Consider the following 71,485-nt stretch of genomic DNA (forward strand, 5'->3'; position numbering starts at 1 on the left):
CCGTGCCCCATGCACACGTGCAGACACATAACCAGCACTCCCAGGAGAGTCTGAGACAGCCCACGTGCCTTGAGGCTGCACTGTGGCTGCAGCAGCAGTTCCTCCTAGAAGAAGCTGGTGGATGTTTTCTCATTGTGTGTCTGAGCAGAAGAATGGAGAGGAAATGGCGAGGAACATGCAGATTACTGAGGAGAACAAACATTACAGGCTGAGGGCAGGTAGTCTTTTTTAAGCTTCTCTTTCTTCTTCTTCTTGTTTGATCAGTATGGTACGCAATAAAAAGAGGCATGCAGCCAGATCCCCATAATTTCCAGTGCATATCCAGGCAAATGCAGTGTTGCATCCTTCACATATTCACTCCTCCATTTCCTTTGTACTCCTTGAAACCCAGGGAAAAACCCATATACAAGGGGAAACACATAAGAAACAAGACCTCAAATCCCAGTTTTAAGGCATAGGGATACATTAACATACACCCCCTCTAGCTCTAAACATATGTCTCTACAGCTAAAGTAAACAAACAAAAATCCTTAAACTAGTTTATTAAAGAGAGCCATGGAGGAGAGAGGTTGGTCTTCTGATTAAAGCACTGGACTGGGGCTCAGAAGAGCTGCACTCAATTTTTGGCTCTTTTGCAACTTTTCTGTGTGACCCTGGGCAAGTCTCTTCACCTTGGATTTCCAAAGGTGCCTAAAGTACTTAGATGCCCAATTCCCATTACATTTCAACTCCCTTAGGCTAGGGTGACCAGATATCCGGATATTAGGGGCTTTGTCTTATATATGCAACTATTCTGCTCCCCCCACCCCAAAAAGTGTCCTGATTTTTCACACTTGCTATCTGGTCACCTCACAGGCGCTGACTTTCCAAAGTGCCGGGGGATGCTCAACCCCCTGCTCTGCCCCAGGCCCTGCCCCCCCTCCACCCTTTTCCCCCAAGGCCCTACCCACGCCTCGCCTCTTCCTGCCCCTGCTCCACCCCCACCCCACTCTTCCCGCCCACTTCCGCCCCTCCCCTGAGCGTGCCATGTCCTTGCTCCTCCCCTCTCCCCCTGAAAGCCTCCTGTGTGCCACAAAACAGCTGATCACGGCAAGCGGGAGAGTGGGGAGGTGCTGATCTGCGGGGACCGCTGGCGGGCAAGAGGCACTGTGGGGGAGGGAGGGAACTGACAGGGGAGCTGCTGGTGGGTGCTCAGCACCCACCATTTTTTCCCCATGGGTGCTCCAGCTCCAGAGCACCCAGGCGCCTATGGGTCACCCTACCTTAGGCTCTTTCGAAAATCCTAGCATTAAACTCTCCGTGGCTCAGTTCCCCATCTGTAACATGAGGTAGCACTACTTCCCTACCTCACCAAGATGTTGTGAGGATAAATTCACTAGTGTCTGTGAGGCACTCGGATACTACAGCGATGGCCATATAAGTACCTAGAAAGAGTTAACCCTATCAAGTGTGCTACATACCTATCCTATTTCAGAATATCTCCAGTGCTTTTAGGAATTAAAGGAAGAGAAAGATCTGAACTTTCCTGTGTGCTCCTGTGCTCCAGGGGCCTTTTAGTGCCAGCTGGCAGAAGGCACAAGGGATGGCATGTGAGGACTCTACTGAGAGCCAGAAGCCCACTGGTTGTAATAATCATTGTGAAATGTATGCACAGGTAATATTTAAGGAGTTATGTATCAATATTGAAATTTAGGTTCTTAAGATCTTGGAGTTAAGGCAGGTCACCATGACTTACCTCAGAGATGTTCTTTGAAGGCAGGAGATAACTGATACCTATCTCCCTGTCTGGCCATTTTTGTACTGTATGCCCAGTTGCATACTAAGCCAGGTACAAACTGAGAGACTGCAAAATCTACAGAAGAAATCTACAGGAAGAAACAGACAGCAGGGGGCATCCCATTTATGAATGAAGACAAAGGATTGGTCTGGTATATTATAGAATGCAAAAGGAAACACACTGATTCCTTCACCAAGGAGGGAAACTGACTGCGTGCTTGTCCCATGAAAGGAGGGTCATAGCCAGCCAGGCTGTAAAGTGCTGCAAGGATTTGGGGTGAGTATTACTTTACAAGACATAAGAGTTACTTGTTGATTAAGTTCTAGGCTCTAGAATGTGTGTTATGATTTTATTTTATATGTAAGCATTTGTTCCTGACACTTCTACTTGCTACTACTTGAATCTCTGTGCGTTGTTAAATAAACATATGCTTGATTTCACCATAAACATGCCTGAGTTCTGGGTGTTAAGCCGGAGCGGAGTTCTAAGGAGTGACTACTAAGCTAGGGTGTTGTTTCTTTGGAAGCAGTGGCTCTGAACAATGAGAGTGTCCAGTGGACCAGGGGCTGGACACTCCAGGGAGACGCTCAGAGGGCTCGAGGAGTGGAGTGTGCCTATCACTAACCTGCAGAGTGACAGCAGGGCCTGTGAGACCAAGAGGGGGCACTGCTTGTGTAGCCCCTGGCTGGTGGAGGTAGAGAGCTGACCCATGGCAGGCACAGACAAAGTTACCTCATGTTAAGGGCAGGTGGTAGCAAGGTCCTCATAGCCCTGGATATTCCCAGGAAACATCACAGCCACCGCCCTACCCTGGAATAGACTGAATGCAGTGTTTAGTAAGTGACCGAGCTTTACCAGATTCCTGTGCCCTTGTGGAATGGAGTCTAAGACAGTACAGACAAATATCAAGGGCAAGAGTCACTGGTATGCTCTGGATATTTCCGGCTGTTCCAGTGATCCAAAGCAGCTATAAACCCAGAATAATAGACCAGTTAAGCAACCCATTGCTACCAATGAATCTGGCCCCTTATTGTTTCATTGTATTTATTATTTCTGTATACTACTTCAGTTCTACTATTCCATTGCTGGACAGACAGACATAGTAGGAAGATGAAAACGTGCTTCACGGGTTCTGCTAAAGCAGCTTAAATGAGCTGTTGTCCTGAGTTCGCTGCAGCAGACAGACTGAAATCTCCATCACGCTGTGTTGCTGCCGCCACAGACGCTGCAGCTCAGGCAGTCTAACGTGAGCGGCTGTCGTGGCAGATGCAGCCCATGACAGATGCAGAGGAGGGTAGTTAGCGTTTGTGAAAAATGTCCAACCTGGTGGATGGGCTCACAGTGGCCATGGGGCTGGTTGAGAGGCAGGAAGGAAGGAGCAGACGGGTTTAGAATCACCGCTTACAGATTTGTATGAGAAAGATGAGGAATGTAAGAGCCGTGATATTATGAACTCTGATGCCCAAAGAATGCAACGAAAACAGTGAACCACAAAGTGTTAATGTCCAAAAGCCGTCATGGTGACTGTAGTACTAGAGGGAGCAGGTGTTACTCAGAGAGAGAACTGCATTTCCCCAGCAGAGAGCTTTAGACTCTGCTTGTCTGTCTGTCATGTTTGTCCACCACAAGGGTTTTACACCTTCCTCTAGCATCTGATACTGGTCACTGCTTGAGACAGAATGTTGGTACGGCAATTGCATCCTATCCATCCATCTATCCTCTGCTATATCCCTGTTTCCCATTGATCTCTGTCTGCAGGTCTCTCTTGCTTCCCTTTCTCGCTCCGGCACTGCAGTACAATACGGCAGATGAGATGGTGCAGCAGCAGGATACTGATTCTTGAGCCGCACCTCTGTCAGAAGCTGTTTTATTACGCATTTGGCTGTTTCAATGGAGCCCTTGGCATGGCCTTAGAGGGAGTGACGTTCTGCTTGTTATAACATTGTGGGAATGTGGTGGCACTATCAGGTTGCAGTACAGTCCCCTACCGTGATAAATTTTCAGAAAATTGACCTTCTTTCTCTACCTCTTTGCCCCATTCTCTTCAGCTCTTCTGTCTTGATCTCCTGCTCCATTCTCTCTTTCCCCTGTTTTATTTTCTCTTTTCTTCTGTTCTCTCCTATTCAGGTTCTTACATTGTGCCTATTACCATGGTATCTTTTCCCTTACTCTATATTTCTCTCCTCTTCTTTTCTCCTTCTCTCCCTTCACCACATGCGGAGCAGAATGAAACGGAGTCTGCAACTATGATCCAGTGTACACTACACATTGAACCATATCAGGGGATCTGGTTACGATAACTAAAGTTGTCCTTCCACACGGTTTCAAAATATAGGTGAGGCCAAACCCTGTTTTAACAAGTGTCTCTGAGTTGTGCCACAGTTTGGACGTATAGCGTGATTTAGAGGCATGGTTAAAACACCATTTTGCCCTATTGACTATGCAAGGCAGACACTGGGCCTGTTTCACTCGCAGGCTGCGGCTGCTTTGCACTGCTCTGGAGATTGTAAACCATTTAAACTGGGCTTATAGTTACTTATGCCAGAATGGTGCAAAATTGCCTGAATGTACTGGTGAATCTGGCCCATTGTTTAAACCCCCGTGAGGACAAGCACATTGTACCTGGTGTTCTCCCAACATGCTCATATCTGTACTGCAGACAGGACTAAGTGGTCTCCAGCCAGTGGTACTTAGCTGATAACTGCTATGCTTTTCATATATTGTATATTAAACAGATTGTTTTATTTTAAGAAAAAGAAAAGCTTCCCATTCTCCACACACCTGTAACAGCATATCCTCCTTATTTCATGGCAGAGAGTCTAGGGGCAGTCACAATGCTAGCGGCTTCTGATGTTTACATAGCAGGTATAGTTTATAGGTGGAAATTAGTCTGTTTTTCCTGTTATCTGGGAACAGGTTAGGACTGTGATGTTCAAGGACAGCTCTGATTCTCCCCCACTTCCCTCTCAACGCACACAAAAGAAACCCACCTAAACCATTATCTTTTCTTACTACTGTCAGAGCTTTTGGTTGGCTAGAGGCTGGAGTTGTGTGTGGCTAACCCCTCCCACTTCCCATGTGATATAAAGCACAGCTCCCAGGCCCCGCTTCCAGGCTACAGCACAGGACTACAGCAGCTGCTTGTTGCTTTCCAATCCAGTGACAAGGACTAAACCTGTTGTCAGCTATCTGCCCTCCTGCTTGCCCAGTTCTCAGCATGTGCCGGGGTTTAGCTGCACTTTCCACCTGCTTGGAAAGGTAAGAGGTTTTGAAATACTGGGACTCTGGGAAATAAAGGACTTGTTGATACAGAAATATTAGATTCAGTACCAGACCTTATGGCCCCTTTTGCATGGGCAATGATGCTGTGTTTGTAAAACTGGGACACACGCTGTGTTTAAATCATAGCCAACAGTGGTTCAAGCAATATAGTTTAGCACTATAGTACCAGGGAGGAGGGGAATGTAGGGGTAAGCAATATGAAGGGGTAGTGCTGCTTTTATATTTTTTAAATGCTTGAGGTTTGTCTTGCTCTCCCCTTCAATTGCAGAACTTGCTTCACCCTGACAGCAGCAAATATATTTAAAATAAATATTTCTGCAGACACATTTCAAATAAACAATGATGTGGATGCAGAGTCTGGTGCTACTTGTTTGGCATTGAATCGATAATTTTTATAACAGTCCTCAGACACCTTGTATGAGCAGTAGTATAAATAACGTTTGACCTGTACCCTTTCTTAGGGATGGTACTCTAGGGAGAAGGTGATCTAGCAGGTAGCTGTCTCTGTATTGTCGCAAAGATGCACTGGCAGGGAGGTATCTCAATACTGTCGCAGAGATGCTGTGGCACGGAGCTGTCTCTGTGCTGGCGCAGAGACGCCACTGCAGGCAGCGGCACCAGTACTGCCGCAGAGACCATGTGGCACAGAGATAGCTCAGTAGTGTTGCAGAGACACTGTGGCATGGGGCTGTCTGCGTAGTGTGGCAGAGACAGCAGGACAGGGAGCTCTCTCAATACTGCTGTTGAGAAGAGAGCGGTTTCACTATTTTCCCTGACACTCCAGAGCAGAAGGAAAAAGTACTGAGGACAAGAGGATCAGGAGAGCAGAGCAGAGATTGACCAACAGACACCAGAGTGAAGAGGAAGCCAGAGGGATAATGAAAGGGCCAGACAGGGCAGGCAGCTGCCTCTATACTATACACTAACCAGGCAAACCCCTCCACACATGCTCTATATGTGTATACAGGAGAAGCGTATACAAGAAAACGATCTCCCAAGGAACTACTGAGAGTTTTCTAGTGGCTTCTGGTGGCAAAGGGTGGGATTGGCGAAGAAAGGTTTTAATTCATAAATAGGAACACAATGACTAATACTAAAGATAACAGTGGGCTAAACCAATTACAGCAATAAGGGGCTGAAACTTCACTAGAGTCATGGAGCTGTGCCTGTTTCTATCAGTGTTTAATTTGACCCTGTGTATTCATGCTGGATTCAGAGAGAGTGCTAGCTAATTGCATCCTGAGGCATTTTTCTGTAAGGATATAATGCTAACAAGCCTGTCCTAACAACAGGCCTTCCCTCAGTTTGATGAGCATGCACCTCCGCCCCCTAGTGGCCATTCCTTGCCTCTTAGAATCTATTCCGTACCCATCTGCTCCTCTTCTGTCTTTCAGAGCCAAACAACTCAAGACTCGTTTAGGGATCCTGCTTCATAAACCAGAGTTGGGACATGAGGCTGAGAGTTTCAGCACGTCTGAGCAGGGCACCAAACTGAGGTAAGCCACGCCTGCCTTTTCCCCCAACTCAGCACAGGTCCCCTGCTGCTCTACATGGGTAGACATAGGCAGGAGAGCACAGCAGCAGAGCACTGTATCATGAGAGAGTTATATTGGTCCCCAAGGACTGCCCTGGGATTGGATCACGTTCATGCCCCTCTCCATATGAGGAAGAAAGCACAATACATCAGCAGAACTCGCAGCTCTTCACCCACTAAGCCACACCCCCAAATTTTCAGAGGGGAATGTTTATTACCCAGCTCTACCAGTCATAAAACCAGACTGGACAACAGGAGCCCTAGCGAGTGGCATCTGGGACACAGTGTGGTGTCCCCGGTTCAGGCTAGACACCAGAGTGGATTTAACTGATTACTGGAGTCCCCCAACCAGCTGCTGGACTCTCTGTGGACTGTAGTCAACCTTAGAACCAGGACCCTGAAGGCAAACTCTTTGCCAGAGCTTGTATCAGCTGGAATTGGCTCCTTTGAATATCTATATAGAAAAACAACTGGCCATAGCTACACTATGGAGCTAAGATCTGGCGAGTCATCTGGGAGAGTAAGAGAGAGGGAGAAAGGAAGGAGAAGACCCCAGAGGTAATGAGATTGCTGGGTCTCTTACTTTAGTTTTCTATGGAGTGTTGCAATCCTCTCCTCTTCCCCTAAACACAGTAGCCTCTGTCATGGAGCTTTTCTATCCCTGAGAATTTGGCCAGATTGAACACTTGTTAGTTTGTTTCCATAAAACAAGGTTAATACTTTACTTAACTTTTCCTCTCCAGAAACTCCTCAGAGGAAGCACTAGAATGGAAGAAGTCCTTTGATCACCTGCTGAAGAGTAAAAGTGAGTGAGTCTCTTGTATGACAGAATGAAGGGGGAAGTACACCAAGACTGAGTGGGAGGGGAGACTAAGGGTTAACAGTGTGCGTAAGTTCAGCATAATAGGTAATGTTTGCCCATTCTCAGACTAGAATAAAAGAAAGGTCAGTCTTTAAGAACTGCTTCCTTCTCCCTCCTAAGAGTGCTGCTTTGATGCAAAGAGGACAGTGGAGCAGATAACTGTCTGAACAAGCTGGGTAAAAACCAAACAGAATTGCTGCATGGCCAAGTAGGGTTGCCATTTTTCAGGCGTGGTCCTCTTTCTGGCAGAGACGTTGCATCACAATGCAATGCCATGTTGTTGGGGCATAAAAGTTATCATGCTGATGTTATGTCAGTGGGATGTATCACTTTGTCAAAACCTGGACTGTAAATTGTCCTGCAGCTAAGGTGATTACCCATCACGGTTTCAATGGACATTCAGTAGAGACCCATGAAAATGGATATTGTTCAACAACTTTGGGGTTGAGAGGCAATGCTACCACTTGTACTATTCAGAATTTTCTTAGAGAGGGAGAATTCAACAGCTTCCCTCCAGAATGGTAGGAAATGCCCAGCAGTGGAGAAGTACTGATTTGGTGTGATTTTTAGTACATCCATCCTGCCATCCAGACTGTCTGTACTTGCAGAAGTACTGGCTGTGCTATGCACTAGAGTCCCAGTAAGAAAATCTCTCTCACACACAAACACACACGTAAGTACTTTTCAGGGATACACTTTGCAATCAGGTGAGGGTTATCTCCTTCCTACATGGCTGCAGTGCCCAGGAGTTGGACTATTAAATAAGTGACATTAGAAATGAGAAATCTTCAAACTAAAGTGGACTGAAAATGTTACTGACATGATAGAAATGACTCCACAGAGGCCCTTCTCTACTGATGTGCTCCTTGTTTCAGCCTAACCCAAACTTTGTCATCCATTTTGGTTAACAAATACATTCAGAGGTGTGACTTCATAGACTCTCTTGAACATGGGGCATGTGTGCTTCTGCACTGCTTGTGACTTGTTCCCTGTACAACTGAGTCAAGAAGAAGGAGAAAGTCACCACTCAGATCTGCTCAGATACTCGTGGAGGGCATATAAATACCTAGATAGATCTCTGTAGATCTATCTATCTGTTCCAAAGCCACAGGGAATACACTCTGGAGAACCATTATAGAAGGTCAGACATGCAGAACATGCTGGAGACACAGGGTATGCCCCGTTCCATGCTTGTCTGTGGGAAAGTGGTTTATTGGAACCCAGAGGCCAACAAACAATCTGAGAAGGGTGGAATCTGTCTAGGGTGAAGTAGAATATTATGTCATGGTCTGAACTCCAAGAGAGACTTTTCAATAATGCTAAATTACTCAATAAGCAAGATGTATTTTAAAACCTGGCAGCATTCCTTATCTCCCAAAGCTGTATGAAGCTGCTTCCTTTTCCCCTTCTTCCATCCCTAAATCTAATTTTCCTTTTTCTTCACAGATGGGGTGGCTACATTCCATGCCTTCCTGAAGACAGAGTTCAGTGAGGAGAACCTTGAGTTTTGGTTGGCTTGTGAGGAGTTCAAAAAGTCCCGGTCAAAAACTAAACTGTCATCCAAGGCCCACAGGATCTTTAAGGAGTTTGTTCAAAATGAAGCACCTAAAGAGGTCAGAATTATTTCTAGCTTTGCATTTTATGGTGTGGAATTGAGAACTGTTTCACTTATTTAACATAAGTTTGTGACAGTAATGTGCTTTCCCCGCTCATACAATGGGAAAATTAGTTCCCACACACCAAGCGCCATCTTATATGGAAGACACATCATGTGATTTCCCAGAAGACCATACATAATATTTACAGTCATGCCCCCATTTTATTTATGGAGGGAAATCATTTCCCTCTCCATATGGTAATGTTCCCACACCAAAAGAATATTGTGTGTCCTGTCCTTCCTCACAGGTGAATATTGACCATGAAACCAGAGAAATAACCCGGAAGAACCTGACAGCTGCTACTTCTTCTTGTTTCGATGCTGCACAGACAAAAACCCGCACTTTGATGGAGAAGGATTCCTATCCCAGGTTCCTGAAATCTACCTCCTACCAGGACTTGACAGAGCAAATCACCAGCCATAGCACCAGCAAGCGGTTGCATACCTGATCCAAGTCACCTGCACTGCCAGAAACTGGGGGGTGAGGGGAAGAGCCACATAGTGAAGCAAAGGTAGAGGAGGCAGGAGCCTGAGAAACAGCGACTGAGGCAGAAAGAGCTCTGAGCAGTGGGGTTTTGGCTAAAGTCCTGGGATTTTATCCTTATCAGGATCCCTAGGATCTCAAATGCTTCCATGTACCTCCGAGCTGTAGGGAGAAGCACTGTCCCCCATCACTGGCATGGGAGATGGTGAAATGGGAACTGTTGGGAGAGAGATGGGTGGACAGTTGCTTATAAGCAAGCGCTCCAGTGACGGGTAGTGGGGGAAAAAGTGTGCAAGAAGAGACTTGCACTAAAAGCAGAGAGAGAGAGAGAGAGGGGAGCAGGATGAGAGGCTCCACCTGAGTGGCAGGTTCCATTGAAAACAGGATAGATTCAATTCCCCCCCAAACTGTCCACCATCTGATGTTGAACTTTGTGCAGACAGACAGACGTGCATAAAGAGAAAACCTCAGTCTGCTCTCAAGACCCTGCCTCTGGACCGACACAAATTACAAACTATACATAGCGCTCAGAAGTTTGCAATTTCCACAGTGCTGGGGCCAATGAACCCAAACTTGTCTGCATGTTCTTGCACCAGCTGGAATTTCCAGCATCTCCAATCATAAAGATGCAAGCACAACTTTGGGTTTTCAGCCACAGGAGTCCTGCATCTGCTTTGTTTTGATTGAGAGAGATTTCAGGTTCTATTCTGCCCTCTCCAATGCATGCTCTGGGTGATCCTTTACACCTCCTTCCAATAAGACATCAGCATAGCATGAACATTTCCCCCCCCCTCATATAAACTACATGAGCTCATGTTTTGGTCCTCTAGATTGTTGCGTACAATCTTGGATTGCATGCCCCACTTTTTTTATTGTTGTCGATAAAATTTCATAGATGAGCACAGCACTTTACAAAGTATATACTTTGGATAAGCCCTTGCCCTGAGGAGCTTACAACTGAAATTGGATTTATTGTAGATACCACAGTCCTTAGATACCATGGTGACAGGCACTACATAAAAATCCAAGAGAAGTAGGTAGAGAACTCCAGTACAGTCAAAGGATGAGGCACAAGAGTGGCAACAGCTGGAGTGCTAATTGGTCAGGGCTGGCATTGTTTTTTCAGAAGACATGGGAAAGGGGAGGGTTAATAGATTTATTGTAGGAGTGTGAAATTGGAGAGTGATGTTTAAAAAGGCCCAAAGGGCCAGATTTTTAAAGGTATTTAGGCTACTAACTCCCATAATTTTTTTTAGCATTTGTGTTTTCACCTGCAAAATGTGCCCTTTGGTGATTGTGCCGGGGCTCCTCTTTTTATGTGCCTTCTTCAAATACAGAAGCTCACTAAGATGATGCCTCCTCCCCTGTGCCTCTGCCTCAGCTGCCGTGAAAGGAGCCCTGCAAAATATAGAATAGGAGAGAGACCTCTTCTCCGCACAATCTTCCCCTAATAGGCTTGTGGAATTTATGTTTCTCATGCATGTGCCTACAGAGAAAGTAAAATAGGTCCTTGAATGAAATGTGGAAGAGGAAATATGGAGATTTCCCTTGGTTTTAAATCTGGGCTTAAGTCCTCTACCTGGTGAAATCAATAGGCAGAATACTGAGCAGGTTACTTGCATTTAGTGATCCACACAAAATAGAGTTCTGTGAGATGAAGCTAAGCATAAAGCTCTGAGACAGTGAAAGTGGTTGGAAGAACCCATTTAACCAGAAGTTGCTGCCCAACGCTTCTCTGAGGGGCTTGTAGAACATTTCATTTGCTGAGACTTCTGGCACAAGACTTGATTTTCAGAATCCCACCCTGATTAGGTATTTACAGATCCATTAGCTGGATTAGATAATTATTCAGACACTGAGGGTGCAGCTACACTGGTGCTAGAAACAGTATAAATACTAGTGTAGATCAGGCTCAGGTGTTTTCACTGAAAACCTGCCTTGAGCAAACTTTCCTGGTAAGACAGAAGCATAGTGCAATCTTACCTGAAGCAATTCATTCACAGAAGCCAAATCCTGAGATCCTTACTCAGTTGTTACTCATTCTTTGCCCAAACAACCTCCTCTTGACTTCCATGAGCATTTGCCTGAGTAAGGACAGAGAATTTGCCCTGGATCATTAGTGGTGTCCTCCTATTGCAATTTGTCTGGCCAGTGGCTTGAATCTCAAGAACTAGTGGCTGGACTCTCTTCTGCATCCTCCTCTCTTCTTCCTTCCCATTCTACTTCTGAGTCTTCATGGGTTCCAGCTGGGTTCTCAGGAGATTCTAGCTGCTTTAATATTTATTATTTATTTTTCACAACTGGAACTACCTTCATAATGCTATTGAGATACACATTGTTCTGATTGCATGGCTAACACGATATCATGATGATGATGATGATGATGATTAGAAAATAAAACAAAAAAAATTGAGATGGCTTCCCTATTGTCTTTGTTTTTAAATTACACTCTTTTTGCATTGGTAATGGTGGGACATAAATTGTAGTTTATGGCAACATCGCACATGGGTTGCATGTCACTCACAATGTTGTTTTAAAAAACAATTAAACTACCAGAAGCAGACAGACTAAAGAAATGGACTGTGGAGGGGGACAACATTTTTCACGAGATAGCTGTCTTATTTAAGAGAAATTAACCAGTCCCAAAGATGATGAAAGTAATTATTAAGCTTAAGAACATGTTCATTAATAATATTTAGCCCTGTTATAGCGCTTTTCATCTTCAAAGCATTTTGCAAACATTTACAATTCACAACTCCTGTATGAGATTGATGAAAAGTACTACTATTCCCATTTAACACGGGGGGAACCAAAGCAGGAGAAAGTAAGTAAACTAGGTTTGCCAGGTGTCCCGTTTTCAACTGGAACACCTGGTCGAAAAGGGACCATCTTCAGCCTGGTGAAAATGAGCAAGTGAGAGTGAGCGACAGGGAGGGAGGATGGATGGAGTGAGCAGGGCGGAGCCTCAAACTCTCCAAGTTCAGAGGGAGTTGGTGTCAGATAGAATTGTAACTCTGGAGTCCTAGCTGCTAAGCCTGTGCTAACACCACTAGGCCAGACTGCTCCTTCTCAATAAAAATGTCCGTTACCAGCAACTATTTCTTTAAATCTTCTATTTTACAAAAAAAAACCCCCACAACCCAACCCTTGAAATATTAGTGTACAGAATCCAAAATTCAACTCAGTGATACATTATGAAGTATGACCATTCCTTTCCTATTCTGACTCTCTGCTGCCGCTGCCAAGTGCCCATTTGAGGTATAGATATTTTTTTTTAATTTCCCATTTTCTATTTACTTTTTTATTAAATGTAGTTTTCCTTAATGAGTCAGATAAATTAGATTCATTGTACTTGGATACTGGCTTATTTTTGCCTAAGAGAGGAAAGAAGTTTGAGAGAGGTCAGGATTTTCAATAAAATAGTGTTAAAGCAGGAAAAAAAATACTTTTCAGTTAGGAGCTTTAGTTTAAAAAGAAATCAAAGTAACTGTGTTTCTTAATACTCGTTAAAGGTTAATCTGAAACTGAGTTATTGTAGAAAATCTTTAAATAGAGCAAAATATTTAAATTACCATAGAAGAAAAGAAAATATTTAAGAGGCAACTGAAATCTTTAAGAGCCTGAAGAATATTCTCTAAAAATTAAGGGAGTGATATAGGGCCAAATTCTGTTCTCAATTATTGTCAGTGGAGTTCTTCCAAATTTACACTAGTATAACAGAGGGCAAAATTTAATCCTATATGAGCGATACTCAAGTAAAAACTAAAGGTTGTCAGGTAGCTCTTTTTACATATTAGGTAGTCAGGGATAAATTTGCTACTGGTAAATAGAGTCAATGGAGTTACACACCCATTCATGCCAGCAGTGAATTTGACTCTCCATTTTTCTTTTAAAAATATGGGGTCTAATCCATCCCTGGTGTAACTTCAGTGAAATCACTGGACTGGGAGTAATTTGGTCCTTGGTGAACAATGTTCTTTCTGCTGTGGCTGAAATCACATTATCGAGTTTGCAGTCTGATTTCATATCACAGTTCTAGCAAGATTCTCTGGAATAAAAGCAGACCAGTATATTCATGGAAACCATGCTGGAACTCTGCAAGTGATAATCATGGGAACAGCCTTTGCTAGCAAAATCCAATCTTAATTTGCTTAGGGTCTTAAAGCTTTGAAAGCACTAAAAAGACTTGAGAAATATAATCAAAACCCTTATGTTAGTATTTCATTTGGACATGGTGATTATGTTTGGTTCCAGTAAAGTCCGACAGTTTCCCAGGGAAAGGGCTGTGAATTTGGAATCAGAAAACAAAATTTGGTTCCGGGTTTTGAAAACTCAGAAACAAACTCAAATCTCAGAATCAGGACCCAGCGAAAAAACTTCAGCCTTCTGTGTTTGAGATTCCCATGGGAACCTTTACTTGGTGCTTTTCAAAATCACAAGTGGGCGTGACTGGTCCTGGGAACTGTTTTATCATGTTGACCTTCTCTAAGACCTGAGAAGAACATTGTGTAATTTTTGCCTTCAGAAAAAAGTCCCTGTAATTCACCCTTTGCTCAAAGTTCTGAAGACTTCACATTCTGCTGAGCTGACCTGTGTGCTCTCTCAGTACCCTTTGAGAGATGGCTTCTGTGATTCACACCCATTCCTGTTTCCATTCACCCCTCCCCATTCTCACTCCCATTCCCAGAGCTAGCCAATTCACCTCCTCCCATCCCCGGCCCAGAACTTTCTTGACTGGAGAGTACTATTAAATAGCTGGGGGGGGAAATCTTGGAAACACATAAGAGCATGGAAAACCTCACAGTCAACATTGCAAAAAACACATATCGAATCAGTGAGGGGAGATCCCCAAAAGTTTAGTAACTGAGAGTGGTTAGGATACGTAGCCTCAAGTTCAGAAGGTTTTGCAAAACTGCAGAGCCCCCACCCCACCAGGCTCTGTGACCTTTCCAAAACAATCATTCCTCCCAACAGACCTTGGCTTCTCATACCTTTTGTAATTTTCTTTGGGGAAGCCAAGTGGCCTGCCACTCCCAGCTGGTGTGATTGAGGGAGTACCATCAGTCCACACTCCCTTACAGCATTTGGTGAGACATTGCTTGTCATTCCTCCATCTTCTTTGTGAAGCATGTGTCTCTCTTTCTCTTTCACTCCCCTTCTGAGGGTCCAACCCCTCTTTCTTTCCATCTGCCCTGTCTGCGACACAGCTGGAACCCTCTCTCCTCCCTGCCGTGCCCTCTTGTTACTGCCCTGGGATGCATGTCTGCCTTTCATTATTTCTATTCCAGTAGCTAGGCTCTGCACTGACTTATAGGAAGACAAAGTCCATGCCCTATAGTCTGAAAAGACACAAAGCGGGATGAGGTGTAGGGGAAGGGGCACAGCGTACAAGCAGGTTGATGGGGCAGTGATAGGCACACTTCTCATTAGTGCCTCAATGAGCAAGGGGGGTTGTGTTGTTTGGGGGGGGGGGTTAGCATGGGCTAGTGATAATAGGGTGGGGATGGCTTTGGGGGAGCGGAGAAGTGGGGAGAGAGGCAGATGGAAGGGAAGAAAGCAGAGATGTAGGAAGGAGTATGGAGGAGAGTCAGGTGGGCAGGAACAATGAGGCCCTGAAGCAGGCAGGGTCAGAGAGAGGCAGGGGATCTCAGCATTAACAGTCAATTAGCAAAACATGTTTCAATGACCACGGGGCTGGTAGGAGCTAGAGGCCTTGGCTGGTGCTGGCTGTCCCTGCCAACAACCAAGGAGCTTCAAGGGGCTCATGTCCCCTCCAGCCTCCCTTGTCCCTTCTTGCCCCATCCCCTCTCTGCTCCTCAGGCTGATGCATCCCCTCTGACTGTTTTTTCTCCTCCCCCCACTGCCCTGGAGCCAGCAGGGGGCACTGAGAGTACAGGAGAGACTGTCTTCATGCTCCCCACGCTGGCACCAGGCCCCTCAGCAGCCCATGGTGGCCTGGAGGAGCAATCACAAAGAATGCCCTGCCTGGTCCCGCCACCTGCTCAATGAGTAAGGGGATGGGCAATTGCGTCATGCTTGGCTGGTCTGGGGCCAGGCCTCCATGGGCTGGGACCTGGGAGGCCACTGGGAACAAGTGTCCATGGTTGTTTGCCTGTGTGGTCCAGGGACAGGTCTGGAGTCTGCTCTTCCACATGCCCTGAGATTAGCTCTCTTCCCCCAGCCCTGAGGGGTCTCCCATGCCCTGCCCTATGCTCAGAGATTCCCCCCAAGCCCTGGGGTATTCTTTTCCCTTGCATCCATCTTCCCTTCCCCTGTTGGCAGTGGCAGATTAGCCACTGGGCAAATGGGGCCTGGGCCCAGGGGCCCTGGCCAATTGGGGCACCCCCGCACCCTAATCTGCTCTCCCCGCTCACCTGGCACTCCTGCCGGGGAGCAGAATCAGGGCACAGGGACTTGCCCCACTCTCCTGGCGCTCCTGCTGGGGAGTGGGGGAAGCCCCTGCATCCCATCCCCGCTCCCCAGCAGGAATGTTGGGCAGGGGGACTGTAGGCAGAAGGGGTGAGGTGGGGTGGGGGCCCCACTTGCTCTGGCCCAGGAGCCCAGAAACCTCTAATCCGCCTCTGCCTGTAGGCTCCTCTCCTTGCCTCCCCTCAGTGCTTTCTCTCCCTCCCCTTCCCTCTCTGAACTCTCTTCTTCTCTCCACTCTGGCTTAGTGCCAGCATCAGCATGTGAATGAGGGTATGTCTACACTACAAAATTAGGTCGAATTTATAGAAGCCGGTTTTATAGAAATCGGTTGTATACAGCCGATTGTGTGTGTCCCCACATAAAATGCTCTAAGTGCATGAAGTCGGCGGACCGTGTCCACAGTACCGAGGCTAGCGTCGACTTCCGGCGCATTGCACTATGGGTAGCTATCCCACAGTTCCCGCAGTCTCCGGCGCCCATTGGAATTATGGGTTGAGATCGCAATGCCCGAATGATGCAAAACAGTGCCGCGGGGGGTTCTGGGTACATTGCGTCAGGCCCCTCCCCCTCCGTCACAGCAACGGCAGACAATAGATTCGCGCCTTTTTACCTGGGTTACCTGTGCAGACAACATACCACGGCAAGCATGGAGCCCGCTCAGCTCAGCTCACCATCACCATATGTCATCCGGGTGCCGGCAGACGTGGGACTGCATTGCTACACAGCAGCAGCAGCTAACTGCCTTTTGGCGGTAGATGGTGCAGCATGACTGGTAGCCTTCATCGGCGATCGGGATGCTGGTAGCTGTGGGGCTGGCAGCCGTAGGGCTGCATTGCACCAGCCCCTTACCTTTTGCCTTTTGGCAGTAGATGGTTTATTACGAGTGGTAACCGTCCTCGTCGGACAATGATGGCTATCAGTCGTAGTATACTATTTTCTGCCAAGTATTGTCTGCTAAGCACCCAGAAGAGGCCGAGGGCGATCTGGGTGCTGGCAGACATGTGGCTGGCACACGTGGGGCTACATTGCTACACAGCAGCAACCCCTTGCCTTTTGGCAGTAAATAGTATATTATGACTGGTATCTGTCATCATCATACTGCCAAGTGCCCAGTATTTGCTGCCAAGCACCCAGAAAATGTCGAGGGCTATCAGTCATGCTGCACCGTCGTCTTAAGATGTAAAAAATAGATTTGTTCTGTATTCATTTCCTTTCCCCCTCCCTCCGTCAAATCAACGGCCCGCTAAACCCAGGCTTAGGAGTTCAATCTCTGGGGGGGGGGCATTCTGTGTGACAGTTGTTTGTATTTCTCCCTGATGCACAGCCACCTTTCTTGATTTTAATTCCCTGTACCTGTCCGCCATGTCGTCACTCACCCCTCCCTCCCTCCCTCCCTCCCTCTCTCCTTCCCCTGGTCCTTCAGATACTAGTTTCGCGCCTTTTTTCAGACCAGATGCCATAGCTAGCACTGGGATCATGGAGCCTGCTCAGATCACCGCGGCAATTATGAGCACTATGAACACCACGCGCATTGTCCTGGAGTATATGCACAGCCAGGACATGCCAAAGCAAAACCAGGACCAGCCGAGGAGGAGGCGATTGCAGCGCGGCGACGAGAGTGATGAGGAAATGGACATGGACCTAGACCTCTCACAAGGCACAGGCCCCAGCAATGTGGAAATCATGGTGTTCCTGGGGCAGGTTCATGCCGTGGAACGCCGATTCTGGGCCCGGGAAACAAGCACAGACTGGTGGGACCGCATCGTGCTGCAGGTGTGGGACGATTCCCAGTGGCTGCGAAACTTTCGCATGCGTAAGGGCACTTTCATGGAACTTTGTGACTTGCTTTCCCCTGCCCTGAAGTGCCAGAATACCAGGATGAGAGCAGCCCTCACAGTTGAGAAGCGAGTGGCGATAGCCCTGTGGAAGCTTGCAATGCCAGACAGCTACCGGTCAGTCGGGAATCAATTTGGAGTGGGCAAATCTACTGTGGGGGCTGCTGTGATCCAAGTTGCCAGGGCAATGAGAGACCTGGTGATATCAAGGGTAGTGACTCTGGGAAACGTGCAGGACATAGTGGATGGCTTTGCTGCAATGGGATTCCCAAACTGTGGTGGGGCGATAGATGGAACCCATATCCCTATCTTGGCACCGGAGCACCAAGCCACCGAGTACATAAACCGCAAGGGGTACTTTTCAATGCTGCTGCAAGCCCTGGTGGATCACAAGGGACGTTTCACCGACATCAACGTGGGCTGGCCGGGAAGGGTACATGATGCTCGCGTCTTCAGGCACTCTGTTCTGTTTCGAAAGCTGGAGGAAGGGACTTTCTTCCCGGACCAGAAAATAACCGTTGGGGATGTTGAAATGCCTATCGTGATCCTTGGGGACCCAGCCTACCCCTTAATGCCATGGCTCATGAAGCCGTACATAGGCAGCCTGGACAGGAGTCAGGACCTGTTCAACTACAGGCTGAGCAAGTGCCGAATGGTGGTGGAATGTGCATTTGGGCGTTTAAAAGCGCGCTGGCGCAGCTTACTGACTTGCTCAGACCTTAGCGAAAAGAATATCCCCATTGTTATTGCTGCTTGCTGTGCGCTCCACAATATCTGTGAGAGTAAGGGGGAGACATTTATGGCGGGGTGGGAGGTAGAGGCAAATCGCCTGGCCGCTGATTACGCGCAGCCAGACACCAGGTCGGTTAGAGCAGCACAGCAGGGCGCGGTGCACATCAGAGAAGCTTTGAAAACTAGTTTTGTGACTGGCCAGGCTACGGTGTGAAACTTCTGTTTGTTTCTCCTTGATGAAATCTCTGCCCCCCCACCCACCCCGTTAACTCTACTTCCCTGTAAACCAACCACCCCACCCTCCCCTACCCTCCCCCCTTCAAGCACCACTTGCAGAGGCAATAAAGTCATTGTTACTTCACATTCATGCATTCTTTATTAATTCAGCACACAACTAGGGGGATAATTGCAAAGGTAGCCCGGGATGGGTGGGGGAAGAGGGAAGGAAAAGGACACACTGCAGTTTAAAACTTTAAAACTTTAACACTTATTGCTCGGGAAATCATCTAGGGTGGAGTGACTGGGTGGCCGGAGGCCCCCCCACCGTGTTCTTGGGCGTCTGGGTGAGGAGGCAATGGGACTTGGGGAGGAGGGCTGTTGGTTACACAGGGGCTGTAGCGGCGGTCTCTGCTCCTGCTGCCTTTCCTGCAGCTCAACCATACGCAGGAGCATATCAGTTTGATGCTCCAGCAGCCGGAGCATCGACTCTTGCCTTCTGTGTGCAAGCTGACGCCACCTCTCCTCTTCAGCCCGCGATTCAGCACGCAACTTCTCCTCTTCAGCCCGCGATTCAGCACGCCACCTCTCCTCTCGCTCATATTGGGCTTTTCTAAAATCAGTAATTGACTGCCTCCACGCATTCTGCTGTGCTCTGTCAGCGTGGGAGGCAGTCTGTAGTTCAGTAAACATTTCATCACGCGTCCTTCGCTTCCGCTTTCGAATATTCACTAGCCTCTGTGAAGGAGAAACATTTGCAGCTGGTGGAGGAGAAGGGAGAGGTGGTTAAAAAAGATACATTTTAGAGAATAATGGGTACACTCTTTCACGTTAGATTTTGCTGTTCACATCACACAGCACATGTGCTTTCGTTACAAGGTCGCATTTTTCCTCTTATATTGAGAGCCTGCAGGTTTGGTGTGAGAGATCACTCACGCAGTGCCAGGCCACAGATTTCAGGTTGCAGGCAGCCATGGTAAGACACAGTCTTTTGGCTTTTTTAACCTTGTTAACATGTGGGGATGGTTTAAAACAGTACTGCTCTCATTAACCATACCAAGCACCCGTTGGGTTGGCCATTTAAAATGGGTTTGCAATGTAAAAGGAGGGGCTGCGGTTTCAGGGTTAACATGCAGCACAAACCCAACTAACTCCCCTCCCCCACACACCCAATTCTCTGGGATGGTCACTTCACCCCTCCCCCCCACCGCGTGGTTAACAGCGGGGAATATTTCTGTTCAGCAGAGCAGGAAGGGGCACCTCTGAATGTCCCCTTAATAAAATCGCCCCATTTCAACCAGATGACCATGAATGATATCACTCTCCTGAGGATAACAAAGAGCGATAAGGAATGGATGTTGTCTGCATGCCAGCAAACACCGGGACCATACGCTGCCATGCTTTGTTATGCAATGATTCCAGACTACGTGCTACTGGCCTGGCGTGGTAAAGTGTCCTACCATGGCGGACGGGATAAGGCAGCCCTCCCCAGAAACCTTTTGCAAAGGCTTTGGGAGTACATGAAGGAGAGCTTTCTGGAGATGTCCCTGGAGGATTTCCGCTCCATCCCCATACACGTTAACAGACTTTTCCAGTAGCTGTACTGGCCGCGATTGCCAGGGCAAATTAATCATTAATCATTAAACATGCTTGCTTTTAAACCATGTGTAATATTTACAAAAGTACACTCACCAGAGGTCCCCTGTGTGCCCACAGGGTCTTGGGTGAGTTCGTGGGTTACTGGTTCCAGGTCCAGGGTGATAAACATATCCTGGCTGTTGGGGAAACCGGTTTCTCCGCTTCCTTGCTGCTGTGAGCTATCTATATTATCTCCATCCTCATCTTCCTCATCCCCCGAACCCGCTTCCCTGTGTGATTCTCCAGTGAGGGACTCATAGCACACGGTTGGGGTAGTGGTGGCTGCACCCCCTAGAATGGCATGCAGCTCCGCGTAGAAGCGGCATGTTTGCGGCTCAGCCCCAGACCTTCCGTTTGCTTCTCTGGCTTTGTGGTAGGCTTGCCGTAGCTCCTTAATTTTCACGCGGCACTGCTGTGCGTCCCTGTTATGGCCTCTGTCCTTCATGGCCTTGGAGACCTTTTCTAATATTTTGCCATTTCATTTACTGCTTCAGAGTTCAGCCAGCACAGATTCATCTCCCCATATGGCGAGCAGATCCTGTACCTCCCGTTCGGTCCAGGCTGGAGCTCTTTTGCGATCCTGGGACTCCATCACAGTTACCTGTGCTGATGAGCTCTGCGTGGTCACCTGTGCTCTCCACGCTGAGCAAACAGGAAATGAAATTCAAACGTTCGCGGGGCTTTTCCTGTCTACCTGGCCAGTGCATCTGAGTTGAGAGTGCTGTCCAGAGCGGTCACAATGAAGCACTGTGGGATAGCTCCCGGAGGCCAATAATGTCGAATTCCGTCCACACTAACCCAATTCCGACCCCCTAAGGCCGATTTTATCGCTAATCCCCTCGTCGGAGGTGGTGTAAAGAAACCGGTTTAAAGGGCCCTTTAAGTCGAAAGAAAGGGCTTCGTCGTGTGAACGTGTCCAGGCTAAATTCGAATTAACGCGGCTAAAGTCGACCTAAACTCGTAGTGTAGACCAGGCCTGAGGCTGATGATAGTTGCCTCTTCCTGCTGGCTTCTCTTGATGCAGCAGAAGCAGAGGCATTGCTGGGAGCAGAGAGCACAGTGAATAGCCAGATAAAGCAGGAGAGAGAGAAAAATGCAGCTACAGAGGAACTTCAGTCCCCACTGCTTGGGACTGGGAAGCAGCTACCTGAATTAGAAGATAGGCCAGAACACTGGGACTTTTCCCACCTGCAGACAGCACTGCTGGTAGCTGCAGGAAGGTGGCTTCAATGTAGCAAGAGCACAGCTCTTACCATCACTGTATAATATCCATTACTAAGCACCCAAATGCAGAGGTTTTCAAACTTTTTCTTTCTGAGGCCCTCCTGAACATGCTATAAAAACTCCATGGCCCACCTGTGCCATAACAACTGTTTTTCTGCATATGAAAGCCGGTGCTGGCATTAGGGGTAGCAAGCAGGGCAACTGTCCAGGGCCCCACAAAGCTAAGCTGCTTAAGCTTCAGCCCCACGTGGCAGGGCTCCGGCTTTCTGCCCTTGGCCCCAGTGAGTCTAATGCTGGCCCTGCTTGGTGGACCCCCTGACACCTGCTTGCAGCCCCCCAGGGCGCCTCGGACCTCTGGTTGAGAACTGCTGCCCCTAATGTATGTGGTGATTGGCACTGCAAAGAAAGGAATAACATGTGTTTGGAAGGGTGTCTGAGGGATATAAGTGTAGAGTGGTCAGGATCCAGAGAGGGGGCATAGCTAAGGTTGTTTGCTAAATCCAAATTTCCTAGTGTTCAAAGATTTATTTACTGAAAACTTTACCTTAAGCTTTCCTGGCTTTCATCACTTGTTTTATAACCCACAATCACCTGCAAATATATAATTGTGTCTACAGTTTCATGTTTATTTGTGTATTTGCTTACATCCGGGTGTGGCTTTGTGTGGGTGCTCATGATTATGTGCATCTGCAAATTATACGTGCTTCTGTATCCCCATGTATACACACATATGAGTGTATGCATGTGTTTTTGTACATGGTATTTGTCATAACTATAAAGGGAAGGGTAACAGCTCTCCTGTGTACAGTACTATAAAACCCCTTGTCAAGGCTGTATCCCCACTTTGAACTTTAGGGTACAAATGTAGGGGCCTGCATGAGGACTTCTAAGCTTAACTACCAGCTTAGTTCTAGTCCGCTGCCACCATTCCCTACCCTTGGAAGCTTTTAGAAACTTTTCACCAATTCCCTGGTGAATACAGATCCCAAACTCCTTGGATCTTAAACAAGGAGAAATTGACCCTTCCCCCCTCCTTCCTTTCACCAACTCCTGGTGAATACAGATCCAAACCCCCTTGGATCTTAAAACAAGGAGAAATTGACCCTTCCCCCCTCCTTCCTTTCACCAACTCCTGGTGAAAACAGATCCAAACCCCCTTGGATCTTAAAACAAGGAGAAATCAATCAGGTTCTTAAAAAGAAGACTTTTAATTAAAGAAAAAGGTAAAAATCATCTCTGTAAAATCAGTATGGAAAATAACTTTACAGGGTAATCAAACTTAAAGAGCTCAAAGGACCCCCCCCCCTCTGTCTTAGGTTCAAAGTATAGCAAACAAAGATAAACACTCTAGTAAAAGGTACATTTACAAGTTGAGAAAACAAAGTAAATCTAGGACGCCTTGCCTGGCTTTTACTTACAATTTTGAAATAAGAGAGACTTGTTTAGAAAGATGGGGAGAACCTGGATTGATGTCTGGTCCCTCTCAGTCCCAAGAGCGAACCACCCCTTCAAACAAAGAGCACACACAAAAGCCTTTCCCCCCCCAAGATTTGAAAGTATCTTGTCCCCTTATTGGTCCTTTGGGTCAGGTGTCAGCCAGGTTACCCGAGCTTCTTAACCCTTTACAGGTAAAAGGATTTTGGAGTCTCTGACCAGGAGGGATTTTAGTACGGTACACAGGAGAGCTGTTACCCTTCCCTTTATAGTTCTGACACGCCCCCCAAATCACAGATAGTGTTGGACGTTCGGTTCCACACTGGCTGTGATTTCTTCCTGGAGTTCTAGGAGAAAACAAAGTTAACAAGACACATGTACCTTTAGACATACTACTGATTCTATAAAAACTAACAATATGTTTCATTCCAAGAACAATTGTTAACCAGTTAACTCTGGGAAACTTTCCCGGGAGAGTGCATCAGCCACTTTGTTAGAAGCTCCCGAAATGTGTTGTATTTCAAAATCAAAATCTTGGAGAGCTAAACTCCACCGAAGAATTATAGTTATGACACCCCTCCTGGCCAGAGACTCCAAAATCCTTTTACCTGTAAAGGGTTAAGAAGCTCGGGTAACCTGGCTGACACCTGACCCAAAGGAACAATAAGGGGACAAGATACTTTCAAATCTTGGGGGGGGGGGGGGTGAGGAAGGCTTTTGTTTGTGCTCTTTGTTTGGGTTGTTGTTCGCTCTTGGGACTGAGAGGGACCAGACATCAATCCAGGTTCTCTACATCTTTCTAAACAAGTCTCTCCTATTTCAAACTTGTAAGTAAACAGCCAAGCAAGGCGTGTTAGTTTTCCTTTGTTTTCTCAACTTGTAAATGTACCTTTTACTAGAGTGTTTATCTCTGTTTGCTGTATTTTGAACCTGAGGCTAGAGGGGATCCTCTGAGCTCTTTAAGTTTGATTACCCTGTAAAGTTATTTTCCATACTGATTTTACAGAGATGATTTTTACCTTTTCCTTTAATTAAAAGCCTTCTTTTTAAGAACCTGATTGATTTTTCCTTGTTTTTAGATCCAAGGGGGTTGGATCTGTATTTACCAGGAGTGGGTGAAAGGAAGGAGGGGGGATGGTTAATTTCTCCTTGTTTTAAGATCCCAGGGGGGTTGGAACTGTATTCACCAGGAGTTGGTGGAAGGAAGGAGGGGGGATGGTTAATTTCTCCTTGTTTTAAGATCCAGGGGATTGGTGAATGTCTCTCAAGGCTACCCAGGGAAGGGAATCAGCTTTGGGATGGTGGCAGCGTACCAGATCTAAGCTGGTAGTTAAGCTTAGAAGTTTTCATGCAGGCCCCCACATTTGTACCCTAAAGTTCAAAGTGGGGAAGCAGCCTTGACATGGTGGCATAGCGGTGGGAATCATTTTAAACCCAAAAGCCAGTAAGATTTTTTTTTCCTTCTAGCTGCTTGGAAAGCAGAGCTGAAGGTAGATGCATATCTTATCTCTCCTTGCCTGAAGGCAGAGGTGTTAAGTTTTTTTAACAAGAGTCTTTGTTAAGAGAAGGGTTCAATTAATGAGCAAACAACTGGTAAAAGGAATTTACAAGCTGAAGTTTTTTTTTTTCTTTTTACATCCTTGGGAGTAGCTAGTTAGAAAGTCTCTGTTAACTCAGCAGCAGCCTGAGCTGAGTGCATCCCAGTTTCAGTCAACTGCAGAGGGGTGTGACCCAGCACAAGAAAACAGGAAAATGACTACAAAAGAAGAAAAAGCCAAAGAGGAGGCCCACAAGAGAGAGATGGAGCTGAGAGAAAGAGAAGAGAAAGCCAAAGAGGAGGCCCACAAAAGAGCTATGGAGCTGAAAGAAAAAGAGATGGAGCTGAAAGAAAGAGAAGAAAAAGCCAAAGAGGAGGCCCACAAGAGAGCTATGGAGCTGGAAAGAGCCAAAGAGGAGGCCCACAGAGAGCTATGGAGCTGAAAGAAAAAGAGATGGAGGAGAGAGAAAGAGAAAGGAAGCATGAACTGGAAATAGCAAGGGCTAGGCCGGATACAACAGCCAATCCTAACAACCCCTCTCCAGGTACCACTTCCCATCCCAGAAAATTCCCCACCTACAAGGCAGGCGATGATACTGAGGCCTTCTTAGAAAATTTTGAAAGGGCCTGCCTTGGATACAGCCTCACTGCAGACCAGTACATGGTAGAGCTGAGGCCACAGCTCAGTGGACCCTTAGCAGAGGTGGCGGCTGAAATGCCTAAGGAACACATGAACAGTTATGAACTTTTTAAAAACAAGGCCAGAATCAGAATGGGGCTAACACCTGAGCATGCCCGTCGGCGGTTCAGAGCCCTAAGGTGGAAACCCGATGTGTCATTTACCCGACATGCCTACCACATTGGGAAAAATTGGGATGCCTGGATATCAGGAGCAAATGTTAAATCTACGGAAGAGTTGCCCTTCCTAATGCAAATGGAGCAGTTTTTAGAGGGTGTTCCTGAGGAAATAGAAAGGTACATCCTAGATGGGAAGCCCAAAACTCTAACCGAGGCGGGGGAGATTGGAGCCAAATGGGTGGAGGTGGCAGAAAAGAAAAAAACTAGTAGCAGTTGGAGCGAATATCAGAAGGGGCAACCCGAAACCAAACCTTACCACCGGGGACAACCCAAGGCCCCACCCACATCCCAAGGGAAACCCCAGACGCCTTCTCACCCCACCACACCAGTCTCCACCAAGCAACATCGCCCCGGTGATACCTTAGCAGGGCGATGTTTTAAATGTAATGAACTGGGACATATAAAGGCTCACTGCCCCAAGAACCCCAACCGATTACAGTTCATTACACCACAATCACACCAAAGATCCCCAGACCCAGATGCCTCTCTCATACCCTCGGAGCGAAGGGAAACCTTGAGAGTGGGCGGAAAGAAGGTTATCGCTTGGAGGGACACTGGGGCACAAGTGTCAACTATCCACCAATCCCTAGTGGACCCCAAACTCATCAACCCAGAGGCTCCAGTGACAATTCAACCCTTCGTGTCACAGTCTGTAACCTTGCCTACAGCCAAGTTGCATGTCCAGTACAAGGGCTGGTCAGGAATGTGGACTTTTGCAGTCTATGACAATTATCCCATCCCCATGCTGCTGGGGGAAGACTTGGCCAACCATGTGAAGCTAGCCAAGAGGGTGGGAATAGTCACCCACAGCCAGGCTAAGCAAGCTTTAACCCCCATCCCTGTTCCTGAGCCGTCCACCAGGGCCCCGTCTGTGTTACCAGAGACCCAAACAAAGGTGGTGGAACTGGATCCCCTGCCAACGACTGCAACAGCCGTAGTGGATCCAATCCCAGAGACCCAGCCAAAGCCAGTCCCAGAACCGGAACTGGCAACGCAGCCAGCACCAGAACCATTGCCAGCACTGAGTCCAGCGCTTGCAAACCCGTCTACAACTCAAATGCCAGAGGGCACCAGCGAGCCTGAACTGGCGGAAGCAGCAGATAACCCTTCCCAAGAGGCTCAGCCAGAGCCTGAAATACCACATAGTGCACCAGCGGACAGCGGTTCACAGTCAATGGAAACAGCCCCAGCACCTGCATCGCTTCCAGAGGGACCAAGCCCCAGTCCACAGTCCAAGGAGGAACTGATGTCTCCAGCATCAAGGGAACAGTTCCAGGCCGAGCAGGAAGCAGATGACAGCCTTCAGAAAGCTTGGGTGGCGGCACGGAGCACCCCATCGCCTCTCAGCTCTTCTAACCAATCCCGGTTTGTTGTAGAACAAGGACTTTTATACAAGGAGACTCTTTCTGGTGGGCACCAGGAAGACTGGCATCCTCAAAGACAGTTGGTAGTTCCCACTAAGTATCGGGTAAAGCTCTTGAGCTTAGCCCATGATCATCCCAGTGGCCATTCTGGGGTGAATAGAACCAAAGACCGGTTGGGGAAGTCCTTCCACTGGGAGGGAATGGGCAAGGACGTTGCTAATTATGTCCGGTCTTGTGAGGTGTGCCAACGAGTGGGAAAGCCCCAAGACCAGGTTAAAGCCCCTCTCCAGCCACTACCCATAATTGAGGTCCCATTTCAGCGAGTAGCTGTGGATATTCTGGGTCCTTTCTCAAAGAAGACACCCAGAGGAAAGCAGTACGTACTGACTTTCATGGATTTTGCTACCCGATGGCCGGAAGCAGTACCCTTAAACAACACCAGGGCTAAAAGTGTGTGCCAGGCATTAGCAGACATTTTTGCCAGGGTAGGGTGGCCCTCCGACATCCTTACAGATTCGGGAACTAATTTCCTGGCAGGGACCATGAAAAACCTGTGGGAAGCTCATGGGGTGAATCATTTGGTTGCCACCCCTTACCACCATCAAACCAATGGCCTGGTGGAGAGGTTTAATGGAACTTTGGGGGCCATGATACGTAAATTCGTAAATGAACACTCCAATGATTGGGACCTAGTGTTGCAGCAGTTGCTTTTTGCCTACAGGGCTGTACCACATCCCAGTTTAGGGTTTTCACCATTTGAACTTGTGTATGGCCGCGAGGTTAAGGGGCCATTACAGTTGGTGAAGCAGCAATGGGAGGGGTTTACGCCTTCTCCAGGAACTAACATTCTAGACTTTGTAAGCAACCTACAAAGCACCCTCCGACACTCTTTAGCCCTTGCTAAAGAAAACCTAAAGGATGCTCAGGAAGAGCAAAAGGCCTGGTATGATAAACATTCCAGAGAACGGTCCTTCAAAGTAGGAGACCAAGTCATGGTCTTAAAGGCACTCCAGGCCCATAAAATGGAAGCGTCGTGGGAAGGACCATTCACGGTCCAGAAGCGCCTAGGAGCTGTTAACTATCTCCTAGGAGCGCCTAGGAGCCTCCCCCACCTCCCACATAAAGCCTAAGGTATACCATGTTAATTCTCTTAAGCCCTTTTATTCCAGAGAATTAAACATTTGCCAGTTTACAGCCCAGGAAACAGATGACGCGGAGTGGCCTGAAGATGTCTACTACGAAGGAAAAAAGGATGGTGGCGTGGAAGAGGTGAACCTCTCCACAACCCTTGGACGTCTGCAGCGACAGCAGATCAAGGAGCTGTGTACAAGCTTTGCACCAATTTTCTCAGCCACTCCAGGACGGACCGAACGGGCATACCACTCCATTGACACAGGTAATGCTCACCCAATTAGAACCCCACCCTACCGGGAGTCACCTCATGCCCAAGCGGCTATACAAAGGGAGATCCAGGACATGCTACAGATGGGTATAATCCACCCCTCTAACAGTGCATGGGCATCTCCAGTGGTTCTAGTTCCCAAACCAGATGGGGAAATACGCTTTTGCGTGGACTACCGTAAGCTAAATGCTGTAACTCGTCCTGACAACTATCCAATGCCACGCACAGATGAGCTATTGGAAAAATTGGGACATGCCCAATTCATCTCTACTTTAGACTTAACCAAAGGGTACTGGCAAGTACCACTAGATGAACCCGCTAAGGAAAGGTCAGCCTTCGTCACCCAGGCAGGGGTGTATGAATTCAATGTACTCCCTTTCGGGTTGCGAAATGCACCCGCCACCTTCCAAAGACTTGTAGATAGTCTCCTAGCGGGATTGGGAGAATCTGCAGTTGCCTACCTCGATGATGTGGCCATTTTTTCTGATTCATGGACAGAACACCTGGAGCACCTGGAAAAAGTCTTCGAGCGCATCCGGCAGGCAGGACTAACTGTTAAGGCTAAAAAGTGTCAAATAGGCCAAAACAGAGTGACGTACCTGGGGCACCAGGTGGGTCAAGGAACTATAAATCCCCTACAGGCCAAAGTGGATGCTATCCAAAAGTGGCCGGTTCCAAAGTCAAACAAACAGGTCCAATCCTTCTTAGGGTTGGCCGGATACTATAGGCGATTTGTACCACACTACAGCCAAATCGCCACCCCGCTGACAGACGTAACCAGAAAGAAACAGTCAAATGCAGTTCAGTGGACTGATGAGTGTCAAAAGGCCTTTCACCAGCTTAAGGCGACGCTCATGTCTGACCCTGTGCTAAGGGCCCCAGACTTTGACAAACCGTTCCTAGTAACCACAGATGCGTCCGAGCGGGGCGTGGGAGCAGTTTTAATGCAGGAAGGACCGGATCAAGAATTCCATCCTGTCGTGTTTCTCAGCAAGAAACTGTCTGAGAGGGAAAGCCACTGGTCAATCAGCGAAAAGGAATGCTACGCCATTGTGTACGCGCTGGAAAAGCTACGCCCATATGTTTGGGGATGGCGTTTCCAACTACAAACAGACCATGCTGCGGTACAGTGGCTTCATACCGCCAAGGGGAATAACAAAAAACTTCTTCGGTGGAGTTTAGCTCTCCAAGATTTTGATTTTGAAATACAACACATTTCAGGAGCTTCTAACAAAGTGGCTGATGCACTCTCCCGGGAAAGTTTCCCAGAGTCAACTGGTTAAAAATTGTTCTTGGAATGGAACATATTGTTAGTTTTTATATAATCAGTAGTATGTCTAAAGGTACATGTGTCTTATTAACTCTGTTTTCTCCTAGAGCTCCAGGAAGAAATCACAGCCAGTGTGGAACCGGACGTCCAACACTATCTGTGATTTGGGGGGGATGTCATAACTATAAAGGGAAGGGTAACAGCTCTCCTGTGTACAGTACTATAAAACCCCTCCTGGCCAGAGACTCCAAAATCCTTTTACCTGTAAAGGGTTAAGAAGCTCGGGTAACCTGGCTGACACCTGACCCAAAGGACCAATAAGGGGACAAGATACTTTCAAATCTTCGGGGGGGAAAGGCTTTTGTTTGTGCTCTTTGTTTGGGTTGTTGTTCGCTCTTGGGACTGAGAGGGACCAGACATCAATCCAGGTTCTCTACATCTTTCTAAACAAGTCTCTCCTATTTCAAACTTGTAAGTAAACAGCCAGGCAAGGCGTGTTAGTTTTCCTTTGTTTTCTCAACTTGTAAATGTACCTTTTACTAGAGTGTTTATCTCTGTTTGATGTATTTTGAACCTGAGGCTAGAGGGGATCCTCTGAGCTCTTTAAGTTTGATTACCCTGTAAAGTTATTTTCCATACTGATTTTACAGAGATGATTTTTACCTTTTTCTTTAATTAAAAGCCTTCTTTTTAAGAACCTGATTGATTTTTCCTTGTTTTTAGATCCAAGGGGGTTGGATCTGTATTCACCAGGAGTGGGTGAAAGGAAGGAGGGGGCATCCCCTTAATTTCTCCTTGTTTTAAAATCCAAGGGGGTTGGATCTGTATTCACCAGGAATTGGTGAAAGGAAGGAGGGGGGATGGTTAATTTCTCCTTGTTTTAAGATCCCAGGGAGGTTGGAACTGTATTCACCAGGAGTTGGTGGAAGGAAGGAGGGGGGATGGTTAATTTCTCCTTGTTTTAAGATCCAAGGGGTTTGGATCTGTATTCACCAGGGGATTGGTGAATGTCTCTCAAGGCTACCCAGGGAAGGGAATCAGCTTTGGGATGGTGGCAGCGTACCAGATCTAAGCTGGTAGTTAAGCTTAGAAGTTTTCATGCAGGCCCCCACATTTGTACCCTAAAGTTCAAAGTGGGGAAGCAGCCTTGACAGTATTTATATATGTGTATGAACTTAGATGAGGGTGCATGCATGAGTGCATGATTTCATCTGTATTTGCATGTCTGTGTCTATGCACATGTGAGTTTGTGCATGGGCATTGTATTAATTTAGATGGAGTGTGGGGCCCAAAGAGTAAAACGTGTTAACATGACCTAGTCATTGTCCGACATAAAACAATTTTCAACGGGGTTCAGTATGCAGAGACCTCAGCCTGCTTAGTACTATGGCAAACAGACCATTAAATATCTTTTTAACCTTTTATTAAAAAGATAGAAAAGAAGAAAAACAGTTAGTGTTTGAATTGTAAAGTATTAAGTAGGCCTTTCATTTTCACAATATCCCTTGTTCCCTTTCCCTGGAGAGAGTTTTGGAGCAATACCTGACGCACACAGTCCCATTTGACAGCCTCTAGATGGTATTAAAGATGTCAATAACTGTCCTTTTTTGGCAAAAAAGAAAAACGTAGTTGAGATGGGCTGAAGTTGCTGTTGCTAGGGAGGCCACTAGTTTGGTTTTGAACCAGACAGTCCTCTTTTTGGTTCGTATGTCCCCCATCCACTACTGAGACAAAACCAGATGTGGGGACGTCATTTTGAAGAGCATGCCGTTCCACACGCACACCCCGTTCCCCAGCATGTCCTCACACACACTGTACATGTGAGGTCATGCCAGCAAGGGCAGGGTGGCGCAACGGCAAAATGGCACCCCCATGTGGCACTTTACACACACCATGTGTGCAAGGTCCCACCAGTGGGGGCGATGTCACTGATGGGAGCAGCCCCACACCATTTCTGGAAGTACTAGAATGTCCAATATTCCAGGAATGTGTAAGTGGTCTCCTTTCACAGGGTTCACTCACCACAGGTGGCACTTCTTCCTGGTCACCCCAGGGATTAGCTCTAGCCAAGCGTTGGGCCCTCCTCTGGTAGCATCTCTCCTATCATCCTCTCACCCCGAGGACCAATCTCACTCCAGGAACCGCAGCCTCCTCTTTGTGACTCCGCCTTCCTGCCGAGACACTATGTGGTTCTCCCTTACAGGGGGTATCAAAATCTTTCCAGAACAAGTTATCCCAGGCAGTCCACTGTTCTTTGCCTGCTCTGTGCCATGTCTCCAGTGGCTAGTAGGAGAACCCAGGCCCATCCTCTACTCCAGGTTCCAGTTCAGGGGCCCTCTAGTCAACAGATAAGGCCTGCATTCCTATTCTTTGCTACTTTCCCCCTGAGCCTTCTCCTACCTTCCCCCCTCTTTGGGTTTGCCAGCCTCCCAACTCCATCCTTCCAGGGAGTAACTGTGGTCTACCCTCTATAGTTCCAACCCACCTCCCTCCACCCAGGGAGTGACTGCAAACTACTCTACCTTCTGCTGCCAATTCCCTGCCTTTATAGCCCCAACCTAGCTGTGTTCCTCCTCAGCTGGGCTCCCTCACTTAGTCAGAGGATTACTTGGCCACCTAATTCCCCTCAGCTGTGGCTTGTTGGGTTAATTAGCCCCCATCTTAGTTTTCATTAACCCTTTCTGGGCAAGTGTGGGCTGAACATCCCATCACATCATCCTAGTCGTCGTCGTTACTGTTCCTAAATCCAATCCCATTTCACAGAAGACAAAACAACACACACACAATAGGGAAGAGAAAAGAACAGCAAAAATAGAAAATGCAGTTTCTGACTAGGTGTTCCCATTTTGATTCTGATAACTCTCTCTGCATTAAATTCACTGCTGCAAAAGGAGAAGGAGGCTGATGCCAGGATAATAGGGAAATATTTCCTAGAGCAGGGGTACCCAAACTTTTCCTGTCATTCCCCCCCCCCCCACACACACACACTTACCAGTAATGGGATCTGTCCAGGCCCCCTCCATTACTGCACTACTACATTACTCAGAGGAGCCTAGGCTGAAGGTGGAGCTGGGGGGCAGAACTGCGGATGGGGGAGGAGCTGCAGCTATAGGTGGAGCAGAGAGGGAATGAGGCCAGAGCAGGGGTTGGAGTGGAGCTGGGGCTAGAGGCAGAGCAGAACTGTGGCTGGAGCTGGGCTGGGGGCAGAGTGGACCTGCAGCTGGGGGCAAAGTGGGGCTGGGTGGTGCTCTCTCCCCACCCCCTGTGGGCTGAGCCAGTCCCCACTGTGCACCCCCCCCGAACGTTCCTCCATGCCCCCCTAGGGGGCCGCACCCCACAGTTCAGGGACCATTGTCCTAGAGCAGTGGTTCTCAACCTTTCCAGACTACTATATATCTTTCTGGAGTCTGATTTGTCTTCCGTATCCTAGGTTTCACCTCACTTAAACTACTTGCTTATAAAATCAGACACAAAAATACAAAAGTGTCCCACGGCACACTCTTACTGAAAAATTGCTTGCTTTCTCATTTTTACCATATCATTATAAAATAAATCAATTGTATTTACAATTCAGTGTGATACTTGAGCCTGTTATTCATTTGTGAGCCTTGTCTGAAGCCAGGGCCCTGGGGGACAGGCCTGAAGCCAGAGACCCGCTGCCTGGGGCTAAAGCATGTATATAACCCTTCTGCCCGTCTGAGGTGGCAGCAACAAGGGCCAGGTTCAGTATCTAGGGGTTCCATTTCAATAACACAATGCAAAACCGGCTCAAGCCCCCACCCAGTGACCTGGGACAATAACATACTACCCCCGGGCACCTCTAAGAAGCAATACTTTCCCTCTCGCAAGCACAGAGTCTGAGTGTAGCAAAATCCTTTTAATAAAGGAGGGAAACAATGCGGCATTATATTGGGGAAACACCACAAACAGGATTCATAACACAAACCATGAGCAAAAGACCTCCCCCCCAGTAAGTTTGGCAGTATCCTTTTCCTCTCAGGGTCTTAAGTCCAGCAACCCCAAAATCACCCAAAAGTCTCTGTCCCTGGTCAGTGCGGCCCCAGAGTTCAAAAGTTTATCTGCAGAGTTTTACCTCCAGCCCTGGGTGGGGGGGGGGGGCACGCAGCAGTGTTAAGGGGCATCTTACGTGGTCCAAGGCCAACTGCCCCGCCTCTCCATGGGGTTCTGCTGCAGCCTTCACCGCGAGCCACTCCACCAGCTGCTCTGCTCCGCAGCCATCCTGTGAGCCGCTCCGCAAACTGCTCCGTACCACCAGCCGTCCCGTGAGCCGCTCCAGCCGTTCCACAAACCGTTCCACTCCACCAGCCGCTCCAGTCATCCCACAAACTGCTCTACTCCACCAGCTGTCCTGCAACATATCTTCAGGCCCCCCCCACAGCACTCAGTGATTTCAGCTTGTAGTAGGGGAGCCTCAGTGCTGGTGCACCATTGGCCCAAAGTGAATTCAGCTCAGCAGCCTATAACTAGACTCCTAATAGAATTAAAATTAGCTCTGATATTCCACAGTAGAGAGGTGGAGGTGGTGCAATTAGTATTTCAGGCCCTCAAACGAGACCCATGCCCTCAGGTACAAACATCTGTCCCCAACCTCTCTCAATTCACTGGGTTTTGGAACCCATGTCCCTTGTCTAGCGAGTGCTACTTAGTTGATTGCGAGTCCCTCGGCCATAAAACAGTTTCATTGTCCTTGATTCACATAATCAGGGTAACAACACTTTATTCTTCCTGCCCCAATAACAGAGAAACTGGGAATCCCACAGCAGCCAAAGTAACCATTTGGGCTGCTGTGGGCTCATGCTAGGCGGGGTGGGTGTGCCTATGCAAACAAGATCAGTCCCTGAAGTTCTTTTCCACAACTCACCACAAATCACCACCAGATGTCAGGGTAGAGCTCATCCTGACTCTGCTTACATCTAATTTAGCTTTGCGGAGCCCCTTGTGGCATTAAGCCCCAGGCAATTGCCCTGCTTAACCCCCCCTAATGTCGGCCCTAAACCCATCCCATGACCCCCCTGGGATTCGCATTCCTCAGGTTGAGAAACGCTGATCTAAATCAGAGGGGTAGCCTGATTCAGTGTTAGTCTGAATCTGTAAAAAGCAACAGAGGGTCCTGTGGCACCTTTAAGACTAACAGAAGTATTGGGAGCATAAGCTTTCGTGGGTAAGAACCTCACTTCTTCAGATGCAAGTGAGGTTCTTACCCACGAAAGCTTATGCTCCCAATACTTCTGTTAGTCTTAAAGGTGCCACAGGACCCTCTGTTGCTGATCTAAATGAGTCCAGTACCTCCCAGAAGACCTCTATGTACGTACCCCTGGTTGAGAACCACTATCCTAGAGTATTTTGTCATTTATACTTATGGATACATGTTTTTTTAGACAGTCTTGACTCTGGCAGGCAATTTTCGCTGTTCAGTTTTAACTGATAGGCCTTACATTTACTGACAGTTGGTAACCTTTGCTGAATGTAGGTTGGAGCTAGTGTGGCTGTCTGTCATGTCATCTCTAGATTCGGGAAGGGCTGCAGACATGGCAAAATTGTGTGCAGTTCCACTTGGGTGGTGGAAGAAGTTTCAGAATTCACCCCCCTGTTGTAACCTTTGATTTATGTAGTCCCAATTAGTACTTTAAAGATAAGGAATAAAACCAAGTTGAATTCTTTACGGTTCAAGCCTACAGGGCAATTACAGATCATTTAATTTAGTGGAGGACTGTGAATATCACAATGAGAGATAAGATTAAAGACTTAATTTAAAATAAAATAATTAATATAAGTATACACTGCATATCATACTTGCATTTTAAGATGAAATGATGCATGCAGGGGTGATTAATCCCTGGATGGGAAGAATGGGTATAATTTTTTTTCTAGCAGTACCTTGATGGTGGATGGGTGCGCCAATCTAAAATCAGCATGCTACTTTTTTCCTAATCAATTATAATAAAACCTCTTAATTAATTAACATTACCTTTTACCATATTTATATTTCCATTACCATAATGAAAGATTTTGTAATTTTTTATTGTCTATTTAACATTAAGTATTGTCTTAATTAACATCTGCATAAACACTAGATAGTGTTTTTCAAAACATTAACATTTTATTTAAAACACTTGTAAAAACCAGTTAGGACCAAAACATGTTTACAACATGATCTAGGGCAGTGGTCCCCAACCTTTTTGTGGCCAATAGCACATTCATGTTTTCAGAAGAGTGTGGCGGGCGCCAACAATTTTTCAAGGCTTATTTTGTATTTGTACATTAAATAATATGAAAAACATCATATTTAATATTACATAATATATGAATCAATAAGATAAAAAAAGGTAATTTTACATGTAAAAAGTATTAATTAAATTATTCAGCAATTACTCTTTCACCTTACCATGTGAATTTGCTCTTTTTTATCTACCTGTAAGAAAAATTAAGGAGTTTTTACACAATAAATATCATAAACAGTTTTCATCTTATTTATTTGAAAAAAGTAAAATTATTTTTTGATTGGACAGTTTTTTGGAAAAATTTAGACTAGCTGTAGTAGAAAGTGAGGCTAGTAATATTTCTGTCCTATATATAAAACATTGTTGAACTGCTGGTCCAAATATATTTATTATTCTTACTTTAACATAGATAGCCAGTTATGGTTAATTAAAAAATATTCTTTGTATTGTTACTTGTATCTGGATTTCAATAAACAAACAAACAAATATGAAAAAAAGTTAAACACAAGTTAATCATACGTGGTCATCAGCTGTTAATGGAAAATAGGTATAATTGATTCACGTGGTTTTTCTAATAAAGTCAGTGTGATTTTTGGCACTGCATTTCTTCAGCCAATTTTTTGTAGTTGGGAGAGTAGGATGATATTCCCATTCGTAAGCAATCGTCAAGATGGGCATTTTGATTTATGATGTTCATTGTTGAAGACAGAACTTCACATAGATAAGTGGAACCAAAATAAAATTTTATTTTGTATGCTACATTTTTTAAGGCAGGAAACTTTTTTCGGTCAATCAGATTCCAAAAGTTTTCATCTGTTGCGCAGGATTTTAGAACAATATCATTTTGAAGGTCCAAAATCTCCAGTTCCACGTCTTCTGTTCTTACTTGAATGAGACTTGCAATTGATGTAGCCATTTCTGTTACCTCTATTTGGCAAGTAAAAGAATTCACAAGAAAGGCAACTACAGGCTCAATGATGGTGAACTGTTGAAATCTCTTTTCAAATTGTTCCAGAAATGTTTGAATGTGGATAACAAATGGTGATGGGTTAAAATCACTGTCACATACCATTTTCTTCATACTTGGGAAATGTACGAGACTTTGTCTTCAGATGTGATATCCACAAGATCAGTTTTGCTTTGAATGATTTTACAGAACCTATCATTTGAGCCACATGTTTGTCTTTTCCCTGGAGCTCAAGATTTAAAATGTTCAATTTGTCAGTGATGTCGGCAAGAAAAGCCAAGTCCATTAACCAGCTGGAGTTTTCTAGTTGCTCGAAGTTCTGATTTGTGGACTTCAGAAATTCTTTGATCTCTTCAATTAGGCTTAAAAAACGTGCAAGAACGTTACCTTTGCTCAGCCATCGTACTTCTGTGTGCAAGATGAGATCAGATTGTTTATCATCAACATCTTCCAACAGGGCCTTAAAAAGTCGGTGTTGCAAAGGTTTCGCTCGAATAGTTAATTATTTTAATAACGACATTCATGATGTGTTGAAAAGAAAAAACTTTGATGCACAAAGCTTCTTGGTGGATAATGCAATGATAAGACATAAAGTTCGGAAAGAATTCATTCTTCTTGCAGAGTGCAATGAATCCATTGGCGCTGCCCATCATTGCTGGTGCCCCATCAGTGGTGATCGCAGACAGCTTGTGTAGTGGCATGCTAATTGATGTTGCGTATGATTTGAATAAATTATAGATGTCCTCACCCTTTTTCGCCTTTCATTGGCAATACTTTTAGTAACTCGTCTTTTATGGTGAAGTCACTAAATACTATCCTCACCATAACTGCCAACTGCGCTGTATCCGGTATATCTGTCGACTCATCGAACTGCAGTGCAAACCAGTCACATATTTTCAAGTCATCCTTTAGCTGAGTTTGCATGTCGCTTGAAATTGCATGTATCCTCCTCGTAACTGTGTTGTCCGATAACTGCAAGTCTTGTATTGCTGACAAAATCTCACGCTTGTTAGGAAATCCTTGAAACTGGGAATCAGCACCAGTCAAAAATGCGTCCTTCAGCAATTCACCATCTTGAAAGGGTTTTTTCTTCTTTGCGAGCAGATGAGCAATTTTAAAGGAAGCAATAGTAGCACTTTTAGACTTTATCACTTGTCTAGTGAAAACAGATTGCTGGGCAGACAGGTTTGATTTGAGTTGATTCATTTTCTTTTTTCTCAACTCTGATTTAAGTGGCTGGCTAATGTCAAAAGAGCCGTGATTAGTTTGGAAATGGCGTTCAACATTATGTTTTTTCGGCACTGCAACAGTACCACTGCAAAATAAGCAAACACATTTCCCTTTATTTTCAATAAAACAATAGGATTCTTCCCACCCTGCGTTGAAATAATACGTACGTTGTCTTTTATTTGAACCACTCTATTTTGGGGCAAAATGTTAAAACAATAATAAATCGCAAAGCAAGGGAAAACAGCAGTATCAGGGCAGGGGAGGAATGCTCACATACACAACCGGAGCAAGCACATGCCTAGGGTGGCATGTGCTACGGGGCAGCATTCCGTCCATTCTTGGGGCGGCAGAGTCCGAGCGGGTATTTTTTTTTTCTGCTTCGGCAGTTTGGGCGTTTTATTTATTTATTTATTTATTTGCGCTTTGGCAGTTTGGGCGGTGGCAGTCCGAGCCGTTTTCTTTCTTTCTTTCTTTCTTTCTTTTTTTTGCAGTTCTGAGCAGCGCGGAGAGAAGCCGTGGCCCTGTGCCTGCCGGGGACAGAGAACACCGGCACCCGCAGCCTGCAGCCCCGGAGTTCTCTGTCCCCGGCAGGCGCAGGGCTGCGGCTTCCCTCCCCTGCTGGGCACTACTTTTCACACCGTGTCACTAGGCGGGCGGACATAAGTGCCCCAGCGGGCGCCATGGCGCCCGCGGCCACCATGTTGGGGACCACTGATCTAGGGTTATGACCTAACTTATTTTTAATATACCTTCTAATTGTTTTACTTTACTTTTACTAGGCCTCTTTTGACTATTGTCAAGCCTATTTTTAGGAAATAATTTTTTGGGGCTACTTACATTTCAATACATTTCTTTAAGCAAGCACCATCTTTATAGATAATACAATGCCTTCTTTGGTGCAGCTGATCCTCACTTCTTGCACTTGTGAGACCCAGCTCCTCAGCCCCAGGTTGCAGAGGGATAGGAGCAGATCCACAGGCCATTCCCCACCAGGGAAAAGGGTGCAAAGTGTAGCAGATACTACTAGAGTCCTGAGGCTGCAGTAACTATTGTGGAGAGGCCCCATTGCAGCTCCTTGTCTTCAGGAAGGAATCCATGCCTTCCTATCCCCACAAAACCACCCCACACAAAGCCTTGAAATTTGGATTTAGTGTCTAACTGGTGCTGGGAGAAAATTGCTCCTACGTGTAGAAACATGTAAATAGTCCATTAGAATTATCTGTGATGTGTCATGGGAAAAATATCACAGAAAAGTCCTTATGTTCACATTTACCTTCTCACATCCACCTTCCCCTGCAGTTGTGGTCCTCCCCCCAAACCCATTCTTGTTCAAGCTGTTTCTCATTCCCCTCATTTACACTTTCATTTTATCCACTTCTTACTGTCTCTCTTCCTCTCTCCCAGGCCCAGCCCTCTATTCCTCACCCCTTCTTTGCCCAGTTGAGCTGAGCTGTTTGCCTGGAACTCTGGTTGCTAATTGCAGATCTCTAATGTAGTAGGGAGGTGAGTGCTCGGCATATGGGTTCAGTGTGCAGGGAGGCAGGCCAGGGCCATGGAGATATGCTGGGCAGCAAGTACCTCTATCCTCAGGAGAAAGGGTGCTGGGCTGAGTTACTAGTCTTGCTTCCTTGCTGCTAATGACAGCAGCTGCTTGTGATGATGTTGTGTCCATTGTGCTTTGCTCACTGAAATACAAGACGGAAAGGACCTAAGGGGGACTGAGCAACTGTGTGACGTGCAGGAGGATATCAGAGCTGGCAGCAGGGCTTGTAGACTTCACAGCTTCAACAGCTTAGTCTTACTTGTGATATCGCTTTGTACACCAATCCCACTCACAGCCTTTGGCATACAGGGTATGTTGGGAGCATGCTGTGCACAAGTGATACACAGGGGTCTACAGGAGGTAGCTGTGAGTCAGAGTAACACTGAGGCTGCTCTGACTTATGTCAGGCACAGTCCCACGAATCAGGGGAGCAGAGAAGTGAGGTAAGACATTTGTACCTTTCCCCTGTGGCCCTGCTCTGATAGGGTGACCAGATGTCCCGATTTTATAGGGACAGTCCCAATTTTTGGGTCTTTTTCTTATATAGGTTCCTATTACCCCTCACCCCCGGCCCAATTTTTCACACTTGCTGTCTGGTCGCCCAATGCTCTGAGTACATCTTGGTTGGACAGAGACTGTTCTTTCCATGTTCTGATCTAAAGGGCTTTGTACACTGCAGATGCTACTGGAATAAACACAGAAAATCATCAGCATCAGCATCAAGAAGGATAAATAGGGACCAAGGTAGAGCCCTGCAGTGAGAATGGGATCCCGCGGGTCCTGCAGAACGTGCTTCCATAAAGTGGGAGTGAGTAAAATGTACTTTGTTGTGGGTGGGATTGTGTGGGGGAAAAGAAACAGACTATGGTAATTTGCAGGGAAACAAAATGCAAATTTTGCTACACCTGCTGTTTAAATTGACCTTATTATTGATCACTTAGTTTGAGCCTCTTTTTACAATTTATGTCAAAAACCTAGTGCTGTAAGCAATTTTTCCATTAAAAGTTTTTAAAAAACCAACAATAATCCTGACACATAACTAACTTGAATGGTATGTTACAAAGTTCTAAAAACAGTGCTTTTTAAAAAGTCCAGGTTTTTAAAACAACTTACTTTTTATAATTATTAAGCAAAGTCTGCACCTTTTAAAGCAAAACAGTGATGCAATTTATTTTGATGTTCCCTGTGATATACACATGACAGCAGTTTGTCATAAACAGAAATTCAGCAATGTAAAGCAAGTTTTTCTTTTTTATTAAATAAAGGTTTTTATACTTAAATTTAAGCAAAGAATATAAAAAGATGTGATGTCTATTATAACAGGAGTTAAAGTAATTTTTACATGGTTTAAGCAAGATTTGTTTTATTCTTTTAGTGGTAAAATTGTGTCTGAATTTCCATTTCTATATGTTAACCAACTATTTGTTTTGTTTTGTTTTTTAGTGGCATGGGAGAATCTGCTTCTCTTGCGGGATTTGCGGGATCTAAGTGTTTTTTTGTGGCTGGGAGCAGGATAAAAATGCAAGAAATAATGCGGGGGAAGGGAGGAATGGGAGTGGATACTGCAGGGCAGGGCAGGGCAGGATGGGAAGTGGATTAAAAGAACAGTCCCCCGCAGGGCTCAGACCAAGACTGTAAACCAAGGGAATTATTAAATCCGGGAGACAGGGATCCCACTTTCCAAAGCAGCTAGTTCGGCTACGTTTCCAGTGATAAGTAGAAGTGCACTGCCAAACTCACCTCCCCCAGAATGCAAATGCAACTTCCTTCGAAATCTTCAGCAGCAGCCTGAGGCTAAAGGTGAAGAGGCAAAGTTAGCACCTAAGGTGTGATAAATGAAGGGAAGGGGTAGCTCCCTTTTATGGACACTCAGCCAGCCAGTAGCTATAAAAGCCCTCTTAGTAGCTGTTCTCTAATTGCTCTACCTGTAAAGGGTTAAAAAGTCTCACTGCTATTCATAGGTAAAAGGGAGTGAGTGGACACCTGGCCAAAAGAGACAATGGGAAGGCTGGAACTTTTTAAAATGAAGAAAAGACTTTCCTTTTGTCTGTCTGTCTGTTGTTCTCCCGGGGAGAGGCAGAAGGGGCAGCAGCTGTGCTGTGGGAAGCTTGGGCCAGGTATGAAAAATCATTAGTATTATACCTGGAAACTACTTATTTAAAACCCCAGATGTATAAATAGATCAGTAAATGTTTAGGAAGATGTGATTAGGTTTATCCCTTTTATTTCTTTATGGCTTGTGGATTCCTCTGTGTTAACCCCAAGTGCTTTTGTTTTGCTTGTAACCTTTAATCTGGACCTCAAGAAAGCTATTCTTGGTGCTTAATCTTTGTAGTTGCTCTTTTAAAATCTAGCAATAAAATTCCCAGATGTATTTTCTTTTTCTTAAAAAATAAAATTTACCTTTTTTTTAGAATAGAATTGGATTTTTGTGTCTTAAGAGGTTTGTGCATATGTTGTTTAATTAGCTGGTGGCAACAGCTGATTTCCTGTTTTTACTTTCTCAGCTCTTCCCTGGAGGGGGAGGTGAAAGGGCTTGAGGATTTCCAAGTGTGCCTTCCTGGGCTCTCAAAGGGGTTCTGCACTTGGGTGGTGGCAGCGTTTACCAATCCAAGGTCAGAGAAAAGCTGTAACCTTGGGAGTTTAATACAAGCCTGGAGTGGCCAGTATTAATTTTTAGAATCCTTGAGGGCCCCACCTTCTGCACTCCAAGTGCCAGAGTGGGGAATTAGCCTTGACATGGTGGCAGAGCGGTGGGATCATTTTGAACCAGAAGCACAGACCTCAGGATTTTAAAAGGACACATTTTTCCTTTTGGCAGCCTGCGAAGCCAGGGAGGGGTTTTTTCTTTTCTTTTCTTTGCTGCCTGAGGGGGAACAGGCACGCAAAGGGTTCAGCCTGCAAAGCCAGGGAGTCCAACAAGCAGTTTATTTTTTTTTCTAGCTTCATGGCAATGAAATAGCTAGGCATGAGGTTGGGGTCGGGCACCAAAACCCTAGAGCAACCAGTCTTCCCAAAGCGGCACGCCACGGAGAAGACAGACCCAGATCAAGCTCAGACATCCAGCTCCATGACAGAAATGCAGGGAGGGGATGGGGGACCGGAGATTTCCCCGGAGGGAATGGTCATCCCTCCCCAACCCGAGATCCAGGTGCCAAGATGGAGGGATGCCCTTAACCCAGACCGAGTTCTAACTGCGGAAGAAGGAATTTATTTCTACAGATGAAGCGCTTGGAAGCGGAGGCGAAGCGCTTGGAGGCGGAGGAGAGGAGAGAGGCGAAGTGCTTGGAAGTGGAGGCAGAGGCAGAGCTAAAGCGCTTAGAGCTGGAAAGGGCTAAGCTGGGTCAACCAGGTAGCCCTAATGGTCCTCCTCCAGGTACCACTCCCCATTCCAATAAATTCCCCACATACAAGGTAGGCAATGATACAAAGGCCTTCTTAGAAAATGTTGAAAGGGCCTGCCTTGGGTACTATATCCCTCCCTCCAGACCAGCTTATGGTGGAGCTGAAGCCACAAGTCAGTGGACCCTTAGCAGAGGTGGCAGCTGAAATGCCTAAAGAACACATGAACGAGTACAAACTTTTTAAACAAAAGGCCAGAATTAGAATGGGGCTAACACCCAAGCATGCCTGTCGGCAGTTCAGAGCCCTAAGTTGGAAACCAGATGTGGCATTTTCCTGATACGCCTACCACATTGTAAAAAATTGGGATGCCTGTATATCAGGAGCAAATGTTACGTCTCTGGAAGATCTGTCTCTCCTAATACAAATGGAGCAGTTCTTAGAGGAAATAGAAAAGTACATCCTAGATGGGAAGCCCAAAACTGTAATCGAGACAGGGGAGATCGGAGCCAAATGAGTGGAGGTGGCGGAGAAGAAGAAAGCTAGTAGCTAGTTGGTGGGGATACCAGAAGGGACAACCCGAGATGACACCCCACCATTGGAGTCAGCCCAAGGCCCCACCTCGCAAGGAGGAGCCCTCCACACAGCCAGGGAGACCCCAGATTCCCTCTCGTCTCACCACCCTACTCTCCAACCACCCACCTCGCCCCAGCCCACAGTCTGCTGGGTGATACTTTAAATGTAATAAGCTACGGCATGTAAAGGCCAACTGCCCCAAGAGCACCAGACAACTGCAACTCATCACCCTGGGATCCCACCGAGAGCCTGCAGAACCAGATTCCTCCCAAATACCCCCAAAGCGAAGGGAAAATGTGAGTGTGGGCGGGAGGAAGATTACTGCATGGAGAGACACTGGAGCACAGGTGTCAGCTATCCACCAATCCCTGGTGGACCCCAAATTCATTAACCTAGAGGCCCAAGTGACAGTGCAACCCTTTAAGGCCAACTCTTTTAACTTGCCTACAGCCAAGTTGCCTGTCCAGTACAAGGGCTGGTCAGAAATATGGACTTTTGCAGTCTATGACGATTATCCCATTCCCATGCTGCTGGGAGAAGACTTAGCCAACAATGTGAGGCTAACAAAACAGGTGGGGATGGTCACCCGCAGCCAGGCTAAACAGGCCTCCACACCTAACTCCATTCCTGAGCCTCCTACAAGGACCCAGTCTGTGTCCCCTGATACCGCAGGCCTGGGGACCCAGACAGAGGTGGTGAAACCAGACCCCAGACCAGAGTCTATGGCAGCAGTTGTAGGTCCAGTTCCTGAGACCCAGCCAGAACCAGCCCAAGGATCAGAACTGGCGGAGCAGTCAGGACCAGAGCCCGTGCTTGCAACCCCACAAGAGTCAGGGGAGCCAGCACCAAAGGGCGCCACAGAGCCTGCACCTGCAGCAGCAGCTAAACCGGCGCAAAAAGCTCATCTGGAGCCTAAAATACAACCTAGTGCACCAGTGGAGAGCAGTTCACAGTCGACGGAGACACCCCCATCACCAGCATTGCTTCCAGTGAGACCAAACCCAAGTCCATAACCCAGCGACCAACTAATGTCTCCACTATCAGAGGAGCAGTTCCAGGCAGAGCAGGAAGCAGATGAAAGCCTCAAGGGAGCTTGGACGGCAACACGGAGCGACCTACCTCCTCTCAGCTCTTCCAATAGGTCCAGGTTTGTTGTAGGATGAGGACTCTTATACAGGGAAACCCTTTCTGGTGGGCACAAGGAGGACTGGCATCCTCAGAGACAGTTGTTAGTTCCAACTAAGTATAGGGAAAAGCTCTTGAGCTTAACCCACAATCACCCTAGTGGCTATGCTGGAGTGAATAGGACCAAAGACCGTTTGGGGAAGTCGTTCCACTGGCAGGGGATGGGCAAGGACGTTTCTACCTATGTCCATTCTTCTGAGGTGTGCCAAAGGGTGGGAAAGCTCTAAGACCAGGTCAAGGACCCTCTCCAGCCACTCCCCATCATTGAGGTTCCATTTCAGTATGTAGATGTGGATATTCTGGGTCCTTTCCTTAAGAAGACACTCAGAGGAAAGCTGTACATACTGACTTTCATGGATTTTGCCACTCGATGGCCGGAAGCAGTAGCTCTAAGCAACACCAGGGCTAAAAGCGTGAGCCAGGCATTTGCAGACATTTTGCCAGGGTAGGTTGGCCCTCCAACATCCTTATGGATTCGGGAACTAACTTCCTGGCAGGGACCATGCAACGTCTTTGGGAAGCTCATGGGGTAAACCACTTGGTTGCCACCCCTTAGAACCATCAAACAAATGGCCTAGTGGAGAAGTTTAATGGGACTTTGGGGACCATGATACGTAAATTTGTGAATGAGCACTCCAATGATTGGGACCTAGTATTGCAGCAGTTGCTGTTTGCCTACAGGGCTGTACCCATCCCATTTTGGGATTTTCACCCTTTGAACTCGTTCATGGCCACAAAGTTAAGGGGCCATTACAGTTGGTGAAGCAGCAATGGGAGGGGGTTACATCTTCTCCAGGAACTAACATTTTGAACTTTGTACCCAACCTGCAAAACACCCTCATAGTCTCTGTAGCCCTTGCTCAAGAGAACCTACAGGATGCTCAACAAGAGCGAAAGGCCTGGTATGATAAACATGCCAGAGAGCATTCCTTCAGAGTAGGTGACCAAGTCATGATCCTGAAAGCGCTCCAGGCCAATAAGATGGAAGTGTTGTGGGAGGGGCCATTTATGGTCTGAGAGCAGCTGGGAGCTGTTAATTACCATAGGATATGATTCCAGAGGTCCTAGCAACACACAGAGGGGAGTGCAACACTAGTAAGAACACAGTAGCTCAAGTGTGCTTTGCCATGTGGCTGCAGTGCTCACACCCTGTCTAGGCTAAGCCAGGTTCCAGTCACCCATGTTATCTCTGCAGTGAAGACATGCCCTATTAAGGAGCTTTGATGATTGCACTGTATGAGGATTTTGAAAATAATGAGATAAATGGCCCCTCATCCATGAAGAGTTCAGCCCACTGGGATGGAGAAATAGAAGGATAGTGGGAGAGATTGGAAAAGGCAGAATGTCTCAGATCAGGGAGATAATGGATATTAATCATTTCTAGGAAATTCTCTCTTGTTTTCAGAAAGCTGTTGAAATGGCTTTCATTCTAAAGGGAAAGAAATGGGGAAACCTGACCATTTATTCTGATTCTTTGACACTTTTTAGCAGGGTAGGCTTCCCAAGAGAAAAATCAATTGTTCTGCTTCTGTTTCAGGGTCAAGGAAATAATCAAGGCGCCCTCGGAGTATTTCCTGAACCTATTTCCAGAATTGATAATTTATGTCTACAAGTGTTTACGCAGCATACAGCATCATAGACATTTTCCAAGCCCTGAGAGTCTTTCTCAGGTGTAGCATGTTCTATCGCTTCAGGTTATATGGCTGAATCCAATTGACTAACTTCCTTTTCAGCAGCATTTCGTTCAGCTGCCAAAAAGTGTCATACAAAGTGGGGAAGGGGCTGGGTGGGCAAAGGATATCAGAATTTCAGCCAGTGCATCTGATCTCTGGATTCAGCACTAAAGCACTCAGGGGTAAAGATGCTATATTTGAGTGGGTTCATGGAGGACAATTACATTGAGGAAGGGAAAACTAAGTGCTAGAAGGGAAAGTGCCAGGTCCAGGGCTGGGGCTGCAGGAGAGGCACCCCTCCCCTGGTAGATCTGGGCAAGGGACACCCCAGTGTCTGGGCTGCTCCAGCTGCCATGGCAGGTCCAAGCTGCAGCAGAGTTGGGGCTGGCAGAGGGGCACCCCTCACCTGGCTGTGGTGGGTTCCCTGAGCACCTGTGCATCACTAAATAGGCTGCTGAATAGAATATCAGTTGGAAGAGACCTCAGGAGATCATCTAGTCCAATCCCCTGCTTAAAGCAGGACAAATCCCCAGACAGGTTTTTTTTTTTAAACCCCAGATCCCTAAGTGGGCCCCTCAAGGATTGAACTTATAACCCTGGGTTTAGCAGGTCAATGCTGAAACAACTGAGCTATCCCTCCCCCACACAGGTCCTTAGAACAGGACCCCTTCCTCTGTTCAATGGCTGCTTCCTTTCTCCCTTCTGGTGCAGTTAATTGATGGACAGAGAAAGAGGGAGGAGGAGGGGGTCCCTTGGAGCATTTAGTCCTCCTTTCTATTGTTGAGTCCCCATCTTGGAAAACATTTCCAGCTGATATTCAGGAGACACAGTGTCTATATGTCAGGATATTCCCTGCTGGTTTTCCCACCTATTTCCCAGTCCTTTGTCTCCCTTCCTGCTTGATGGCTGTTTCCTGTTTAAATGCAAATTAAGCAGAGCACACGTTCCTTTGGGTACGTCTTCACTACCTGCCGTATCGGCGGGTAGCAATCGATTTATCCGGGATCGATATATAGCGTCTCGTTAAGACGTGATATATCGATCCCCAAACGTGCTCACTGTCGACTCCGGAACTCCACCAGAACGAGCGGCGGTAGCGCAGTCGACGGGGGAGCCGCGGCCGTCGATCCCGCGCCGTCTGGACCCCAGGTAATTCGATCCAAGATACTTTGACTTCAGCTACGCTATTTGCGTAGCTGAAGTTGCGTATCTTGGGTCGATCCCCCCCCCCCAGTGTAGACCAGCCCTTTGTTTGAGACAGACCTGTTGCCAACCACAGTTTGGAACATGGGTTAATTACATCATACAGGGAAATTGTGTAACTTCACACACATATTTTATTAGGACAATATTGACCAGCAAATTATGGGTCTTCAAACGATACTTACAAGACATGCCTTGTACAAAGATTATTACAATAGTGTGTAGGGTGTGGACACATATACATTCTGTCACACTGCCATCCTGTACCTGTGCTGTGTATTCACTGTCAGGTTTGGCCTCCCTCTCACCTGAGGAGGCAGTCCTTTTGTTCCCACGGGCTCTGCCCACCAATCCCAGTTATTAAATAGGCTGGCATTATATTTACTTTTTGTTTAAAAGCATAAAAGACAACTTGTTGTGAGGGGAGTCCTAGCTTCAACGCCAGCATTGGCTCTTTAATCTTTCTTCCCCAGAGAGCAGCTTTCCAGCTCTCTCTTGAGATCTGTCTTTGTAGTGGGGATTAAAAACTAACTAAACTGGGCCTTTCTCTTTTAAATGTGGCAAACATAAGTGCAGGAACCCAGGTAACAGCTGGATGAGTGACAGGCCCAGGTATACAGTTGTATATACCTCTACCTCGATGTAACGCTGTCCTTGGGAGCCAAAAAATCTTACCACATTATAGGTGAAACCACGTTATGTCGAACTTGCTTTAATCCACCGGAGTGCGCAGCCCCGCCCCCCCGGAGCACTGCTTTACCGCGTTATATCCAAATTCGTGTTATATCTGGTCGCGTTATATCGGGGTAGAGGTGTAGTTGTTTTATAAGCAGTTGTTTCACTAGAAGCTGTAGAGACATTTATGAGGTGTATTTAATGCATCCAGTTGTTAATCTCATAAATTTTCATTTTAACGCGCTACATCATTATGAGAGTCTGGAACTATTTCTATGTAGGATGGAAACCAGGGAGCTGATCTTGCAATTGTAAGTAATCCTGAATCCTGTGAGTAGGCTCACTGAAGCCAAAGGCAGTACTGGCATGAGTAAGTATTACTTATTGTGACGGGGCAAGGCCAGACGGCTACAGTAAAGTAGTGAGGAATAGGTATGTTAGCCCCAGGCTAAACAAATCCCTGGTACCATGGTAACCAAATGGCAGTTGCTCCAGGTTAATCAAGGGTATGTCTACACTACGGGAATACTCCAAATTTACAGAATTTGATTTTGGGCAACCGATTGTATAAAGTCGAGTGCATGCAGCCACACTAAGCACATTAATTCGGCGGTGTGCGTATATGTAGCGAGGCTAGCGTCGACTTCTGGAGCATTGCATTGTGGGTAGCTATCCCATACCTATCCCATAGTTCACGCAGTCTCCCCCACCCATTGGAATTCTGGGTTGAGATCCCAATGCCTGATGGGGCCAAAAACATTGTCGCGGGTGGTTCTGGGTACATCCTCCCCCTCCCTCCATGAAAGCAACGGCAGACAACCGTTTCGCGCCTTTTTTCCTGGGTGAACTGTGCAGACGCCATACCACAGCAAGCATGGAGCCCGCTCAGCTCAAGACAGCAGTCATGAACATTGTAAACACCTCGCGCATTATCGTGCAGTTTATGCTGAACCAGGACCTGAAAAACCAGGCGAGGAGGAGGCGGCTACGGCAGCGCGGCAACGATAGTGATGAGGACATGGACATGGACACAGAATTCTCTCAAACCGTGGGCCCCAGCGCTTTGGAGATCATGTTGTTAATGGGGCAGGTTTTAGCCGTGGAATAGGGAGGGGGAAAATAGGGTGAGACTGGTCACCGAATAGGGAGCCTGCCAGATTTGCTAATGAGCTCCCATAGCTAGGGGGAGCTCAGCCTGAGGCAGTTGCTAACCTTTTTCTTCTATGCGCCCCCATCCTTGTTTGGGGCAGATTGGCATGACAAACTCGATATGGGCGAAGGCTCTAGAGGGCTTCTTCCAGTCAGAAACCTGCGGTGGGACCTGGGAAGCGCTGGCAGCGACTAGAGACAAGGAGACTTTAAATTGGGCTCTGAAACAACTCCAGGAGTGAGCTGAACTGCTGGGAGCAGTAAGATTGCTTAGGCGTGGGGGCTCCTGGAGGGGAGCCCGGGGCAAGAGACTCAAAATTACTATGGCTGAGCCCGAGCAGAGGGTCAGCCAGCTACAAGGACCAAGATGGGAGCTGAGTAGCTTAGGTCCCGAATCTCTGCTAATAATGTGTATAAGGTTTGGATGTCCATAGGCCATTAAAGATTGCTCTCTGTTTATGTTGCTTGGATGGGTTTGGGGGAAGGCAAGAGAGACCCTAACAGGCATGTCAAACAGTTTCTCCAATACATTTGGTGCAGCAGCATTTAGTTGTGAGGCTGGAGTTGGCAGAACATACTGCCCAGCAAGACCTGAGTAGCAGCCCCTCACAGCCCCCTGATTTGCCCATACCAGTACTTAAATCAGGAAGTCATGAAGGGGAGCTGTCTGAACAACAACACAGAGTGTCTGCCTGTCTCTGTTCCAGGCCCTGCTTGTGCTAGACCAGGGGTGGGCAAACTTTTTGGCCCAAGGGCCACATCTGGGTGGGGAAATTGCATGCAGGGCCATGAATGTAGGGCTAGGGCAGGGGGTTGGGGTGTGGGAGAGGGTGTGGGAGGGGGTGTGGTGTGCAGGAAGGGGCTCAGGAAAAGGGGTTGGGGTGGAGCAGGGGGTGCGGAGTGTGGGAGGGGGCTCAGGGCAGGGGGTTGGGGGCTCAGGGCAGGAGGTGTGCGGCAGGTGGCTCAGGGCAGGGGGTTGGGGTGCAGGAGGGTGCAGGGTGTGGCGGGGGCTCAGGGCAGGGGGTTGAGGTGCAGGAGGTGTACGGCAGGCGGCTCAGGGCAGGGGGTTGGGTTGCAGGAGGGGTGCGGGGTGTGGCAGGGGGCTTGGCAGGGGGTTGGGGTGCAGGAGGGGTGCGGGGTGCAGCAGGGGGCTCAGTGCAGGGGGTTGGAGTGCAGGAGGGATGCAGCAGGGGGTTGGGGTGTAGGAGAGGTGCAGGGTGCAGCAGGGAGCTCAGGGTAGGGGTTGGGGGGCAGGAGGGGTATGGGGTGTGGCAGGAGGCTCAGGGCAGGGGGTTGGGGCACAGGGTGCAGGAGGAGTTTGGGGTGCGGGTGCCGGCCTGGCACCACTTAACTGGAGTGGCTCCAGGGTGGCAGCAGCATGCAGCGGGGCCAGGCAGGCTCCCTGCCTACCCTGGCCCCACGCTGCTCCCAGAAGCGGCCGGCACCAAGTCCCTGCGGCCCCTGGGGGAGATGGAGGGAGGCAGAGGGCTCCGTGCGCTACCCTCGCCTGCGGGTACCTCCCCTGAAGCTCCCATTGGCCACTGTTCCCCATTCCCGGCCAATGGGAGCTACTGGGGGCGGTGCCTGCAGGAGAGAGCAGCACGCGGAGCCCTCTGCCCCCCTGTCTCTGCCCCAGGGGCCGCAGGGCCGTCGTGCCGGCTGCTTCCGGGAGTGCCATGGCGGTGGCAATCCCAGGGGCCAGATCCAAAACCCTGATGAGTCGGATCTGGCCCGTGGGCCGTAGTTTGCCCACCCCAATGCTAGACTCTGGCTTCCAGTCCTGGTTTCTCCTCGACTTTGCACTTCAATTGCTGTCGGTCACCTAGTGCCTGACCCAGGCATCACAAGGCCAGATCCTGTAAACAAGAGTCAGGGTCAGTCAGGCTGGAGTTGGAGACTGGAGAGCAGAGCAGCACCGGGCTAGAATTTAGTGGCAGGAATCAGGGCAGAAGTCAGGCTGGAGTCAAAGACTGGCACTGTAGCAGGCCAAGGTCTGTATGGTTGCCTGAACAATCCCTGGGGATAGGAAGGGGCACTTGGCCAATCAGAGGGCTGCAGGTTCTGTCACTCTGGGTCTTGTGGGTGGTTCGTCCTTTGATGCCTACTCTCCACAGTGCTCCTTACAGTTAGTAGCATACATGGGCCCTTTATGTGTAAATGACTGAATGACAACATTTCATCAGCTTCTAAAAACCAAAGAGTAGAGATTAACTATAAAAACAACCTGACTGTATGGAAACATAAGGGCTAGAGCTCTGCCATGACTAGCTCCCACTGGGTGCAGTAGGGAGGGGATGATCCATGAGCTAGCTATGATGTCCTGATTCTCCAGTCAGCCCAGGGTGTAAAATAGAGCAGCCTGTGGGCTACTCTAACATGTGAGCTGGCAATGGTTCCTAAAGGACGCCTTGCCAGCAGGTGGCAACCTCATTATTCAGTGAGACCAAACACCAATTGGAGATTGCTGGAGCATATTGTGTTTAGTCCATATCCCCTGCATTGGGGGCTCTGAGGAAGGGAGTGAAGCCAGCTCTATGCTCAATGAGGATAGTGAGGGGTTTGCGGCCAGTCTCTTCTCCACGTATGCTCCTGACCAGTGCAAAGGGAGCAGAACCAGGTAGAAAATCTGCTCTGATTTTTATTCCATTTTTAATAATAGCTCCAATACTTCTGTTTAAATCACTTAGTGTTTACAGATTCCACACATTTTTAGGGTTATTTTCCTGAGTCTGTTTTGCATGAGTCAGTGAACAGAGTAGTGACTGAGCATTCTAACTTTGGGAGCTGACAACTTATATCTGAAAACTATATTGTATTAAATTCAGCTTTGAAAATACACAGGACACAACCTGGATAAGAGGGAAGCATTTCCTAGAGAACCTTGCCACTTGCCTAGACACGTACAGTTTTTATGGATTTGTCTTTGGCAGGCAATTGTTGCTGTCTCTTGTACTAAGGATAGGCTATACATCGGGGTGGGAAAACTACGGCCCGCGGGCCAGATCTGGCCTGTCAGGGCTTTGGATCTGGCCCACGGGATTGCCACCCCTGTGGTGCTGCGGGCCCCGCACCGCTCCTAGAAGCAGCCGGCATGACGTCCCTGAGGCCCCTGGGGGAGGGGGGAAGGCACAGGGCTCCACACGCTGCCCTTGCCTGCAGGCACCGCCCCCCGAGCTCCCATTGGCTGGGAACCCCTCCTGCATCCTGCACCCCAACCCCCTGCCCTGAGCTCCCGCTGCACCGCAACCCCCTGCCCTGAGCCCCGTCACACCCTGCACCCCTCCTGCACCTCAACTCCCTACCCTGAGCCCCGAGCCCCCTCCTGCACTCTGCACCCCTCCCTGCACCCCTGCCCTGAGCCTCCTCCCGTGCTCTGCACCCCCTCCTCTGCCCCAACCCCTTCCCCTGAGCCCCTTCCTGCACATCACACCCCCTCCCACACTCCGCACTCCTTCCTGCACCCCAGCCCCCTGCCCCAGCCCTACATTCATGGCCCTGCATGCAATTTCCCCACCCAGATTTGGTCCTCGGGTCAAAAAGTTTGCCTACCCCTGCTATACAACAACTAGGAACCCTGATGAAGGTTTTACACGGCAAACATATCCATTCGTTAAAATTATCTATGATGTGTCATAAAGGAAAAGACCATAAGGAAGTCTTTGACTTCCTTCCTAAGACACTGCAGGAGAAACGAAACTAAAATACCTCGCCGAGCCCTCAGTGCACCTCTCTCCTCCATTACTCTGCTTGCACTGTTTTTTCTCTCCTCTTCCCTCTGTTTTTTTCTTCTCTGTCCCTTGCAGTCCAACCCTCTGTTCTCCCGCCTCTTTGCTGAGCTGTGCGGCTAGAACTCTGAACAAACAAGAAGGCAAACACTCCTATGTGGGACTGCAGGCGTCTGAGGAAGAAGGGAGGTGAGTGACTGGTATATACACAGTGGGCTGAGGAAGACAAGGAGAGCTGTTTGGATCCTCAGTGGGAAGGTTGTCGGCTGAGTTATTCCAGTCTTTTTAATGAGGAAATATTTACTGTTTGCTATGATTTTTTTCTTCTAATGTGTCTGTGGTGCCTTACTAAAGGAAAGAAAAGGCGAGAGGGGCTATGGGCAGACATGCCAACCCTGCAAAAAAAAAAAAAAAAAAAAAGGCAGAAATTGGGCTTGGATTTGGCTTAATTGGCTTCTGAGTTGCTTGTAGCTTCTTTTTTTTTTGATCGGCTCCTGGCAAGGAGGGGCAAGGGTGGGGGGAGAGAGTCAGGTGTGTACAGTGGGCCCACCACAGTCCCAGACTGCACACCGGGGGGATCTAGTCACCGGGGCGGCGAGCTATATGGGCCCGTGGTGCACAGGCTTCAGGGATATTCAGGGCTGGGGGCCCGGCTCCACCAATGTTTGGAGCCGGGTCTCCCCCCCGACCCTTCCTGAATCATCCCCTGGCCCCTGCGCACCTCCTCTGGGCCCAGAGCATCCCTGTCTGATTAAAAGCGGGCAGCTGCCTTGCTGCTCCACCCTGCTCTCCCTTGGCTGTGCTGCCGGCTGCTGCTGCCTAAGGCTAGGCTACAGCACAAGAGCAGGGGCTGGCCAAGGCAGCTGGCTGCTGCTGCTGCACGGGAGGAGGGGGAGGAGGCGCACACATGATTGGCAGCCCTCTCCTCCCCCGGCATTGACAGGGAGGGGGGCTTCCGGATGGGAGAGGTCTGGACCTCACTCACCTGGGCAGCTGCTGGGGCTTTGGTGAGTGTCTGACCCTATGATCCACGCCCCCGCTTCTCCTGCCCCATGCTGGCAAGGGGCAGCCCCATCCCCCATGAGGCTACGGTGAGGGGCAGCAGGCTGCAGCAGGGGAGGAAGCCACATGTGATGTCAGCCCCCTTCCTCTTCTCCCCCCACCCCCCGGCACCCACCACAGGGGAGGCGGGGGGGGAGGCTTCCTGGATCTGAGCAGCTGGGGCTTGGGTGAGTGTTGTGACACCGTGTGCCACCCCCAGTCACCTCTCCTGCCCCACGCTGAGCAAGGGCAGCCCCACCCCCCACCCCCAGTGAGGCTATGGTGAGGGGCAGCAGCAGTGGAGGAGGCCACATGTGATGGCAGCCCCCCCCCCCGGCACCCACCATAGGGGAGCGAGGGGCTTCCTGGACGTGAGAGGGGCCCTAGGAGCACGTGCAGTGACAGTGGTGCAGGGTGAGTGTGCTGTTGGGGTGGTGGGGAAGAGGTGGAGTCCCTCCCCCGGAGCTCATTGTTGCTGGTGGGGAGAGGGTTGGGGGGAGTCCTCCTCTCTGGCCCTAGCCCTGGGGCAACCTGTCTGCATCCCAAGCGCCTTATCCCTGGCCCTGCCTCACCCCACCCCAGAGCCTGTGCCCCGAGCCAGAGCCTTCACCCCCTGCCCCCCAACCCTCAGCCCCAGCTCTGAGCCCCCTCCTGCATCCCAACCCCCTGCCCCAGACCTTGCACCCAAACTCCTTCCCAGAGCCCGTCCCCTGCACCCCATCTGCCTGCTCCAGCCCGCACCCAAACGCCCTCCCAGAGCCCACCCCCTGCACTCCAACCAGGGCTGGCTCTAGGATTCTTGCCACCCCAAGCGCAAAAAAACCCCCAACCTCTGGAGCAAAAAAAACCACCCCCGGAACGGCAGCGCAAAAAAAAAGAAAGTGTCCTGAATGCTGCCCCTGCCGCCCCGCATGTGCTTGGTTTGCTGGTGCCTAGAGCCGGCCCTGACTCCAACCCCTTGCCCCAGCCTAGAGCCCGCACCCAAACGCTCTCTGAGAGCCCGGCCCCTCCCCCCCTCCTGCACCCAAAATTCCTCTCAGACGCTTAGGGAGGTGTGTGTGTGTGTGGAGGGGGAGGGAATGACTTGGACCCATTCTAGGCACCACCAAAAATTATACAAATCTGCCACCTCTGCTAGTCACATAGCGTGTTGAGGTTCTTTAGGATTGGCTTGTTTTGCTCTTGTTTTGAGATGGGATTAGCTTGATTTTTGGCTTATTGTGAAAGTCGGGGTGCTTATTTACTGTGTGAAAGTTGGCAACTGTGGCTAGGGTGGTTGAAGGCATGGTTCAATTTTAGTCTGGCTGTATTACAAAGGCAAGGAGTGCAAGAGAAGGCAAAAGCAGAGGAATGATTAAATCCAGGAAGATTGTGATTCCTCTTTCCAAGGCAGTTAGTTGGGCCACAGTGACAGTATTTCCAGAGAAGATGCACACTGCTTAGGTCAGCCATTGTGCTCCCTCCCTCATCCTCCTGCAGCTGCTTTCCCTGTCCCTTTCCCAGGCCAGTGACATCTGAAAGTGGAGAGGCAAGACTGACACCATCCCACTCAAAGCTTTATCAGCATGATAAATGTTGCCAAAGTGTTAAATGGAGCCAGCAGAGGCGTCAGAGCTGGGAGCCATCTGCCTGGGATAGGGCTTCCTGATGTGTTTGAGGTCTGATCCCCTATATCCATTAGTCATTATTGCCCATCCCTGAGGAGTTGACAGGATTCTCTGTAGCATGGTGTTGTCTGTACTTTCTCTCATCTTTCTCCCAGGGTTCAGGGGCAGTTTTTTTCCTCATCACTCTTTAATGATTATTGCTCTATTGTTGCTGATAGTTGAAGGAGTTTTTCCCTCACACTCCCTCTGATTTTGGACACTGTGGTAGGAGGTGCCTCTCTGTTTTAGGATATCCTCTATCACACTGGTTGCTCTGTCATTCATCTCTGAGTTTACACTCTGCTTTAGACCTTCTACCTCCAGGTTACAGTCACTGTTCATGGATGTAGGAACTGGGAGCTTGTAGGGACTTTAGCCCTTCCAAAATGTTAGGGATTGCGGTAATAAATAAAGGAAACAGGTTTTAGAACAGAAGCTCATCTGTCTCTATTAAAAGTGGACACATTTAGCTATGATACAAAACTACTGATTAAAGCAATATTAAACAGCTATTATTTTTTTTTAACTCTAGCTCCCTCTCCCCTCTCCCCCCAATAAAAAAAAGGTGGCTATGCCATTGCTGCTTCTCTATTTCATAGAATCATAGGACTGGAAGGGACCTCAAGACGTCATCTAGTCCAGTCCCCTGCACTCACGGCAGGACTAAGTATTTTATCTAGACCATCCCTGACAGATGTTTGTCTAACCTGCTCTTAAAAATCTCCAATGACAGAGATTCCACAACCTCCCTAGACAATTTATTCCAGTGCTTAGATTTCCTGACAGAAAGTTTTTCCTAATGTCCAACCTAAACTGTCCTTGCTGCAATTTAAGCCCATTGCTTCTTGTCCTATCTTCAGAGGTTAACAAGAACAATTTACCTCCCTCCTCCTTGTAACAACCTTTTATGTACTTGGAAACTGTTATCATGTCCCTCTCAGTCTTCTCTTTTCCAGACTAAGCAAACCCCATTTTTTTTCAATCTTCCCTCATAGGTCATGTTTTCTAGACCTTTAATCATTTTTCAGAGGGGTAGCCGTGTTAGTCTGAATCTGTAAAAAGCATCAGAGGGTCCTGTGGCACCTTTAAGACTAACAGAAGTATTGGGAGCATAAGCTTTCGTGGGTAAGAACCTCACTTCTTCCTTGCATCTGAAGAAGTGAGGTTCTTACCCACGAAAGCTTATGCTCCCAATACTTCTGTTAGTCTTAAAGGTGCCACAGGACCCTCTGTTGCTTTAATCATTTTTGTTGCTCCTCTTTGCAAATAAGTCCCAGGTAACTTCAGCCTCTGCCAGCATTCCAGGCCTGTGAGCTGCTGCAATTCCCGGAGATGGCCACAGGGTGTAGGGCAGAGGTTCTTAAACTGGGGTTTGGGAGACCTAAGGGGGTCATCGGGTTATTACATGGGGGGGTTGTGAGCTGTCAGCCTCTACCCCAAACCCCGCTTTGCCTCCAGCATTTATAATGGTGTTAAATAGATAAAAATATTTTTTTAATTTATAAGGGGGTCGCACTCAGAGGCTTGTCTGTGAAAGGGGACACCAATAAAAAAATGTGAGAACCACTGGTGTAGGGCAAGTGGCTTGAAGAATCCTTCTAGCAGCTGATGAGGTGTGATGAGCTCTGAGAATCACCACATGGTTCTGAAGACCTGGGTGCCTCTCAGTTGTGCTCAGCAGGAGCTTGGGGAGAGGGGAGGTGATGCCTGTACCTGGTGAGGCCGTTTAGGCCTCTCTAAGTACAGGCATCACCTCCCAAGCTCCTGCTGAGCACATCTACATTCAATGTAGGCAAAATAGAGGGCAGTCCAGGCCCTGCCTGGGGGAGATCCTAAACAAGATGTTTGATCTCGTGCTTACACTGTAGGGGTATGTCTACACCCAGCCGCTAGTTCGGCGGCTGGGAATCGAAGTTCTGGGTTCGACTTATCGCGATAAGTTGAACCAGGAAGTGATCGCCGTCGACTGCGGTACTCCAGCTAGACGAGAGGAGTACCGCGGCGTCGACGGGGGAACCACGGCGTCGACGGGGGAGCCTGCCTGCTGCGTGTGGACCGAGGTAAGTTCGAACTAAGGTACTTCAAACTTCAGCTACGTTATTCACGTAGCTGAAGTTGCGTACCTTAGTTCGAATTGGGGGGTAAGTGTAGACCAAGCCTAGGATACTCCTCCAGCATGAGAAGAAGCAGTGAATGGAGATGAATAGGAACCCAGAGCTGGGGTGGGAGATGAGGAAGAGAGAACTGTCAGGTTGGGGAGAGGGACAATTTGACATAGTCAAGTGACAATTTTTCCAGTCATGCAGGTGCTGGGCCCAGGCGCTAGAGGGTTTGAGGCCCATTTTGCTGAATTTCAGGCACTTTTCTCTGCCTCTTCCTCAAAAGGAAAAAATCACCTCACATTCAGCAGAATATGCACACAACCCTCCAGAGCCTGGGGTCTCGTCAGCTAGACCTCAGCTTAGTTAGCAAATGTCCGTTGAAACCATTTTCAAATGTTGGCAACTCTGGCTAGTGTTTATAAAGCGCTTTGATGGTTAAAGGTGCTAGATAGTGTAAGTGCTACATGCTGCCACTAGTGGGCATATCTAAACCAGATGGTAGGACTTCTCAGGCTAGGGTTAGGGTTCCCAAGGTATGGCTTACGGGGTTATGGTTAGGGTACCATATGATAGGACTATTAGGGATAGGGGCAGGGTTCCAGATGGTGGGGCTCTTGGGCCTAGGGTTTTAGTTCCAAAACATAACACTCCAGGGGCTAAGTATATGGTTTCAAAGGGTAGTGCTCCCCAGCTAGAGTTAAGGTGTGACGAACTGGGACTGTTCTTACCGTGGTCTTTGAATGCTGACAGGGGAGTGTGGCTAGGATAGTCTGCATTGGGGGATGGGAGACTGACCGACGGAGAATACCTGAGCATGTAACATGAGAACCCAGGAAGGGGTTAAAGGCCAGGTGACACCTTTGCCCGGGAAACTGAACAAAGGCTGTGGGAGGGGTCGCTGAAGGCAGAGTTTCAGGAGCTGGCTGGTGATGTGGCTGGGAGGCAGACAGGGCTCTGACCTCCCAAGGGGGCTGGGGCGCCCTGGGACCCCAAGATGGACCTAACTGAGGGGGGTCCTGTTGTCTGTGCCTGCAAGACCTGTCTTGGACTGTATTCCTGTCGTCTAAATAAACCTTCAACTGAGGGGGGTCCTGTTGTCTGTGCCTACAAGACCTGTCTTGGACTGTATTCCTGTCGTCTAAATAAACCTTCTGCTTTACTGGCTGGCTGAGAGTCATGGTGAATCGCAGGAAGCCGGGGGTGCAGGTCCCTGAGTCCCCCATACTCCGTGACATAAGGTTCCAAAGGTTATGGCTCCACATGCTAGGGTTAGGCTTCCAGAGGGTTGGGCTCCCTGGACCAGGATTAGGGTTTGGAAGGGGAAAGCTCCCTGGGTCAGGGTTAGGGTTTCTGAGATTAGGATGCCCTCGGCTAGAGTTAGGGTTCCTATGGGTATGGTACTTGCAGCTAGGGTTACGGATCCTATAGGTGGAGCTCCCAGCCCTAGGGTTAGGATTCACAGGGTATGGTACTTAGAGCTAGGGTTTGGGTGGCTATGGGTAGGGCTCCCCGCCCTAGGGTTAGGGTTCCTATGTGTAAGCGGGGGAATGGTCCTGCTATTGTGGGGAACTTTCCTGGCTTCTGCACTACCACGGTGAAGTGGGCTAGCGAAAGGATCTGAGTCCTCGCTCCCACTTCCTTTACCCAGAGGCCTCCCTGCCCTTGAGGGCTCCCCTTCCACTCTCCTGTCTGGCAGAGTCCTCGCAAACTCCGACAAGGCTGGGCCCAGGATTCCTGGGGGTCTCGACCCCCAATCCTGCTGTGGTCACCCAGGACAGGGGCTAGGGTGTTCCCACTCCGGGGTGCTCTCTTTGCACTGGGCACCTCCCTGACCCACTGATCATTTCATACAATTTAAAGCAAATATAAGTTGTTTAATTAACAATTAATTTAAAAAAAGAATAAGGAAAAATGGGAAAAGTTAAAGGAAAACACATCACCCCGCTCTGTGGCAGGGAACATTACAAACAGTGTCTCTGGAACGTCAGGGCAGTTCACAGTCTGTTCCTTGTAGGTCCCCGCCCTCCTTCTCAGGCCCTGGCTGTGCTGCAGAGACGCTGCGGGTCGGACACTTGCTCTGGCGGTGGCCACACGCTCTCAGGCTCTAGGTGGCAGGACCCTTATTCCCAGCGTCGCCCCCGCCCTGTCAGGGTTACAGTCCCCCCCAAGTCTGGCCTGCAGAGCCTCTTGGCTGAGGCGTCTCCCTGCGCTGGGCCCACTGCCCAGGGTTCCCTTCACTCTCCCCAGCTGCTCACCGCACCCAGCTCCGGACTGCTCCAGCTCCACACTGCCTCAGCACGGCTGCTGCTGCTGCTCTGCCTTCAGCTCCCTGGGCTGCTTCTCTGGCCTCTCTGGCTCTGGTTGCTGCAGCTCTGCCCCCAGGACAGGTCTGCTCTGCAGGCTGCTTCTGTGACTCTGCTCCCAGCTCTGACCTGCCTCCTGGACTGCTTGTCTGGCCCCTCTGGCTCTGGTTGCTACAGCTCTCCTCCCAGGACAGGTCTGCTCTGCAGGCTGCTTCTGTGACTCTGCTCCCAGCTCTGACCTGCTTCCTGGACTGCTTGTCTGGCCCCTCTGGCTCTGGTTGCTACAGCTCTCCTCCCAGGACAGGTCTGCTCTGCAGGCTGCTTCTGTGACTCTGCTCCCAGCTCTGACCTGCTTCCTGGACTGCTTGTCTGGCCCCTCTGGCTCTCTCTGGACTGTGCTCTGGCTTTGGGGCTGCAGCTCTGCTTCCAGCAACTTAGCTCGAGCCCCTGCTCTCTCCTTAGCTCGGCCCCACTCTGTCTGACTCAGGCCATTCCAGTTCACACGGAGGACGGGATCCCCCTGGCCTCCTGACTCCCTGATTAGCCTGCCCGCCCTGTCAATCAGGCTGATCTGGAGCATTGGCCTCTCCCCATTGTTCCTGGGGACTGTCAGTCTCAGGCTCCTGATTTCCCATCGACCCTTCCCCTTTTAGTGCTGGGAGCTAGCCAACCAAAACACCCCCACTGAATGTTAGTAAGGGGGCAACAGTCCCCTTACATATGGGTCAGGCTCTGTGCCCTAGAGTTAGCGTCTCTAGGGAGAGGGCACTTGGAGCTAGGGTTGGGGTTTCTATGGTAGGGTTCACTCCCTAGCATGTGGGTTGCTATGGGTTGTAGCCTGAACTCAGGGCCGGCTTTAGCAAGAGCGGGGCCCAATTCCTGGGGGCGGGGCTTGCGAGCCGCGGGGGCCGGGCCGGGCCGGGCCGGGCCGGACCCGAGCCGAAGGGGCCGGGCTGGAGCCGAGCCGGGCCAGAGCCACTGGGGCCGGCACGCTCGGCCGGAACCGGGGCCGGACTGGGCCGCGCCGCCCCGGAGCCCTTCTCACGCCCCCCGCCACCCCAGCTTACCTGGTGCTGCCTGCCTGCCCCTGCTTCTTTTCAGACTTCCCGCGATCCTCTGATTCACGGGAAGCAGGGGAGGGGGAGGAGCAGGGGGCGGAGCATTCAGGGGAGGGGAGGAGGGGGAAGTGGGCTGGGGGCGGAGTGGAGAGCTGCCGCGCGGGGCCCTCTTAGCGCGGGACCCAGTTCAGCCGAATCGGCTGAATCAGCCTAAAGCCGGCCCTGCCTGAACTGTAGTTTATGTATTAAGTCCATTGATTACTTAAGAATCCCCAGTTATCACTTTGAGGGTTAACAGGATCTTGTCCCAAGATCAGGCCCAGTATTATTCAAATTATGATATAGTTGGGAACCCCCATGTGCACAGTTAGAACACACACACTATAGGAACTCTTCTGTATTTACATTTAGCACAGTCACAAACACCCCAACTCAGTAAGATAGACAGGGATACCACAGAATGTACATCGGCACATCCATATACTCCCACTATCCGTTGTGGAACAATCTGAAATGTTAGCCATCATCTTCCTCATCACCATCACCTTCTCCCTCATCACCCGTGGCCATCATTCTGGCACATCCCAAGGACTACATTCCTTCTCCTACTACCCCTAGGCTGGGATGCAACTTTTATAATATGATATGCTGACAAAGCTATGTTTGATGCATATTCAGTAGGGATATTTCCCTTTTTCCTTATATGTATATCCTCACCTTACTAATTTTGGTGTGTCCTTCTCCTATAGGTTCGTATATCAATGATCTTAACTTATTATCATATATGTCAATCCACTACCATGGGCCTCTTGTGGTTAGGTATCTACAGATGTAGCTCCTGTACCTGGTAAGTATCAGTTTGTTGCCATGACACTCTTGTAGTTGGGTCCTGTTCCTGTGGTCAGAAATTCCCCTTAAACACTCTATTTTCAGCTCCCCAATACTTGGGGTTTCCATTGGGCCGTTTATCTGTGCAAAGTTTATCTGTTCAAAGCTCATAGGCCTAAAGCCTTATGCTAACTTGCTGAAGCTAATCTCTTACAGGATACAGGCCTGTAGGTTTCTTACCTTACTGCTGGATATAGTGCAAAGCAGAATATAATGCAAAGCAGTGAATATAATAAAGGCAATCTAGCCCACTGGGCTACAGGGTAGGGTACTTGGAGCTAGGGTTTGGGTTGCTAAGGGTAGGGCTCCCATCCCTAGGGGGAGGATTCCTGTGGGTCGGGTAAATGGAGCTAGGGTTACATGGCTATGGTAGGGTACTTGGAGCTAGGTTGTGGGTGGCTATGGGTAGGGTCCTTAGAGCTAGGTTTTGTGTGGCTCTGGTAGGGTACTTGGAACTATGGTTTCGGTGGCTAAGATTAGGTTACTTGGAATTAGGGTTAGGGTTCCTGTGGGTATGGCTCCCCACCCTAGACTTAGTGTTTCTATGGGTAAGGTCAAGGGAGCTAGGGTTACAGTTGCTATGGGTAAGGCTCCCTGCCCTAGTGTTAGGGTTCTTATGGGTAGGGCTCCCCTCCAAGGGTTAGGGTTCCTATTGACTAAGGCTCGTTGCCCGAGGGTTAGAGTTCCTAGGGGTATGGTACTTGGAGCTAGGGTTTGGGTTGCTATGGGTAGGACTCCCCCTCCCGCCGAGTTAGGGTTTTATTGGGTAGGGCTCCCCTCCTCCCAGGATTTGGGTTCCTATGGTTAGGGTAAATGAAACTATGGTTACGGTTTTGATGGGTGGGGCTCCCTGCCCTAAGGTTAGGGTTCCTATGGGTAGGTCTCTTCCCCGCCCCCAGGGTTAGGATTCCTATGGGTTAGGATTTCTAAGAACACAAGAATGGCCATACTGGGTCAGACCAAAGGTCCATCTAGCCCAGTATCCTGTCTTTTGACAGTGGCCAATGGCAGGTGCCCCAGAGGGAATGAACAGAACAGAACCGGCAATCATCAAGTGATCCATCCCCTGTCGCCCATTCTCAGCTTCTGGCAAACAGAGGCTAGGGACACCATCGCTGCCCATCCTGGCTGATAGCCATTGATGGACCTATCCTCCATGAATTTATCTAGTTCTTTTTTTGAACCCTGTTATAGTCTTGGCCTTCACAACATCCTTTGGCAAGGAGTTCCACAGGTTGACTGTGCATTGGGTAGGGCTCCCTACTCCCCCAGGGTTAGGGTTCCTATGGGTAGGGCTTTCCCCCTAGGGTTAGGTTTCCTGTGGGTAGGGTCCCCTGCGTTAGGGCAGTGGTTTTCAAACTTTTTTTCTGGTGACCCAGTTGAAGAAAATTGTTGATGCCCATGACCCAACGGAGCTGGGGATGAGGGGTTTGGGGTGTAGGAGGGGCTCAGGGCTGGGGCAGGGGGTTGGGGTGTGGGAGGGGGTCAGGGCTCTGGGCTGGGAGTGCAGGCTCTGGGGTGGGGCTGGGGATGAGGGGTTTGCGGTGCAGGAGGGGGCTCTTGGTTTGCGGGGGCTCAGGGCTGGGGCAGGGGATTGGGGCATGGGGTTGGGGCACGGGCTTACCTTGGGCAGCTGCCAGTCAGTGGTGCAGCAGGGGTGCTAAGACAGGTTTCCTGCCTGTCCCAGCACTGCGGACCCCGCTGCGCCCTGAAAGCGGCTAGGTGCAGCTCCTAGGTTGAGGCGCGCAAGCGGCTCTCGCTCGCAGGCATTGCCCCTCCAGCTCCCATTGGCTGAGCCAGTGCTCGGGGCAGGGGCAGTGCACGGAGCCCCATAGCCCCCACCACCTAGGAGCCAGATCTGCTTCTGGCCACTTCCGGAGCACAGTGTGGTGTCAAACAGGTAGGGACTAGCCTGCCTTAGCCGGCAGCACCGCTGACGGGACTTTTAACGGCCTGGTCGGCAGTGCTGACCAGAGCTGCCGCAACCCAGTGCCTTACATTCTGCCACCCAGTACTGGGTCGCAACCCACAGTTTGAAAACCACTGCCCTAGGGTTAGGGTTCCTATGGATAGAATAAATGGGGCTAGGGTTACGGTTGCAATGGGTAGGGCTCCTATGGGTGGGGTACTTGGAGCTAGGTTCGGGTTCCTATCAGTAGGCTTCCCTGGGCTAGGGTTCTAGTGGATAGGGTTCCCTGGGGTAGGGGTAGGTTGCAAATGGTACGATTTTTCAGGATAGGGTTAGGGTTCCAGTGGTTTGGGCTCCCCTGGGTAGGGTTATGATTTCAAATGGTAGGACGTGTCAGAATAGAATATGTTTCGAGAGATTAGGGATCTGTGCACAAGGGTATTGTTCCAGAGAACAGCACTCCCCAAACTAGGGTTCCAAACGGTAGGACGTGTTGGGCTAGGGATTGGGTTCCCGAGGTGGTGCTCTCAGACCTAGGGTTAGCAGAGGTGCAAGTAGAATCCATTTCTTACCAGTACGGATGGGGGGGCACCAGCTAAGAGGGGACACATGACCTCCCCATGTGACCTTCCATGTAACTCCTCCCTGCCCCGCCCCCAGTCCATTGCCCCCACGCTCTCCGCGTCCCGTCCCCATGATCCATCTGTGACATTGCACACCATATGTTTTATGGAAATCTGCTTATAAGTGTGAATATTACGTAACTGGAATATGCTTTATGCAAAAGGTCTCTTGTAAGGTATCATTACAAAGCTTATAATCTACTGAGTGTGTTCATCCTATTTGAATGCATGTATCTTGTATCTGAAGCTAGAAATATAAAGTATAGCTCTAAGGTCCTATTGTAACTATGCAAAGTGTGGGCCATTGATGGTGGTTTAGAATCTTGATGGCTCTCATTGACTAGGACAATTGGTTGTAGATGGTTTATTTACCTGCAAGCCTTCCTGTGGATGTGTAGGTCAGCCCGTGGGTAATGAAGAATGAGGTCTTAGAGTGACATGTGACCATGTCACATGATATTGGGATCCATCTTAAATCTGGTACTTTTCCATTTAGAAGGAGGATTGAGGACCCAGAGAGACACAAGATTCCTGCCTTGTGCCAAAGCTATAAAAGGGGGTGGAACAGAACAAAGGGGGCTGCCAGTCATGAGAGAACCTCTAGTTACCACCTGAGCTAGAACTAACAAGGACTGTACCGGGGAAAGGATTGGGCCCAGACTAGGAAGGAGTCTAGTTTGTGAAAGAAGCTTATTGGAACATCTCTGAGGGTGAGATTTTACCTGTAATCAGTTTCTTAATATATTAGGCTTAGACTTGCATGGTTTTGCTTTATTTTGCTTGGTAACTTACTTTGTTCTGTCTGTTATTACTTGAAACCACTTAAATCCTATTTTTTATACTTAATAAAATGACTTTTGTTTATTAATTAACCTAGAGTAAGTGATTAATACCTGGGGGAGCAAACAGCTCTGCATATCTCTCTATCAGTGTTATAGAGGGCGGACAATTTATGAGTTTACCCTGTATACGTTTTATACAGGGTAAAATGGGTTTATTTGGGGTTTGGATCCCACTGGGAACTGGGTGTCTAGGTGCTGGAAATAGGTGACCTGCTGAGCAGTTTTTGGTTAAAGTCTGCAGCTTTGGGGGCGTGGACCAGACCTGGGTCTGTGTTGCAGCAGGCTAGCATGTCTGCCTCAATAAGACAGGGTTCTGGAAGTCCCAAGCTGGCAGGAAAAACGGGCTCAGAGGTAATTCCAGGATGTCAGGTGACAGTCCCAAAGGGGTCTCTGTGACCGAACCCATCACACCATCCCACATTACTGGGGGAGGGGAGGGCACTCTGTCTTCCTCCTGCTGCACCAGAGATTCCCCTCAGTGGGGAAAGGAGCAGAACCCCTAGCCCCGCCCCCTGTCCTTTCATGGAGCGGCATTTTCTCCGGCTCCGTCTGTACAGCGGCAGCCCCGCCGGAGGACAGGGCTGGGGGTGGTACAGTCGCTGGAGGAGCTGCCGGTGCTCTGCTCCTTTCCCCACTGCCCCTCCCAGCAGGGAAAGGAGCAGAACTCCCAGCCCCACACCCCCAGCCCTGTCCTCCGGTGGCGCTGCTGCTGTACAGATGGAGCCAGAGGAGATGCAGCTCCATGGAAGGGGGAGGGATGGGGTTGGGGGTTCTGCTCCTTTCCCCGCTGGGAGGGGCAGTGGGGAAAGGAGCAGAACACCAGCAGCTTCACCAGCGTCTGTACCAGCCCCAGCCCCGCTCCCCCAGCCCCGTCCTCCGGCAGGGCTGCTACTGTACAGATGGAGGAGACGCAGCTCTGTGGAAGGGCAGGGGGCACGCCAGAGGAGGTCGTCTCTTCCTGTGTCTTTCTGGATCGTCGTACCGGCTCTAAATATCTTGCTGGTACGGCGTACTGGATCATACCACCCTACTTTCACTGCTGAGGGTTAGGGTTCCAAAGGGTAGGGCTTCCCGAGCTAGGGTATTCGTTGCAGAGGAAGGGGCATTCAGGGCTAGAGTTGGGGTTCTGCATGGTATGATTTCTTGGGATAGGGTTTCAAAGGGGAGGGCTCTGATTGCTAGGCTAAGGATTCAAAATTATAGGACTTCTCGTGCTAGGGTTACGGTTCCAAAGGGGAGGGCTATCCAGGTGTAGGTCACAGGGGTGGCAGGTTTGTATAATTTTTGGTGGTGCCCAGAATGGGTCCAAGTACCGCCCCCGCCTACATCTGTCTTTTTAAGCTGATATATTTTTTTTAAATTTAAAAATGTGAGGGGTGTGGGAGGGGCATGGGCAGAGGGTTGGGGTGCGGGAGTGAGGGCTGCAGAGTGGGGTCAGGGGTGATGGTGCCTTGAAATCTGGATTTAGTGTGTATCTGGTGCTGGGAGAAAATTGCCCCTACATGTAGAAACATGTAAATAGTCCATTAGAATTATCTGTGATGTGTCATGGGAAAAATATCACAGAAAAGTCCTTATGTTCACATTTACCTTCTCACATCCACCTTCCCCTGCAGTTGTGATCCTCCCCCAAACCCATTCTTGTTCAAGCTGTTTCTCATTCCCCTCATTTACACTTTCATTTTATCCACTTCTTACTGTCTCTCTTCCTCTCTCCCATGCCCAGCCCTCTATTCCTCACCCCTTCTTTGCCCAGTTGAGCTGAGCTGTTTGCCTGGAACTCTGATTGCTAATTGCAGATCTCTGATGTAGTAGGGAGGTGAGTGCTTGGCATATGGGTTCAGTGTGCAGGGAGGCAGGCCGGGGCCATGGAGATGCTGGGCAGCAAGTACCTCTATCCTCAGGAGAAAGGGTGCTGGGCTGAGTTACTAGTCTTGCTTCCTTGCTGCTAATGACAGCAGCTGCTTGTGATGATGTTGTGCCCATTGTGCTTTGCTCACTGAAATACAAGACGGAAAGGACCTAAGGGGGACTGAGCAACTGTGTGACGTGCAGGAGGATATCAGAGCTGGCAGCAGGGCTTGTAGCCTTCACAGCTTCAACAGCTTAGTCTTACTTGTGATATCGCTTTGTACACCAACCCCGCTCACAGCCTTTGGCATACAGGGTATGTTGGGAGCATGCTGTGCACAAGTGATACGCAGGGGTCTACAGGGGGCAGCTGTGAGTCAGAGTAACACTGAGGCTGCTCTGACTTATGTCAGGCACAGTCCCATGGATTGGGTAGAAGAGAAGTGAGATAAGACATTTGTACCTCTCCCCTCTGACTCTGCTCTGAGCACATCTTGGTTGGACAGAGTCCATGTCCTCTCCATGTTCTGATCTAAAGGGCCTTGTACACTGAAAGTGCTATTGGAATAAACACAGAAAATCATCAGCGTCAGCATCAAGAAGGATAAATAGGGACCAAGGTAGAGCCCTGCAGTGAGAATGGGATCCCCCGGGTCCTGCAGAACGTGCTGCCATAAAGTGGGAGTGAGGAAAATGTACTTTGTTGTGGGTGGGATTGTGTGGGCAAAAAACAAACAAAAACAAAACAGATTACGGCAATTTGCGGGGAAACAAAATGCAAGTTTAGGTACACCTGCTGTTTAAGTTAACCTTATTATCAATCACTTTGTTTGAGCCTCTGTCAGGGCTGAATCTCTACTTTGGCACTTTGAGTGCAGAAAGTGGGGGCCTGTAAGGATTCTAAAAATTAATACTGGCCACTCCAGGCTTGTATTAAACTTCCAAGGTTACAGCTTTTCTCTGGCCTTGGCTTGGTAAATTAATTAAACAACATATGCACAAACCTCTTAGGACATCAAAAATCCAATCCTGTTATTAAAAAAGGCAAATTTTGTTAAAAATGAAAAGAGAGAAAATAAATTTGTAACTTAGGCTTTTCATAGATTTTAAAAGAGCAATTCCAAAAATTAAGCACCCAAAATAACTTTCTTGGGGCTTCAGCTTAAAGGTTACAAGCAAACAAAAGCATCTGGGGTTAGCACAGAGGAGTCCACAAGCCTTAAAAAATAAACAGAAATAAACCTAATCGCGTCTTTCTAAATATTCCTAATTTACTTACATTACACAGCATTCCTGCTGCCCCATCTCTTCAGCCCAGAGAGAATAACAGACAAAGGGAAAGTTTCTTTCCCAATTTTAAAAAGTTCTAGGCTTCCCATTGGCTCTTTTGGTCAGGTGCCCACTTTTTTTTCCCCTTTACCTGAGGGCCTTTTTAACCCTTTACAGGTAAAGCAAGTAGAGAACAGCTACCAAGAGGGATTTTACAGCTAAGTGGCTGGCTGGGTGTCCATCAAAGGGAGCTATCTCCCCCCCCCCCCCGCTTTATTTATCACACGCCCCCCAAATCACAGATGGTGCTGGCCAGCCTGGTTCAGGTCAGGTTCACACCAGCTGGGATTTCTTCCTGGAGGTTTAGGAAACAGAGTTAATAAGATACATGCACCTCTAACTTTACTAATAATTACATGAAGAACTAAACAGTTCTTTTTACATTGTACTTTTTACATTTCAAGGACTACGATGACTTAGAATGCAGGGACATTTTTACCTGGCTGATTCTGGGAAACCTTCCTGGGACAGTGCATTAGCCACTTTGTTAGAGGCTCCTGAAATGTGTTGTATCTCAAAATCAAAGTCTTGAAGAGCTAAACTCCACCGAAGAAGTTTTTTATTAGTCTCTTTGACTGCGTGAAGCCACTTCAGTGCAACATGGTCAGTCTGCAGGTGGAACCGCCGTACCCAAATGTATGGGCATAGCTTCTCCGGAGCATACACTATGGTGTAACATTTTTTTTCTGAGACTGACCAGTGGCTTTCCCACTCAGAAAGTTTTTTGCTGAGAAACACAACACGATGGAATTGTTGATCTGGTCCTTCCTGCATTAAAACTGCTCCTACACCACGCTCGGATGCATCTGTGGTTACGAAAAACGGTTGGTTTAAGTCCGGGGCCCTCAGTACAGGGTCAGACATAAGGGCTGCCTTAAGCTGGTTAAAAGCTTTTTGACACTTCTCAGTCCACTGTACTGCATTTGGCTGTTTTTTCCTGGTTAGGTCTGTCAGTGGGGTGGCAATTTGGCTGTAGTGTGGTACAAATTGTCGGTAATACCCAGCGAAGTCCAAGAAGGATTGGACCTGCTTCTTTGACTTAGGGACAGGCCAATTTTGGATAGCATTTACCTTAGCCTGTCAGGGGTTGATAGTACCTTGACCCACCTGGTGTCCAAGGTAAGTTACCCTGTTTAGGCCTATTTGACACTTTTTGGCCTTAACGGTTAATCCTGCCTCCCTTATGCACTGGAAGACAGCTTGGCGGTGTAGGTAGGTGACTGCAAATTCCCCAAATCCAGCCAGAAGGTTATCTACCAGTCTCTGGAAGGGGGCGGGCGCATTTCGCAGTCCGAAAGGGAGCATATTAAATTCATACAGTCCTACATGGGTGATGAAGGCTGACCTTTCCTTGGCTGGATCATCTAGCGGCACTTGCCAGTACCCCTTAGTTAAGTCTAAGGTGGAGATGAACTGGGCACGTCCCAGTTTTTTCAGTAGCTCATCTGCACGGCATTGGATAGTTTTCTGGGTGAGTTACAGCATTTAGCTTATGGTAGTACACACAAAAGTGGATTTCCCCATCTGGTTTGGGAACCAGAACCACTGGACAGGCCCATGCACTCTCAGAGGGGCGGATTATACCATCCGTAACATGTCCTTGATCTCCCTTTCTATTGCGGTTTTGGCTTGAGGAGCCATCCGGTAGGGTTGGGCTCTAATTGGGCGAGCATCACCTGTGTCAATGGAGTGGTACGCCCGTTCTGTCCATCCTGGGGTCACTGAAAACATTGGCGCAAAGCTGGTGCACAGCTCCTGGATTTGCTGTCGCTGCTTACGCCCAAGAGTCATGGAAAGGTTCACCTCTTCCATGCCAGCATTGCTTTTTCCATCATAGTAGACTTCTACAGGCCACTCAGGGTCATCTCTCTCCTGCTCTTGGGCTGTAAACTGGAGAACCTTGATTTCTCGGGAATAAAAGGGCTTTAAAGAATTAACATGGTATACTTTAGGTTTTAGGGTAGGGTCTGGGAATGCTATGAGGTAATTAACAGCTCCCAGCTGCTCTCAGACCATAAGTGGCCCCTCCCACAACACTTCCATCTTATTGGCCTGGAGCGCTTTCAGGACCATGACTTGGTCACCAGGCACCAGGCAACCAAGCACATGCTTGGGGCGCCACCTGGTAAGAGGCGGCCAATCTTGGGGTGGCGGGGGGCAGCGCGGCGCGGCATTCCGCGGGGGGGGGGCGGCCTGGGGCGCGGCGCTCGGGGGGGGGGGGTTCCAGCAGCACGGCGCTCGGCGGGGGGGGGCGGGCTCCAGCGGCGCGGCGCGGCGCGGCACTGGGGGGGGTTCCGGCGGCGCGGCGCTCGGGGGGGGGCGGGCTCCAGCGGCGCGGCGCTTGGCGGGGGTGGCGGCGCGGGGCGCAGCGCTCGGGGGGGGGGGTCCGGTGGCACGGCGCTCGGGGGGGGGGGAGGGCTCGGGGGGCGGCACTTTTTTTTGCTGCTTGGGGCAGCAAAAAAGTTAGAGCTGGCCCTGTTGGTCACCTACTCTGAAGGAATGCTCTATGGCATGTTTATCATACCAGGCCTTTTGCTCTTGTTGAGCATCCTGTAGGTTCTCTTGAGCAAGGGCTACAGAGACTATGAAGGTGTTTTGCAGGTTGGGTACAAAGTTCAAAATGTTAGTTCCTGGAGAAGATGTAACCCCCTCCCATTGCTGCTTCACCAACTGTAATGGCCCCTTAACTTTGTGGCCATGAACGAGTTCAAAGGGTGAAAATCCCAAAATGGGATGGGTACAGCCCTGTAGGCAAACAGCAACTGCTGCAATACTAGGTCCCAATCATTGGAGTGCTCATTCACAAATTTACGTATCATGGTCCCCAAAGTCCCATTAAACTTCTCCA

General features: G+C 48.6%; 1 protein-coding gene across 1 annotated transcript; it reads left to right on the plus strand.

Annotated features, from left to right (window-relative positions):
• The first annotated feature begins 4,994 nt into the window (after nt 1–4,994).
• Nucleotides 4,995–9,561, plus strand: RGS16 (regulator of G protein signaling 16). Its single transcript, XM_065409619.1, has 5 exons — nt 4,995–5,035; nt 6,454–6,555; nt 7,337–7,398; nt 8,902–9,068; nt 9,361–9,561. Exons 1-5 carry the CDS (start codon nt 4,995–4,997, stop codon nt 9,559–9,561), a joined length of 573 nt encoding a protein of 190 aa, XP_065265691.1.
• Nucleotides 9,562–71,485: the final 61,924 nt, after the last annotated feature.

This window comes from Emys orbicularis, chromosome 8 (genome assembly GCF_028017835.1).
Source record: "Emys orbicularis isolate rEmyOrb1 chromosome 8, rEmyOrb1.hap1, whole genome shotgun sequence".
NCBI classification, from domain to species: domain Eukaryota; kingdom Metazoa; phylum Chordata; order Testudines; family Emydidae; genus Emys; species Emys orbicularis.

Coding starts and splice junctions, on each gene's coding strand:
- RGS16 (XM_065409619.1), top strand. CDS start 4,995: ATGTGCCGGGGTTTAGCTGCACTTTCCACCTGCTTGGAAAG. Junction 5,036..6,453: donor CTTTCCACCTGCTTGGAAAG/GTAAGAGGTTTT, acceptor TCTGTCTTTCAG/AGCCAAACAACTCAAGACTC. Junction 9,069..9,360: donor AAAATGAAGCACCTAAAGAG/GTCAGAATTATT, acceptor CCTTCCTCACAG/GTGAATATTGACCATGAAAC.